Source organism: Hordeum vulgare, chromosome 5H (assembly GCF_904849725.1).
Source record: "Hordeum vulgare subsp. vulgare chromosome 5H, MorexV3_pseudomolecules_assembly, whole genome shotgun sequence".
In the NCBI taxonomy this organism is placed as follows: Eukaryota; Viridiplantae; Streptophyta; class Magnoliopsida; order Poales; family Poaceae; genus Hordeum; species Hordeum vulgare.
Genome location: NC_058522.1, coordinates 22581505 through 22653593, shown reverse-complemented (window position 1 = coordinate 22653593; position 72089 = coordinate 22581505). Strand labels below are relative to the sequence as shown.

Genomic DNA, 72089 nt, shown 5'->3' with positions numbered 1-72089 from the left:
TGACGTTTCGGTATAGTTGAGTTATAGGTGTTGGTAACCGAAAGTTGTTCGGAGTCCCGGAAGAGATCAAGGACGTCACGAGGAGCTCCGGAATGGTCCGGAGGTAAAGATTGATATATAGGAAGTCCTGTTTTGGTCACCGGAAAAGTTTCGGGCTCATCGGTAGTGTGCCGGGAGGGGTGCTGGGGACCATCGGGAGGGGTGTCACGCCCCAAGGGGTCTCATGGGCTATGGGAAGAGATAAACCAGCCCCTAGTGGGCTGGAATAAGTTCCCACTAAGTCCCATAAGGTTTGAGAAGGAAAAAACACAAGGTGGAAAGAGTTTCCAAGTGGGAAGGTGGAATCCTACTCCAAGTAGGATTGGAGTAGGACTCCTCCACCTCCAATTTCAGCCAAACCTTGAGGGTTTGAGGCTGCCTCCTCCCCTCCCTCCCTCCTATATATACTAGAGATATTGAGGGTTTTTGAGACACAACTATGCCACGTGCTGCTCGACCCTATACCACACAGTTTTTCCTCTAGATCGTATTTTTGAGGAGCTTAGGCGAAGCCCTGTCGGAGTAGATCATCACCATCACCGACGCGCCGTCACGCTGCCGGAGAACTCTTCTACCTCTCCACCCCCTCTTGCTGGATCAAGAAGGTAGAGATCGTATCGAGCTGTACGTGTGCTGAACGCGGAGGTGTCGTCCGTTCGGCACTAGATCGGAGCGGATCGTGGGACGGATCGCGGGACGGTTCGTGGGACGGTTCGCGGGGCGGATCGAGGGACGTGAGGACGTTCCACTACATCAACCGCGTTTCTTAATGCTTCCTGTTGTGCGATCTACAAGGGTACGTAGATCGGAAATACCCTCTCGTAGATGGACATCACCATGATAGGTATTGCGTGTGCGTAGGAAATTTTTTGTTTCCCATGCGACGTTCCCCAACAGTGGCATCCTGAGCTAGGTTCATGCGTAGATGCCATCTCGAGTAGAACACAAAAGTTTTTGTGCGTGGTGATGTGCGATTTGCTGCCCTCCTTAGTCTTTTCTTGATTCCGTGGCATTGTTGGATCGAAGCGGCTCGGACCGACATTACTCGTACGCTTACGAGAGACTCGTTTCATAGCTCAAAGATGACTGGCGAGTGTCAGTTTCTCCAACGTTAGTTGAATCGGATTTGACCGAGGAGGTCCTTGGAGAGAGGTTAAATAGCAATTCATACATCTCCGTTGTGGTGTTTGCGTAAGTAAGATGCGATCCTACTAGATACCCATAGCAACCACGTAAAACATGCAACAACAATTAGAGGACGTCTAACTTGTTTTTGCGGGGTATGCTTGTGATGTGATATGGCCAACGACGTGATGTGATATATTGGATGTATGAGATGATCATGTTGTAATAGTTAATATCGACTTGCACGTCAATGGTACGGCAACCGGCAGGAGCCACAGGGTTGTCTTTAAACTAACGTTTGTGTTTGCAGATGCGTTTACTATATTGCTAGGAAGTAGCTTTAGTAGTAATAGCATAAGTAGCACGACAACCCCGATGGCAACACGTTGATGGAGATCATGATGATGAAGATCATGGTGTGGTGCCGGTGACAAGAAGATCGTGCCGGTGCTTTGGTGATGGAGATCAAGAAGCACATGATGATGGCCATATCATGTCACTTATGAATTGCATGTGATGTTAATCCTTTTATGCACCTTATTTTGCTTAGAACGACGGTAGCATTATGAGGTCATCTCTCACTAAAATTTCAAGACGAAATTGTGTTCTCCCCGACTATGCACTGTTGCGAAAGTTCGTCATTTCGAGACACCACGTGATGATCGGGCGTGATAGACTCAATGTTCACATACAACGGGTGCAAAACAGTTGCACACGCGAAACACTCGGGTTAAGCTTGACGAGCCTAGCATGTGCAGACATGGCCTCGGAACACATGAGACCGAAAGGTCGAGCATGAATCGTATAGTTGATATGATTAGCATAGAGATGCTTACCACTGAAACTATTCTCGACTCACGTGATGATCGGACTTGAGATAGTGGATTTGGATCATGTACCACTCAAATGACTAGAGAGATGTACTTTTTGAGTGGGAGTTCTTGAGTAATATGATTAATTGAACTAATTGTCATGAACATAGTCTAATGGTCTTTGCGAATTACGATGTGGCTTGCGCTATAGCTCTACAGTTTTTATATGTTCCTAGAGAAAATTTAGTTGAAAGTTGATAGTAGCAACTTTGCGGACTGAGTCTGTAAAACTGAGGATTGTCCTCGTTTCTGCGCAGAAGGCTTATGTCCTTAATGCACCACTCGGTGTGCTGCACCTCGAACGTCGTCTGTGGATGTTGTGAATATCGGACATACACGTTTTTGATGACTACGTGATAGTTCAGTGCAAAATACTTAATTGCTTAGGAGCAAGGCGTCGAAGACGTTTTGAAACGTCACGGAACATAAGAGATGTTCTAAAGAGATGAAATTGTGATTTCATGCTTGTGCCCTTGTTAAGAGGTATGAGACCTCCGACAAGATTCTTTGCCCACGAAGTAAAGGAGAAAAGCTCAATTGTTGAGCGTGTGCTCAGATTGTCTGAGTACGACAATCGCTTGAATCAAGTGGGAGTTGATCTTCGAGATGAGATGGTGATGGTTCTCCAAAGTCACTGCCGCCAAGTTGTAAAGAGCTTTGTGATGAACTATAACATATCAAGGATAGATACAATGATCCTTGAGCGATTCACGATGTTTGACACTGCAAAAGTAGAAATCAACAAGGAGCATCAATAGTTGATGGTGAGTAAAACCACTAAGTTTCAAGAAAGGCAAGGGCTAAAAGGAATACTTCATGAAACGGCAAAACAGTTGTTGCACTAATGAAGAGACCCAAACCCAAACCCGAGACTAAGTGCTTCTGTTATGAGGGGAACGGTCACTGAGGCGGAGCTACCCTAGATGCTTGGTAGATAAGAAGGCTGGCAAAGTCGACAAAAGTATATTTTATATACATGATGTTGATGTGTACTTTACTAGTACTCCTAGTAGCGCGCGGGTATTGGATACCAGTTCGGTTGCTAAGTGATTAGTAACACGAAATAAAAGCTACGGAATAAACGGAGACTAGCTAAAGGCGAGCTGATGATACGTGTTGGAAGTGTTTCCAAGGTTGATATGATCAAACATCGCATGCTACCTCTACCATCGGGATTGGTGTTAAACCTAAATAATTGTTATTTGGTGCTTGCGTTAAGCATGAACATGATTGGATCGTGTTTATTGCAATACGATTATTCATTTAAAGAGAATAATGGTTACTCTATTTGCTTGAATAATCACCTTCAATGGTTTATTGAATCTCGATCGTAGTGTTACACATGTTCATGATATTGGTGCCAAAAGATACAAGGTAATTATGATAGTACCACTTACTTGTGGCACTGTCTCTGGAGTCATGTTGGTATAAATTGCATGAAGAGGCTCCATGCTGATGGATCTTTATACTCAGTTGATTTTGAATCACTTGTGACATGCAAATCATACCACATGAGCAAGGCCTTGTTTTCATTGCGATGAAACAAGATAGTAACTTGTTGGAAGTAATACATTTTGATGTATGTAGTCCAATGGGTGCTGAGGCACCCAATGGATATCATTGTGTTCTTACTTCAATGACGATTTGAGTAGATACAGGAGTATTTACTTAATGAATCACAAGTCTGAAATATTAAAAAGGTTCAATTCTGTTTCAGAGTGAAGTTCGTCGTAACAAGAGGATAAATTGTCTACGATATGATCATAGAGATGAATATCTGAGTTGCGAGTTTTGGTACACAGTTAAGACAATGTGGAAGTTGTTTCGCAATTCATGCCACCAAGAACACCATGGTGTGATGGTGTCATAGCCGCGACCTATTTGATATGGTGCATACTATGATGTCTCTTATCAAATTACCACTATCATTTATGGGTTATGCATTAGAGACAATCGCATTCACTTTAAATAGGGCACCGCGTAATTCCGTTGAGATGACACAGTATAGACTGAGGTTTAGAGAAATCTAAGATGTCGTTTCTTGAAAGTTTGGGGTTGCGACACTTATGTGAAAAAGTTTCAGTCTGATAAGCTCGAACCCAAAGCGGATAACTGCATCTTCATAGGATATCCAAAACAGTTGGGAGCATCTCCTATCTCAGATCCGGAAGCAAAGTGTTTGTTTCTATAAACGGGTCCTTTCTCGAGGAAAAGTTTCTCTCGAAAGAATTGAGTGGGAGGGTGATAGAACTTGATGAGGTTATTGAACCATCACTTCAACTAGTGATCCTTCTATGGACTGGTGCAAGCATCTCGGAGTTGGAATATATGCTTTGATGAGTTGATCAAAGCTTTTGGGTTTATACAAAGGTTTATGAGAAACTTGTATTTCCAAATAAGTGAGTGGGAGCACTATAGAATTTCTGATAAGTATATGTGGTTGACATATTGTTGATCAGAAGTAATGTAGAATTTCTGTGAAGCATAAAAGGTTGTTTGGAAGGAGTTTTTCAAAGGAAGACCTGGATAGAGCTATTTGAACATTGAGCATCAAGATCTATAGAGATGGATCAATACTCTTAATAGAACTTTCAAATGAAATGCATGCCTTGACAAGTTTTTGAAGGAGTTCAGAATAGATCAGCAAAGAAGGAGTTCTTGGTTGTATTGTAAGGTGTGAATATGAGTAAGACTCAAAAGCCCGACCACGGCAGAAGAAAGAGAAAGGACGAAGGTCGTCCCCTATGCCTTAGCCGTAGACTCTACAGTATGCCATGCTATGTACGGCACCTGATATGTGCCTTGCCACAAGTCTGTTAAGAGGTACACAGAGTGATCCAGGATTGAATCACTGAACAACCGTCAAAGTTATCCTTAGTGACTAATGGACCAAGGAATTTTTCTCGATTATGGAGGTGGTTAAAGAGTTCGTCATAAAGGGTTACGTCGATGCAAGCTTTGACACTAATCCAAATAACTATGAGTAGTGAAACGTATTCGTATAGTAGAGTAGATATTTGGAGTATTTCCGAATAGCACGTAGTAGCAGCATTGTCACGCCCAAGATGCGACCCTATCCTCAATTTGGCTCGAGGGCCTCGTCAGGGATAGAAGCGCATCTCGTCGTGTCGTAAGAATGGATATCGTTACAAGTACATGTACTGAAAAGAAGAGATATATAAAGAGTTGGCTTACACTCGCCACAAGCTACATCAAAGTCACATCAGTACGTTACATAATCATCAAGAGTAAGAGTAGGGTCCGACTACGGACGAAAACAAACGACAAAAGAAGAACGACGTCCATCCTTGCTATCCCAGGTTGCCGGCCTGGAACCCATCCTAGATCGATGAAGAAGAAGAAGAAGAAGCAACTCCAAATGAACAATCAACGCGCTCGCGTCAAGTAACCTTTACCTGTACCTGCAACTGGTGTTGTAGTAATCGGTGAGCCACAGGGGACTCGGCAATCTCATTTCCAAAGGTGTCAAGACTAGCAAAGCTTAATGGGTGAGGCATGGTTAAGTGGTGAGGTTGCAGCAGCGGCTAAGCATATATTTGGTGGCTAACTTACGAGTACAAGAAATAAGAGGGGGAAGATCTACGCATAACGGACGTGTCTACTGATGATCAAATGAATGATCCTGAACACCTACCTACGTCAGACATAACCCCACCGTGTCCTCGATCGGAGAAGGAACTCACGAAAGAGACAGTCACGGTTACGCACACAGTTGGCAAGTTTTAATTAAGTTAACTTCAAGTTATCTAGAACCAGTGTTAAACAAACTTTCCACGTTGCCACATAACCGCGGGCACGGCTTTCCGAAAGATTTAACCCTGCAGGGGTGCTCCAACTAGTCCATCACAAATTACCACAAGCCGCACAGAAATCCTCAATCACGAAGCTCGCGATCTCGTCGGATTCCCTAGTGGAAAACCTCAACTCTGAGATTACCCAAAGCATCACCGGAATCCCGATGCACAGGATATTCCGTCAAAGGTAAAACTAATCCAGCAAGGCCACCCGGTGTGTCAACGAACCCGATAGGAGCCGCGTATCTCGTTCTCAAGACACACCGTCTATGCAAAGTGGACGGGAACCAAACCTCGAGTTGCCCCGTGGTGGCACCGCCGACTGCTAGGTGGGTGGACCAACACTCATGAGAAGCACTGGCCCGGGGGGGTTGATTAAATTAGTCCGCGGGTGCCGGCGGGTCCCTATGCATTATTATTAGGTTATTAGGCAAATGTAGTACCAAAGTTGGGCCTTGCCAGACGAGCTTTAATCTATAACGAATTATCAAGGGGGTCCCCATAACAACCCCGATCGTGTTAGGAGCACTCAATTATGGAACATAACACCGCTAGCCGAAAACTAAGGGGCAAAGGTGGAACAAAACACCAGGCTAGAAAGGCCGAGCCTTCCACCTTTTACCAAGTATATAGGTGCATTAAATTAAATAGCATTTAATATGGTGATATAACAAGGAACCCATGTTCCACATGGAAGCAACTGCACCTGCAACTAGCAACGCTATCAACAGGGTTAAGCAAGCAGTAACATAGCCAATCAGTGGTTTGCTAGGTTGAACAGGTTGAAGGTTTCATGGCATTGGTGAGAGGCTGATATTTAACATGTGGTAGGCAACGAGACATAAACGATAGCAACGGTAAAACTAGCATGGCAATGATAGTAATGGTATCTGGGGAAATGATCATCTTGCCTGAGATCCCGTTTGGAAGACGAATGCCTCCGTGAAGCAGACGAACCGACGTAGTCGAACGGGTCCTCACATCCGACACGCTTGCGGAACTCCATCGAGACGAAGAAAACCGGAAACACACATCAACACACGAAATTCACCACACGATGCAACAACACAAATGATGCATGGGCAGCTGACTACATGCAAGTCACGACATGACAATTCACGCATACAGACACTACACATTAAGTGAAGTTCAATATGCCACGGGATGCATATTGACGAAACTCCACATTTAAATATTTAGTTCTATCCCGATTAGATACACGGCAATATTAAATGTGGTTAAACATGGCAAGAGGTGAAGCGTAATTAAACTACCTATCTATGCATTTTAAATGAGGTCGGAAATGACATATAGCATCTCCGAAACGACCTCACATGTTAATTTACAATTCTGTCCAGATCTAAACTAACACATTTAATTGGTTGCTAAACAGCAAAACAAATAGGTTCACGTGATTCTACGCATCATTTCAAGCAATCTACACATAAAGAACATCTCCAACGGAGCTACGGTTCAAAAGATACAAGCACCGCAAGGTATGATGGCATGAATGCAATATGTGTGCAACGGCGGTCACGAGCACTTCAAAACATACAAACAGCAAGATAAAATGAAACTACACGAGATTCTAAGCAAGTTTCATGTTGGACACGATCAAATCGGAGCTACGGTTCAAAAACTACGAGCTAAACAAGATATCACTACAATCTGCCAAAATCAGCCACATAGCATTTTCTACGCCCCACAACTACGAGCTACACAACTCCGATAAACTCATGCAAGGCATGGAACGGAAGAGGGCAAGAAGCACTACTACGAACAGCTAACAACAACTAGCATGGCAGCAAGGAGCACTAGGAAAAGAAGACACAAAATGGCATCCCACTCACTATTTCAGACTTAGTGAAAATTACACCTCATGAAAGTGCAGTTTCCGATCTGAAGCAATATTGACGGTAGCAAAACCTTTAGCTACAGGACTCCAAATGGCATGAAACTTTACAGCATGCTAGAGAAACACAAGGGGTACAACTAACTCCATTGGACCAACCTCAAAAGAGCTACATATCACAAGATGCAAGCAAGACAAGACAGCAACAAAATATAACAGATTCCAAACTTAGAATTATTTCAGCTCCTCCAAATCAGCACTATTTCTAGCAACTCGAGTGCAAGCAAAACACACCTAAACATGCATTTCTATTGCAACCAAAAATACCAGGGGCTAAACAAAACATCCAAGATCAACTCTCTAGTTGACAACTCCGTCAAACGACGCACGGAATAAATCCTACGAATTAAACAAAAGGGCATCACGGCAAAATATCGCGCGAACTAACTTGCTCTAATGCTACAATTAATTGCACAGAAAAATCCATGGGATTTTTCTACCCCGGAAACATATAAAATATGTGGGGTTTGCAACACAAAATAATGCCACACATTAATGCGAGATAATCACCTACATACGGGAAAATAAACTACCGGCAATTCCTACACTTAAAAATACCAATGACCGCTCTAAAATACATGGAATAATGGTCCCTGAAACATGGGCATTTCTAAAACGGCATCCGGGCAATACGGTCTAGCGTGAAAAATCAAAACGGCGTCTATCCTATATAGACAGCACGGTAAACAGTGCATTTGGCACGGCAAACCCCGTGAAACAAATATGCAAGATGGACTAACGTATTCTACACGCAAAACTACGCGAAATCCATATCTAATTCGTCGCGATCCGAATTACGGTTAAAAAGTTACGGCCGTTTGAAATATAGCCTAAATCTGAAATTAAACAAATCCGAATAAACCTAAAATAATTCTACCGGGCCTAATCTAATAACGGACCGAACTAGCAGCGGCGAGATATTGCTAAAATGCACCACGGCACGGAATAGAGGGCACGGGCTCACCTCGCTCCTGGGCCGGATCTGGTGGAGGGGAGGCTGGGCCGAAGCGGTGGGATGAGCTGGTGGGCCGCGGCGCTGGCGAGCGGGGCGACTGGGCCGACTGCTGGGCGCACACGCGAGGCGCTGAGGCGGGCGAGCGAGCAGCTCCTCCCGATCCGGATCGAGATCGAGGAGGGAGCTCGGCGGCAGCGCTCCTGCGGCCGGATCGAGGCGAGGCAGCAACGGAACTGGCCGGTGCTCGGCCTCCGGCGAGGTCCGGTCGCCGGAGGGGCGAGGCCAAGGCGGCGGTGAGCTCGAAGGTGAGGCGCGACGCGCGAGGACCCCGGGAGCAGCGCAGGGAGGCGAGGCCGGGAGTTGGTCGGCGGTCTCCGGCGAGGCCAGGGACGGCGACGGGGCGCCTAGGCCAGGGACGGCCAACTCCGGCGAGGCCCTCCGGTGGCACTCCGACGAGGAGGCGCGACGAGGAGCAGCAGGAGGAGCTCGGCCAGAGAACGCTCGGGCGCGGCGGCGGCACGGATGGGCCTGCCCGGGCCCGATCTGGGCTCGGTGGCCCCGCGCCGGCTGGTGGGTGGGAGGAGAGAGAGAGTGCGGCTAGGGTTTGAGGGGCGCGGATCCCGAGGGAGAGAGAGAGGGTTTGACTGAATAATGCATGGGGGTCTATAAAAAGACAAACGGAGGGGCTCGGTTAACCGGAATTTCGTTCCGGGTCCAACCGCGGGGTTGGATTCGGACGATTCCAAACGCGGGAACGGGTACATGGCCGTGTAGAGGGGATATCCGGAGACGAGAGGGAGAACGGGCGGCGCGGCGTGAATTTTAAAACACCGACAGACGTCCGACGATAGACCGAATACGGTGCCGCTACGGGCGACCGTTCGGGTACCAGACGGTCTCTGATCGCGACGAAATTCGACAGGTGGCCTATCTATATATAAATAAAACCGCACGTCAACTTCCAGCTCAATCGGAGAAAGTTTTATACACGCTTTAAAAACAGAGTTACGACAGTGCCGCGGGCGCGTGCGTGTGCGGTCAGGCTCGGAACGAACAACGACGAGAACCGGCAACTAGCAACGGATGCAAGTTTTGAAAACGGGCGGCAACGGAGATGCCGATGCAATGAAGATGATGCGGATGATGCGATGATGATGCGACAGAAGAAAATAGACACACGACGAAAATGGAAAGAAAAGGGGAAGCTTCTGGAACATCGGCATCGGGCTGTCACAACTCTCCTACACTACAAGAAGATCTCGCCCCGAGATCCAAGAATGAAAGGGGGAGAGGATGAGAAAGAACAAGAGGTAACAACTTTGTCGCTTCTTTGACAAACGAGTGAAACCAACGATCCTTGAAGGTTGCAAAGAGATGAGGAATGATATGAGAAAGAAGCAAGAATTCACGGAAAATTTCGGCAGCACTTCGGTAGGAAAATGGGACAAAAAATTCGATAGGATGGAAGAAATAGACAATATTCATGACAAACAACTAAATAGAGCAAGGGAACACCATGATCTTGATAGAACAACAAGATAGACCCAAAAGAGAAATATCACAATGCCTCCATAACAATAGAATATGAACTAGCTCATACGGAAGAAGAGAAGAAAGAAAGAAATGACAACTATCATGACGATAGAATTGAAGAGCCTCCGGATAGAGAATTGACGGAGTAGTTGGAAAATCAACAACGAAAGAACAAGATAGTAGTGGGCTTACGAAAATCATCTCAACAAATATGAGGTGACAACCAACCACTAAAAGAAACAAGGATAGATTGGGAGCAACAAGATAAGAACAATCTTACACCAAGAGGATACATTGAGAACTTGGATTAATGACAAGCACCATGATAGCAACAATCCATAGGAAAAGCTTTAGGTGAAATCCAAACCAAGATAGCTCAATGAAGAAATCATGGGTTGAAATATCTCATGACCACAGAATTAGTGGGTTTAATTATCTCATACTTGAGAGGAAAACTCTTCGAGGCTCCTACACTAACAAGAAGGCTATAATACCACCTCAAAGGATAAAGGAAGAACAAATGCACTTGGGAATGAAAGAGAATGGATACTTGAGGTTCTGCAACAAGAATCTTGAAGAACACTTTGAGAATGAATTGATATGAAGATAACCACCAAGAAGGACCACCGTATACAAATGAATGATGCAACGATATGAAGGTAGAAAATAATAAGATTATGACCTTGCCAAGATTTAGATGAAGCCTCACAAAGAGATACTTAAAAGAACTTGGTACTCCGGAAAAAGAAAGATAAGCGCTTGAGAAAAGAATTGATATCATGAGCCACTCCGGAAGAAGAATTCAAAATACTACGAACAAGAATAAGAATTATGTTATGCTTGTCCTTCATCAAGTTTAATTGATGACAAGCAACGGATTTAGCGTAACACTTATTCCTCTAGAAATGAATCTTGAAGAGGCATAGAGATAAGCACCACTTGAGGCCAAAATTGAAGGAAGCACCGGTAAGAATTCACAACTGAATAGGAATTCCAAGAATGCATGGAAACACCTGAGAATGAAGAGATCATGAGCCACCTGAGAGAAAACTTGAACAAGGCACCGGATAATCGAGAGACGAACGAAGAGACAACAATTGAGAAGAATTGAGGATGAAGGCTGAAAGCTGAGAATGAAGAATCTTATGAAATGATGGCCTTCGGAGGATCGAGAATGAAAACAACTCAGAAGTGCACCGGATAAGCAGAAAGGGATTACTCATGATTGACAACAAATAAGATGATAGCACAAAGCTGAAATGATTAATCTCCAAGAAAATGAACCAAGATTGAGAGAAACACTCCTTCGAATTTGCAAGCTGAGAATGATGACGAGAACAACACCAAGAATTAATGAGACACTCCAGAATAAGAAAGAATGAAAGGTTGAGCCATATGAGAATTAATTCAAATAGATCTTGAAGAAGGGATATGACTGATGAAATTCATACTTACGTCATAGCAGAAAAGAATTAATGATCTCCGGAAAAATTACAGAGCTATATAAGATCCTGGGAAAAACCTGTGGGTTATGGGCCCACTCAAAGAACCACCGTTAGAAAAGATTGCTTAGAAGAGAGATATTGCACCGGTACAAATGAAGACTAGATGAGGTTAGCGCCTCGAAATAATGAAAGATCTGAAAACAAGAAACTACTGGGATATCTTCAACGCTCCGGAAAGAATAGAGATAAATGACAACAGAATACTAGATAAGAATTTCCAACACAGGAAAGAATTACAAGGACGAAAGGAATATGATGAACACGGACAACTGAATAGAATTCATCAGAAAAGATGACCAAATTGAATAAAGATGAACACGAAGCTCCTCAGAATCTTCACAATGAATCACCGGCTACGAAAGGAAGAAGAGATAGCGGAAGCACAATGAAATGAATGCGCTTGGATGAAATCCAATCACCGAAGAAAAAGGGCGGGAGGGCGGGGAAAAACAAAGACGTCTTGGGAGAGATGAGATGAACTCCGGATGAAATGAGAGAACGATCTTGCAAAATTAGAGAGGATAGACTACACTTGAAGAGGAGCACACCGGTTGAAAAAGAATTAGCACGACGACTCCGGTTGACAAGAAATGATAAGACAATCTGATTGAATAAAAGAATTAGCGCTCACATAAAAATATGAGAACACAAATTAGGAAAGATCTGAAAATACCACTTGACATCGAAGCAACTTGAATTACCATATACAACAAAACAAAGGGTGAGGCTTACAATTAGCCAGAACAAAGTCATGAGAAAGATTTCCGTTCGATATTTTCGTGGACAAGATCACACGGGCTCGATTTACAGTAGCCATCAAGTGCAAGGCAGTGCACCTGACATACAAAGCGTCCCCGAGTCGTAGCAAGCTACAAGGACTCTTTAAGACACAACGTGTACCGCTGTAAGTCGACCGTGAACAAACAAATCCACTAGATGTCGATCCCCAACCTAACATCATGCATTTGTTGGAAGATTGTCCTATAAGCAACTACTAGAATTCCCACCTATGAATTCCCGAAATATCTGGTCATGCAATCTGGTACACAGATACAAGGAGTAATATCACACAACTCCTATACTAACCCGTCACCTGTATCACATCTGTCAACACACAACCAGAATCTCGGACCTTCATCTACAACAGACCCTCGTGATCACAACGATACAAAGTATGGCAGTACTCCCGAACAATCTGCACCAGTACTGGGGACATCGGGGTTATCTCGCCACTACTAGTATTGAAGAAATTATGAACATCCTTCGTCCTGAGATACTAAGAAATCTGAATGATAACGATGTGCTCAAGAATCCCTTGGAGCTCAACTCCCCGGAAGGAAATCAAGTCAGACAGGAGGCACCAAGACAGAACTCCGTCACATCGGCATCATATAGATTCCAAAAAATATCTGCGTGATCCTAATTTTTTTTTTGAGTGAGAAGAGGAGTAGAATAAATTATTACGTCAAGATTCCTCACCAGAGCATAGAAGAGGAGAAAAAAGAATCCTACTCTCCGATATATAACTAGACTCAAAGTAGTTTTTACTAGACTCGACTCGGCCAAGTTCGATCAATCAAGGGGGCTCCTAGGTCGGTACGGCTCTGATACCAACTTGTCACGCCCAAGATGCGACCCTATCCTCAATTTGGCTTGAGGGTCTCGTCAGGGATAGAAGCGCATCTCGTCGTGTCGCAAGAATGGATATCGTTACAAGTACATGTACTGAAAAGAAGAGATATATAAAGAGTTGGCTTACACTTGCCACAAGCTACATCAGAGTCACATCAGTACGTTACATAATCATCAAGAGTAAGAGCAGGGTCCGACTACGGACGAAAACAAACGACAAAAGAAGAACGACGTCCATCCTTGCTATCCCAGGCTGCCGGCCTGGAACCCATCCTAGATCGATGAAGAAGAAGAAGAAGAAGCAACTCCAAATGAACAATCAACACGCTCGTTGACCTGTACCTGCAACTGGTGTTGTAGTAATCTGTGAGCCACAGGGGACTCGGCAATCTCATTTCCAAAGGTATCAAGACTAGCAAAGCTTAATGGGTGAGGCATGGTTAAGTGGTGAGGTTGCAGCAGCGGCTAAGCATATATTTGGTGGCTAACTTACGAGTACAAGAAATAAGAGGGGGAAGATCTACGCATAATGGACGTGTCTACTGATGATCAAATGAATGATCCTGAACACCTACCTACGTCAGACATAACCCCACCGTGTCCTCGATCGGAGAAGGAACTCACGAAAGAGACAGTCACGGTTACGCACATAGTTGGCAAGTTTTAATTAAGTTAACTTCAAGTTATCTAGAACCAGTGTTAAAGAAAGTTTTCACGTTGCCACATAACCGCGGGCACGGCTTTCCGAAAGATTTAACCCTGTACGGGTGCTCCAACTAGTCCATCACAAATTACCACAAGCCGCACAGAAATCCTCAATCACGAAGCTTGCGATCTCGTCGGATTCCCTAGTGGAAAACCTCAACCCTGAGATTACCCAAAGCATCACCGGAATCCCGATGCATAAGATATTCCGTCAAAGGTAAAACTAATCCAGCAAGGCCACCCGGTGTATCGACGAACCCGATAGGAGCCGCGTATCTCGTTCTCAGGAGACACCGTCTATGCAAAGTGGACAGGAACCAAACCTCGAGTTGCCCCGTGGTGGCACCGCCGACTGCTAGGTGGGTGGACCAACACTCATGAGGAGCACTGGCCCGGGGGTTTGATTAAATTAGTACGCGGGTGCCGGCGGGTCCCTATGCATTATTATTAGGTTATTAGGCAAATGTAGTACCAAAGTTGGGCCTTGCCAGACAAGCTTTAATCTATAACGAATTATCAAGGGGGTCCCCATAACAACCCCGATCGTGTTAGGAGCGCTCAATTATGGAACATAACACCGGTAGCCGAAAACTAAGGGGCAAAGGTGGAACAAAACACCAGGCTAGAAAGGCCGAGCCTTCCACCTTTTACCAAGTATATAGGTGCACTAAATTAAATAGCATTTAATATGGTGATATAACAAGGAACCCATGTTCCACATGGAAGCAACTGCACCTGCAACTAGCAACGCTATCAACAGGGTTAAGCAAGCAGTAACATAGCCAATCAGTGGTTTGCTAGGTTGAACAGGTTGAAGGTTTCATGGCATTGGTGAGAGGCCGATATTTAACATGTGGTAGGCAACGAGACATAAACGATAGCAACGGTAAAACTAGCATGGCAATGATAGTAATGGTATCTGGGGAAATGATCATCTTGCCTGAGATCCCGCTTGGAAGACGAATGCCTCCGTGAAGCAGATGAACCGACGTAGTCGAACGGGTCCTCACATCCGACACGCTTGTGGAACTCTATCGAGACGAAGCAAACAGGAAACACACATCAACACACGAAATTTACCACACGATGCAACAACACAAATGATGCATGGCAACTGACTACATGCTAGTCACGACATGACAATTCACGCATACAGACACTACATATTAAGTGAAGTTCAATATGCCACGGGATGCATATTGACGAAACTCCACATTTAAATATTTAGTTCTATCCCGATTAGATACACGGCAATACTAAATGTGGTTAAACATGGTAAGAGGTGAAGCGTAATTAAACTACCTATCTATGCATTTTAAATGAGGTCGGAAATGACATATAGCATCTCCGAAACGACCTCACATGTTAATTTACAATTCTGTCCAGATCTAAACTAACACGTTTAATTGGTTGCTAAACAGCAAAACAAATAGGTTCACGTGATTCTACGTGTCATTTCAAGCAATCTACACATAAAGAACATCTCCAACGGAGCTACGGTTCAAAAGATACAAGCACCGCAAGGTATGATGGCATGAATGCAATATGTGTGCAACGGCGGTCACGAGCACTTCAAAACATACAAACAGCAATAGAAAATGAAACTACACGAGATTCTAAGCAAGTTTCATGTTGGACATGATCAAATCGGAGCTACGGTTCAAAAACTACGAGCTAAACAAGAAATCACTACAATCTGCCAAAATCAGCCACATAGCATTGTCTACGCCCCACAACTACGAGCTACACAACTCCAATAAACTCATGCAAGGCATGGAACGGAAGAGGGAAAGAAGCACTACTACGAACAGCTAACAACAACTAGCATGGCAGCAAGGAGCACTAGGAAAAGAAGACACAAAATGGCATCCCACTCACTATTTCAGACTTAGTGAAAATTACACCTCATGAAAGTGCAGTTTCCGATCTGAAGCAATATTGACAGTAGCAAAACCTTTAGCTACAGGACTCCAAATGGCATGAAACTTTACAGCATGCTAGAGAAACACAAGGGGTACAACTAACTCCACTGGACCAACCTCAAAAGAGCTACAGATCACAAGATGCAAGCAAGACAAGACAGCAACAAAATATAACAGATTCCAGACTTAGAATTATTTCAGCTCCTCCAAATCAGCACTATTTCTAGCAACTCGAGTGCAAACAAAACACACCTAGACATGCATTTCTATTGCAACCAAAAATACCAGGGGCTAAACAAAACATCCAAGATCAACTCTCTAGTTGACAACTCCGTCAAACGACGCACGGAATAAATCCTACGAATTAAACAAAAGGGCATCACGGCAAAATATCGCGCGAACTAACTTGCTCTAATGCTACAACTAATTGCACAGAAAAATCCATGGGATTTTTCTACCCCGGAAACATATAAAATATGTGGGGTTTGCAACACAAAATAATGCCACACATTAATGCGAGATAATCACCTACATACGGGAAAATAAACTACCGGCAATTCCTACACTTAAAAATACCAATGACCGCTCTAAAATACATGGAATAATGGTCCCTAAAACACGGGCATTTCTAAAACGGCATCCGGGCAATACAGTCTAGCGCGAAAAATCAATACGGCGTCTATCCTATATAGACAGCACGCTAAACAGTGCATTTGGCACGGCAAACCCCGTCAAACAAATATGCAAGATGGACCAACATATTCTACGTGCAAAACTACGCGAAATCCTTATCTAATTCGTCGCGATCCGAATTACGGTTAAAAAGTTACGGCCGTTTGAAATATAGCCTAAATCTGAAATTAAACAAATCCGAATAAACCTAAAATAATTCTACCGGGCCTAATCTAATAACGGACCGAACTAGCAGCGGCGAGATATTGCTAAAATGCACCACGCCGCGGAATAGAGGGCACGGGCTCACCTCGCTCCTGGGCCGGATCTGCTGGAGGGGAGGCTGGGCCGAAGCGGTGGGATGAGCTGGTGGGCCGCGGCGCTAGCGAGCGGGGCGACTGGGCCGGCTGTTGGGCGCACAGGCGAGGCGCTGAGGCGGGCGAGCGAGCAGCTCCTCCCGATCCAGATCGGATCGAGGAGGAAGCTCGGCGGCAGCGCTCCTGCGGCCAGATCGAGGCGAGGCAGCAACGGAACTGGCCGGTGCTCGGCCTCCGGCGAGGTCCGGTCGCCGGAGGGGCGAGGCCAAGGCGGCGGTGAGCTCGAAGGTGAGGCGCGACGCGTGAGGACCCCGAGAGCAACGCAGGGAGGCGAGCCCGGGAGTTGGCCGGCGGTCTTCGGCGAGGCCAGGGACGGCCAACTCCGGCGAGGCCCTTCGGTGGCGCTCCGACGAGGAGGCTCGAGGAGGAGGAGCAGGAGGAGCTCGGCCAGAGAACGCTCGGGCACGACGGCGGCGCGGATGGGCCTGCCCGGGCCCGATCTGGGCTCGGCGGGCCCGCGGCGGCTCGTGGGTGGGAGGAGAGAGAGAGTGCGGCTAGGGTTTGAGGGGCGCGGATCCCGAGGGAGAGAGAGAGGGTTTGACTGAATAATGCATGGGGGTCTATAAATAGACAAACGGGGGGGGGGCTCGGTTAACCGGAATTCCGTTCCGGATCCAACCGCGGGGTCGGATTCGAACGATTCCGAACGCGGGAACGGGTACGTGGCCGTGTAGAGAGGATATCCGGAGACGAGAGGGAGAACGGGCGGCGCGGCACGAATTTTAAAACACCGACAGACGTCCGACGATAGACCGAATACGGTGCCGCTACGGGCGACCGTTCGGGTACCAGACGGTCTCGGATCGCGACGAAATTCGACAGGCGGCCTATCTATATATAAATAAAACCGCACGACAACTTCCAGCTCAATCGGAGAAAGTTTTATACACGTTTTAAAAACAGAGTTACGACGGTGCCGCGGGCGCGTGCGTGTGCGGTCAGGCTCGGAACGAACAACGACGAGAACCGGCAACTAACAACAGATGCAAGTTTTGAAAACGGGCGGCAACGGAGATGCCGATGCAATGCAGATCGCCGGTGGGCCCCCGGAACCCTTCTGGTGGTCCCGGTGGGCCACCGGAACCCTTCTGGTGGTCCAGGCACATCGCCGGTGGTGCCCGAAACATTTCCGGCGTCCAAACCCAGCCATCCTATATATCAATCTTTACCTCCAGACCAATCCGGAGCTCCCCGTGGCGTCCGGGACTCCAAACAACCTTCGGTAACCTCATACAACAATTCCCTATAACCACGGAAGAGAGGAAACGCGTGCATCGGCCGCGGCTAACCACGAGAACAGAGATGGATGGGTGGATCACTAGTAGAAAACAGGGCTATCGTTCGGCCCTGGCCAGCCCATTAGTCCCGGTTCTTGGGGGGTATTAGACCCGGTTCGTGAGCCCAGGGGGCCGGCCGGGGCCTCGTGGGCGTTGGTCCCGGTTCGTGTGGAACCATTTGTCCCGGTTCGAGCCACGAACCGGGACCAATGATCCTCGCTGCTGGCCCACAACCTTTAGTCCCGGTTCATGCCACGAACCGGGACAAATAACTTGTCTACATATATACCCACCGCCGCGGCAGAGCACTCCACAGTGCTCTGTTTTTGTCGAGCCGGCGAGGGGAGGGCATTTGGGTGCTCTAGTTCACCTCCTATGCACATGAGGTGTTCGATGAAATGCCCGAGCCACACTAGTTAAGCTTTCTCCTCTCGAAACTCGACCTCCGAGCTCCATTTTCAACGATACTTGTCTAGATTTAGCGGTCTATCACGCCCCGTCCCCACCCCGTCTTCACCGCCGTCGATCGCCCGCGCCGATCTCGTCGCCGGCACCACCGTGGTGAGCCTCTTATTCTTATCTTCTTTCTGAAAGAAAAAATTCTGACTTCAGATAGATACTTGTCTAATTTTCTTACTTTTATTATTCCTTGTTATTATTTAATGCGATGGTTTTGGTATCCACCCCCGTCGGGCCTCGTCATGTCTATGATTCAGATTTGGTATATATTATCTTTTCATAACTATTTGGTTCATTTATTGTTTATGACAATTATGATGACCAACGTGACATATATTTTTAATCTAGGAGGTATGTGAACCGGAAATTCAAACCCACCTAGAAATGCTTCTCGAGAAGTTAACTTTGGCAGAAAAAGAAAACAAATACTTGAAGGAAAAATTGAAAATAATTGAGGATAAGAATATGGAAATGGAGTTGCATGTTGCCGAGCTCATTGACGATCGCAAGATGAAGATCGATGCGATGCGGTTGAAGATGGATGCAATGCGCTTGAAGATGGATGAAATGCGCTTGAAGATTAGGAATATTAGAAAATATGTCATTGATAAAGAGGCTTGGTATCATTATGTTGTTGGGTCAATTGTTACCTTACTTGCGATTTTGATCGCGTTTGTTGTTGCATTTAAATGTTTTACATAGTTGTATGTTGTCTTATGAGAGAACTTTATGTATTTATTTTTCAATAATAACATTTTCTCACTATTGTGCTTTGGTTTTAATGTGATGATGAACTTGTATTAATTTGGTCATTTCTCTATTCATTTTGTTCTGCAGCGGTTTTTTGATATATACTTAATTTCATAATGCCCGAGTCAAAAAGGATTGTAAATTGATGATGTGGCTTTGAATGGTGCATTTTAAACACAGAAAAACTATGGAGTTCAAATAAGTTCAAAAAAATGAAATCCCTTTGTAACAAACGAGTTTCCGTATGAAACCCTCATACTTCGAAAGAGATTGTCCGTTTTGTACACGAAGTGCATCCAGTTTTGGTCGTAACCCTCTCAACTTTCTCGCACATGCTATATGGGTGAAATGATGATACCATGCCAACTTGGAACCTTTTCAGAATTCATTTCAAATGCTTTTCAAATTCATGGTCTTATAGCTCAAAATAATCAGTAAATGCATGAAAAATAACAAATGAAGTCAGAAAGGGTTGTAAATTGATGATGTGGCTTTGAATGGTGCATTTTGAACACAGAAAAACTATGGAGTTCAAATAAGTTCAAAAAAATGAAATCCCTTTGTGACAGACGAGTTTCCGTATGAAACCCTGATACTTCCAAAGAGACTGCCCGTTTTGTACACGAAGTGCATCCAGTTTTTGCCGTAACCCTCTCAACTTTATCGCACATGCTATGTGGGTGAAATGATGATACCATGCCAACTTGGAACCTTTTCAGAGTTCATTTCAAAGGCTTTTCAATTTCATGGTCTTATAGCTCAAATTAATCAGTAAATGCATGAAAAATAACAAATGAAGTCAGAAAGGGTTGTAAATTGATGATGTGGCTTTGAATGGTGCATTTTGAAGACAGAAAAACTATGGAGTTCAAATAAGTTCAAGAAAATGAAATCCCTTTGTAACAGACGAGTTTCCGTATGAAACCGTGATACTTCCAAAGAGATTGTCCGTTTTGTACATGAAGTGCATCCAGTTTTTGCCGTAACTCTCTCAACTTTCTCGCACATGCTATGTGGGTGAAATGATGATACCATGCCAACTTGGAACCTTTTCAGAATTCATTTCAAATGCTTTTCAATTTCATGGCCTTATAGCTCATAATAATCAGTAAATGCATGAAAAATAACAAATGAAGTCAGAAACGGTTGTAAATTGATGATGTGGCTTTGAATGGTGCATTTTGAACACAGAAAAACTATGGAGTTCAAATAAGTTCAAAAAAATGAAATCCCTTTGTAAGAGACGAGTTTTCGTATGAAACCTTGATACTTCCAAAGAGATTGTCCGTTTTGTACACGAAGTGCATCCAGTTTTTGCCGTAACCCTCTCAACTTTATCGCACATGCTATGTGGGTGAAATAATGATACCATGCCAACTTGGAACCTTTTCAGAATTCATTTCAAATGCTTTTCAATTTCATGGTCTTAATGGCAAAAAGAATCATCATAAAATAAAATAAAAATAAGTAATTAGAAACAAAAAAATAAAAAAATAAGTATTTTGTTGTATGGAGAAACAATACAAAATAAGCTAACTAAAAAAATAAACAAAACAAAAATAAAGCAAAAAACAAAACAAAAATAATGGAAAAAAAATTAAAAAATAGATGTTCCTCTCCACGTTGCAGCCGCGGTGGAGCTTATAAACAGGCTCGGAAGCCCTTCGCTTGGCGAGGTGGGACTAAACATTCCACCGCACCACGGCTGTGGCAAGCAACCGGTACCAATGCAAAAAAGAAATAAAACAAATAAAGCAAAAAAGAAAACAAAAAAAATGGAAAAAAATAAAAAAAATTGCCACCAACTAGGCCACCACGGCCTGAATACGACTAGAAACCCATCCATGGGCCAGGATTCAGGCCTGCAGTAGGCCGAGAAGGCCCATCAGGTAAAGCATTAGCAAGTAGGCCCGTAAGCCTGCAGTGGAGAGGAGCTCGAGAGGGGTGCAGCAGTGGGGCTTATAAACCACTGCGCGCCCCTCTCAACTAGCGAGGTGGGACTAAACTTTGGCCGCGACGCGGGCAGCACAGGAGCCTTTGGTACCGGTTCGTGGCGCCAACCAGTACCAATGTCCACCCTTTAGTCCCGGTTGGTGCCACCAACCGGGACCAAAGGTCGCCGCGCTTCCCGCCCTTTGGGCTGCTGAAAAGTGACCTTTAGTCTTGGTTGGTGGCACTAACCGGAACTAAAGGGGGCATTGGTACCGGTTGGTGCCAGGAACCGGTACCAATGGCTTTGCTATATAAGCCAGCAGTTGTGAAAATTTCGTCAGTTTCTTCGATTCCTCCGACGACGACGCCAGGCTGCCCGAGCTCGCCGTCGTCGCCCCTGCCCCCGACCACGCCGCCGTTGCCCGGCCCGACCACGTTGTCGTCGCCCCTGCCCCCCGACCACGCCGCGCGCCCTTGCCGTGCCTCTATCGCGCCCCTACCCGCCCAGTCGACGTCGTCGCCGCCCTTTGCCCCGTCGATCGCCGTCGCCCCTGCCCAAACCACGCCGCCGTTGCCCCTACCCCGACCACGCCGCCGTCGCCGCCCTCTACACCGACGCCGGCGTCGTGCCTCTCCTTGGTCAGGCCGGCGCCGCCCACCCTGTCCTCTCCTTTGTTCATATAAATGATGATTTGTTTTTTGCATTTTTATAAAAATGTATATATGTATGTATGTTCTCTGTGCATATAAAAGTTAGATTTTTAGTACATTTGGGTACATTTTAGGTTAGTTTTATCTATATATGTTCTCTGATTTATTACATTTTAGGTTAGTTTCATTTTTAGAAAAGTTTTATATATTTAGGAAAAGAAGGAAGAGAAGGAAGAAGGAAGAAGGAAGAAGAAGAAAAGGTTTTATATATGCAAAAGTTACATTTTTAGAAAAGTATTATATATAGCTAGGAAGATAACGAAGAAGAAGAAAAAGAATGAGAGGAGAAAAAGGAAAATAAGAAGAGGAAGAAAGGAGAAGAAGAGGAGAGGAAGAAGAGGAGAAATAAATAAGAAGAGGAAAAAAGAAGAAAAAGAGGAGGAGAAGAAGAAAGGAATAGAGGAGAAAGAAGAAAAAAACTATTTTTTTTCTTCTTTCTCCTCTATTCCTTTCTTCTTCTCCTTTTTTCTTCTTTTTTTTCTTCGATTGTGTGACAGCCCGATGCCGACGTTCCAGAAGATTCCCCTTCTATTCCGTTTTCGTAGTGTCTATTTTCTTAGTTGTGACAGCCCGATGCCGACGTTGAAAAACTGGCGGCAACGGAGATGGCGATGCAATGCAGATGATGTGAATGATGCAACAAAAGAAAATAGACACACGACGAAAATGGAATAGAAGGGGAATCTTCTGGAACGTCGGCATCGGGCTGTCACAGATTGCTTCTCTTCTATTCCTTTCTTCTTCTCCTCTTTTTATTTCTTCTTTTGTCTTCTTATTTTTTATCGGGTATGTCGTTGTCGATATACCCCCTCCCGATCGAACTTCAACATGAGGGGGGGGTACCGATATACCCCCTCCCCGATAACATTATTTTCCCATGTATATGTATCTCGCGTCGTTGTCGATATAACCCCCTCCCAGATAACTTCGACATGAGGGACAGTCGATATATATACCCACTCTCGACCGTGATAACTTATACCATGGGAGCACCCCCCCCCTCGGCCCTCTCGCTCGACCAAAACTCTCGAGGACACCCAAACCCTAGAGAAAAATGATGTTGGTCTCCTACCCCCTCCCGCCGCGCCCCTACGCGACAAACTCTCTCGAGGCCACCCAAATTTACCAAGTTAAAAGAGCGTTGTTGTCGAGGCCACCCCAAACCCTTGAAGCGTTGTGTCGAGGCCACCCCAAACCCTTGATGCGTTGTCTAGGCCATCCCAAACCCTAGAAAAGCAGCATCGAGGCCACTAACATGATTCCTTATTGTGATTAGCTAGCTTGTTCTACGTTTGCCACTAATATATATCCATCTGTACCTTGTTTGAATAATAATTGACATGTTGTAAATATTTGCAGAAACTATGGATCACTCCCGAGACGAAGCAACATAAGCAATGTTGGGGGAGATAATCGCACAAGGAAGTGATGTCGTTGCGTCGTTTATCAGAGACACCAATGGCCTGGAAGGATCGGGTGAAGAAGAGGGCTATGTTCATGATGATCTGGAAGGACCGGGTGAAGAAGAGGGTGTTCATGATGATCTGGAAGGACCGGGTGAAGAAGAGGGCGTTCATGACGGCTCCGTTGACCGAACCGAGTCTGTCCAGGTATATATATATATTAGTTAAGCCCGTGCTGACTAGTTAATTGATGCATTCATTGTTTTCATATGTACACATATTAATTAACTCTCGTATTTCTTGTTTTTTCTCTAGCCCTCCGGATCGACCTCAACTTCGGTAAACAAACGAGGCCCGAAGAAAAAGTTGCGCTCGGATGAAAGGTTTGAGATCACAGCAATCGCGGGCGATGGCAAGCCGATTGAACCCATCCGGACAAGGGATGCATTTCGTGCTCAGTGCGAGGTTCTTGTTAGGGACAAGATCCCGATCAGTATCCAGAAATGGTTAAAGCCAAAGAAGGAAGACCATGAGGTGGCGACGTCTTATGTCTCCGATATGCAGAAAGAAGATCTTTGGACAACGCTTAAGGAAAATTTGACCCTACCGCCAGAGGAGGATCCGAAGAAGCCAGTTATAGAGGAATTGATCAAGTCTTATGCTCTTAAGAAGATGGCAGAACTATTCAGGAGGTGGAAGAATGAGCTGAAAACGTTTGTCGACAAAGAAGAGACACCAGAATTCACCAGCCGGTTTGAGAAGATTAGAGATCAATGGCCCGCATTTGTGGCCCACAAGACATCGAAAAAGAGTAAGAAGATGTCACCGACAAACAAGAAAAATGATGCGAACAAGAAGCATCACCATCGCACGGGGTCAGGTGGTTATCTCAAAGCCCGGCCTTTGTGGGACAAGGCTGAGAATGACCTGATTGCTAAAGGGGTCGAACCAGAGACATTGAGATGGCCAGACCGTAGCCGGACTTGGTTCTTCAGGGTTGGCGGAACCTTGGACCCTGTATCAGGGGAGTGCGTTTGGACGAAAGAGCAACTGCGAATACCCGTCAGGAAGCTTCAGCACTATATCGCCGCAGCACAGCAAGGTGCGTTCATTCCAGACAGAGAGAATGACGAGCTCACAATGGCCCTCGAGAATCCTGAGCACCCTGGATGGACACGAGGCATGCCAGGCTCCCTTCCGTGGAAGGCTGGGTTTCCGGACGCAGGGGGTTACAAAACCCAGGAGAGGAGGAAGAAAGCGGAGCATAGCCAACTGCAGGTGCTGCACGAAAGGGTACAAGGGCTAGAGGAACGAGAAGTAGATCGCAGCAAACGACCTGCCAAAGCTTCCCCTAAAGCTACCCCGCCATCTCAGCGGAGAAGCAGCGTGGCTTCCACCGAGCAGACTCAGCAGTTGGAGTCTGTCTTCACGTGCTACCCCGTGGATGTTATCACAGAGTCTCAACATTGCCACCTTATGACGTGATGGATGACATTTAAAGTCAAGGCGACTGTTGGCTCTGTTTTACCTAATGAACCTCGCTCAACCTACCACGGCCAGCCGATTCCAGAAGGATATGCTAGGGTGATGGTGGATCAAATAACGGAAGGATTTGAGGAGCTTGAGCTTGACCACCCTACGGGTGAAGGGGAGATTCGGCTGGATTCTTCTCTGAAGACTCCATGCCTATGGCGGAAGGAGCTCATCCACCTTCCGAACTGGACGCCTCCTCCTCCTCCTCCTCCTCCGGCGAGTCAGGGCCCGCCTCCTCCTCTGCCTCCTCCGGCGAGTGATCAGGGCACTCAGCCTCCTTCTTCGGCGCATGACGGCACTCCGCCTCCTTCTCCGCCTGCGCTGGCGCGCCCGAGTAGCCAGCTGCCTCCTCCTTCTCCGCCTCGTCAACAAGGGCTGAAGAGACCCGCCGCCGCTCCGGCTCCTCCGGTGCGTCGTCCTTCTCCTCCGCCTGGTAAGAAAGCAAAGACAGTCGCAGCCGCTCCGTCTGCTCCGACGTGTAGCAGTACAGCCAGAGGCAGGCAATACAAATACGGTCCTTCTCTGAAGCCTCTAGAGAAGTTACCATACGAGAGGAGCCCGGAGGAAAACGAGAAGATCGTGGAAGCCGAAGTGAAGAACTTCTTTGAAGGGGTGAAAGAAAAAAACATCCACCTCCGGAGGAGAAGATATATCCGATAAAAGCGAAGCGTACTCTGGCTACCCTGAAGAAACCACCAAAGTCTCCGACGAAAGGCAACTATGAGCGCATTATTACAAGTCATTTATCGAAGCGCAGCGGTCGGGAAGTACTGTCAGTGATCAAAGGTTAGCAGAACGACGAGCTGGGAAAAAAGTTGCCCAGCTCGGCGAACAAGCGAACCAATCGTTCCCCCCGCTCAAGGTGTCTAGCGATATCGTCGCTAATCATCCCGGGATCTTGTTGCCCGGTACCAATCCTGCAGATTACCTGCCCAATGATGCACATTTTGATTTATTGGAGGTGAATGAACACAAATACGTGTACGGGAAGCCTCTCGTCAAAGATGAAAGATCTCTAACAATGATGATGCGAAGATTCCATGATTGGTACATGAAAACTTGCAAAGAGTCTGGAGGGAGTAATATTTTGACGTTGGGAGTTAGAAAGGAGCATGACCTCGTTGGACTTGAACTGTTGATGGTTCCATTTGAGGAGTTCTTCCCGTTTTTCAATCTAAAGGCCCTCGATAAATTAATTATCACTTCCTACTGCCTGTAAGTAGTACTACTTCTGTCATTAAGTCTCTATATATAGGTCAGCTCTTCCATTGCATGTATTTTTAATTATCCTCACTATATTATATGCAGATTGAAGATCGTCGAATTGAAGAAAAGACAAATCGGTAATATTGGGTTCATTAACACAAATCTCGTAGATGCATTTATGATTAAATCTCAGGCCAAAGATACCGAGGCCAACCTACTACAATCGTTTGTATTGAATCAAAACAAAGCTATAATACTCTTCCCTTACGAATTCCAGTGAGTGTTACTGTCTTGTGCATATTCGGTTTCCCTTATTAGTCAAGGTTATAGTAATGTAATTGATGAGTTATGCATGCGTGCGTAGCTTTCACTATATTCTCCTAGAGATTAAGCTTGAGCAGGGACTAGTAACCGTCTTAGACTCGAGACGAAAAGATCCCAACGAGTATGCGGACATGACTGAAATTTTAGAGAAGTAAGTTAAATCGATCATTATCGCACCATATCAGCAACTTTGTTCATTTCCTGATATCAAGTAATTGTTTTATTTGTCTGACGGGGTTTGGAAAAAATTCACCGCAAAAACTCCGGGACTGCCGAAGAAGCTGCAATTTAAACACCCGAAAGTAAGTACTATAGTAGCATGTTCCACGCATCTCCTAGTGATTCAAGCACTAGTTTCATCAATACCATTTAGCATGCTTGCTATGTATAATAGTTTGATTGACCTCTATTTCTTGTAAAGTGGTTGTGGCAGGAACCAGGGAATGATTACTGTGGATACTACATTTGCGAGTCCATCCGCCACGTGACCTGTGAGCGGGGCTACTCTGACAAACAATATGACGTGCGTAAATAATAATATTCACAATTTTATTTTATTACCATCATTTGTGGTCAGTTTCATTTATTCATATATATTTATTGACCCCCTTCTTCAAATTAGATATATCGGATGCGGAATGAACTCCTACCAGCAGATCGTATGCGAGGAATTCAAGAGGAATTGGCGGCATTCTTTCTTGACCACGTGATCCCTGAAGACGGAGAATACCATGTGAACCCTAATCAGTTGAATTTTAATTAGGAGATTATATTTTAAGAGATAATTATATTGTATATATGTAGCCAGTAGCGTCGGATAGATATACGAGAACTTGTTGTTCGACCAATATCTCAGAGAAGGAGAGGTGGTCGATATCACTTCTCTTTGTATGCATATGTTCATGACGATCTTCTGTTTCCTTCATTTGCTTACTAGCTAGCGTGTTTAGTCCTCACTATACGTATAGTATGTAGCATCGACCAAGCATGGAGATAAGAGAGCACACTTCTCTCTATTCATTAGCTAGCTAACACAATATATGAAACACCTAAATTAACCCCCCAACCCCCCCCCCCTTTCAAAAAAAAAACCAGCACCCGAAATGCTGACGCGTGGATGCCTTTTGGTCCCGGTTGGTGTCACCAACCGGGACTAAAGGCCCCCCTGCCCGGTCTCGCCGCACCGGCCACGTGGAGGCCCATCTATCCCGGTTCGTATAAGAACCGGGACTAAAGGCCAAGGGCATTAGTAACGACATTTTAGTCCCGGTTCCAAAACCGGGATAGAAGGCCCTTATGAACCGGGACAAAAGGCCATTTTTCTACTAGTGGATGCGGTGTACATGCGTACCTGGGTGGCCGGAGTAGCGCAGCAGATAGTGACCTAGCCCTAGCAGGTGGACGGATCGGAGACAAAGACGAAAAGGGGTGGACGTAGCTTGCTATGCTGGCCCTTGGCCATGGATGAATCCCGAAGCTACGCGAGGGAGCAATAGAGAGGGCTGGCAGCGAGGAAGCCAGCCAGCGAGGGAGGGCTGCGTGAGGAGTGGGTGCGGTGGGTGTTTTATACACCGGGGAGGAGACGTGAGGGTGCGGTGCAAGTGCAACCCACGGCTCTCTCTCTCTTCCTCTTGACACCAGCAGAAGAGCGGTTAAGATTCTTCTTGTGATCCTTCAGGACCGTCACAATGGATTCCTTCCCTGTGCTCCCCAAAGCAAACGAGGAGGGGGTAAAACTAGCAAGCAAGTGCGGAGCGCCTTGTGGCGTGGTGAGGAGGGGACGCCATGGGATTTGGTGGGGCCAGGCGGCCGCCGCCTGCCACACTTCAAAAGAAAAAAAATATCCTCTTCTCAAAGGAAACAAGAAACAAGTCTCAGCTTCTGTGTTTTTCCTCCGGATATGTATTTCTTCATCATTTTCTAGTAATCCCAAGGAATTTCGTTCCAACTCAAATACGAAAGAGAATGAATTAGTGGCCCCAAGCCCAGGTAAAACATTCTCTTCACGTCCCATGCATGCTTCAACAACGTCATCGGGTTCAATGAGTACGTTTGTGTGGAACTGCCCGAGAACTTTGCGGAAACACGAGGAAATTTGCCCCCTACCGTGCTTTGTATAATTGAAACTCAAATTAGTGGTGAACGTGTAGAAGCATTGGCTAGCTCACTTGAGTATGATGAAGCTTATGCCATTGAAGGTAGAAGCGGCAGAATAGGGATCTATTGGAACAATACAACGGATATTGAGATCTCGGGCGAATATGTTTATCACATTGATGCTACCGTGAAGGATAGTTGTCAAGAACCATGGAAACTGGCATGTATATACGGTGAGGCTTAAGCTCACCTAAGACACCCGACTTCAGATGTGATGAAGGGGATATCATCTTCGGGAGAACTTCATTCGCTTTGCCTGGGTGATTTTAATGAAGTTCTATGTCCAAAGGGACCTGAGGGAATAGGTAATCATAGCAATGCCAAAATCCAAGGTCTTCGCGACGTCATTGATGTTTGCATGTTGCTCGATATTGGCTATAAAGGAAGATTTGGGACGTTTGAGAAAAAAAGTTGCGGGAGGAACCTATACTAGGGTAGGCCTAGATCGTGCTCTAGCATAAGAGGATTGGATGAAACGTTTCCCAAATGCATGGCAAGCCCATCTGACGGCTTCCACGTCAGATCATGGACCGATCTTGCTGGACTTCGGGCTTAGCCAGCAGCCTCCGAGGAAGAAGACTTTCGATATGAGATCATGCGGGAGAAGCATGAGTCCTGGCAGGAGAAAATTCCGGCTAGCTGGACGGCTGTACCGGCAGGGGAAAGGTTAAACGACATTCGCCAGAAACTTAGCTTGATGTCAGGAGATCTAGCAAGCTGGAATGTGGACACCTTTGGGAGCGTCCTGAAAGAGATACGCGACTCAAAGGCAAACTCGAGGTTCTTCAGAACGATCCTAACAGAATGGCCCTGTCACACGTTGGACTGAAGGTCAACGAAAATATGGTTGAGATGTACCACAGGGAAGAAATAATGTGGAGGCACAGATCAAAAATTGAAGGAAAACGATTAAATTAATTCATCCGACTGATCTCTCGCCTCGCGTAAGCTGCATGGTACACGTCACACGATTAAACGATTAAATTATATATGTAGCCAGAAGCGTCGGATAGATATACGAGAACTTGTTGTTCGACCAATCTCTCAGAGAAGGAGAGGTGGTCGATATCACTTCTCTTTGTATGCATATGTTCATGACGATCTTCTGTTTCCTTCATTTGCTTACTAGCTAACGTGTTTAGTCCTCACTATACGTATAGTATGTAGCATCGACCAAGCATGGAGATAAGAGAGCACACTTCTCTCTATTCATTAGCTAGCTAACACAATATATGAAACACCTAAATTAACCCCCCAAACCCTCCCCCCCTTCAAAAAAAACAACACCTAAAATGCTGACGCGTGGATGCCTTTTGGTCCAGGGGGGTGTCACCAACCGGGACTAAAGACCCCCCTGCCCGGTCTCGCCGCACCGGCCACGTGGAGGTCCATCTGTCCCGGTTCGTATAAGAACCGGGACTAAAGGCCAAGGGCATTAGTAACGACATTTTAGTCCCGGTTCCAAAACCGGGATAGAAGGCCCTTACGAACCGGGACAAAAGGCCATTTTTCTACTAGTGGATGCTGTGTACATGCGTACCTGGGTGGCCAGAGTAGCGCAACAGATAGTGACCTAGCCCTAGCAGGTGGACGGATCGGAGACAAAGACGAAAAGGGGTGGACGTAGCTTGCTATGCTGGCCCTTGGCCATGGATGAATCCCGAAGCTACGCGAGGGAGCAATAGAGAGGGCTGGCAGCGAGGAAGCCAGCCAGCGAGGGAGGGTTGCGTGAGGAGTGGGTGCGGTGGGTGTTTTATACATCGGGGAGGAGACGTGAGGGTGCGGTGCAAGTGCAACCCACGGCTCTCTCTCTTCCTCTTGACACCAGCAGGCGAGCGGTTAAGATTCTTCTTGTGATCCTTCAGGACCGTCACAATGGATTCCTTCCCTGTGCTCCCCAAAGCAAACGAGGAGGGGGTAAAACTAGCAAGCAAGTGCGGAGCGCCTTGTGGCGTGGTGAGGAGGGGACGCCATGGGATTTGGTGGGGCCAGGCGGTCGCCGCGTGCCTCACTTCAAAAGAAAAAAAAATATCCTCTTCTCAAAGGAAACAAGAAACAAGTCTCAGCTTCTGTGTTTTTCCTCCGGATATGTGCTTCTTCATCATTTTCTAGTAATCCCAAGGAATTTCTTTCCAACTCAAATACGAAAGAGAATGAATTAGTGGCCCCAAGCCTAGGTAAAACATTCTTTTCACGTCCCATGCATGCTTCAACAACGTCATCGGGTTCAATGAGTACGTTTGTGTGGAACTGCCCGAGAACTTTGCGGAAACACGAGGAAATTTGCCCCCTACCGTGCTTTGTATAATTGAAACTCAAATTAGTGGTGAACGTGTAGAAGCATTGGCTAGCTCACTCGAGTATGATGAAGCTTATGCCATTGAAGGTAGAAGCGGAGGAATAGGGATCTATTGGAACAATACAACGGATATTGAGATCTCGGGCGAATATGTTTATCACATTGATGCTACCGTGAAGGATAGCTGTCAAGAACCATGGAAACTGGCATGTATATACGGTGAGGCTTAAGCTCACCTAAGACACCCGACTTCAGATGTGATGAAGGGGATAGCATCTTTGGGTGAACTTCATTCGCTTTGCCTGGGTGATTTTAATGAAGTTCTACGTCCAAAGGGACCTGAGGGAATAGGTAATCATAGCAATGCCAAAATCCAAGGTCTTCGCGACGTTATTGATGTTTGCATGTTGCTCGATATTGGCTATAAAGGAAGATTTGGGACGTTTGAGAAAAAAAGTTGCGGGAGGAACCTATACTAGGGTAGGCCTAGATCGTGCTCTAGCATCAGCGGATTGGATGAAACGTTTCCCAAATGCATGGCAAGCCCATCTGACGGCTTCCACGTCAGATCATGGACCGATCTTGCTGGACTTCGGGCTTAGCCAGCAGCCTCCGAGGAAGAAGACTTTCGATATGAGATCATGCGGGAGAAGCATGAGTCCTGGCAGGAGAAAATTCTGGCTAGCTGGACGACTGTACCGGCAGGGGAAAGGTTAAACGACATTCGCCAGAAACTTAGCTTGATGTCAGGAGATCTAGCAAGCTGGAATGTGGACACCTTTGGGAGCGTCCTGAAAGAGATACGCGACTCAAAGGCAAACTCGAGGTTCTTCAGAACAATCCTAACAGAATGGCCCTGTCACACGTTGGACTGAAGGTCAACGAAAATATTATTGAGATGTACCACAGGGAAGAAATAATGTGGAGGCACAGATCAAAAATTGAAGGAAAACGATTAAATTAATTCATCCGACTGATCTCTCGCCTCGCGTAAGCTGCATGGTACACGTCACACGATTAAACGATTAAATTATATATGTAGCCAGAAGCGTCGGATAGATATACGAGAACTTGTTGTTCGACCAATCTCTCAGAGAAGGAGAGGTGGTCGATATCACTTCTCTTTGTATGCATATGTTCATGACGATCTTCTGTTTCCTTCATTTGCTTACTAGCTAACGTGTTTAGTCCTCACTATACGTATAGCATGTAGCATCGACCAAGCATGGAGATAAGAGAGCACACTTCTCTCTATTCATTAGCTAGCTAACACAATATATGAAACACCTAAATTAACCCCCCAAACCCTCCCCCCCTTCAAAAAAAAACAACACCTAAAATGCTGACGCGTGGATGCCTTTTGGTCCAGGGGGGTGTCACCAACCGGGACTAAAGGCCCCCCTGCCCGGTCTCGCCGCACCGGCCACGTGGAGGTCCATCTGTCCCGGTTCGTATAAGAACCGGGACTAAAGGCCAAGGGCATTAGTAACGACATTTTAGTCCCGGTTCCAAAACCGGGATAGAAGGCCCTTACGAACCGGGACAAAAGGCCATTTTTCTACTAGTGGATGCGGTGTACATGCGTACCTGGGTGGCCGGAGTAGCGCAGCAGATAGTGACCTAGCCCTAGCAGGTGGACGTATCGGAGACAAAGACGAAAAGGGGTGGACGTAGCTTGCTATGCTGGCCCTTGGCCATGGATGAATCCCGAAGCTACGCGAGGGAGCAATAGAGAGGGCTGGCAGCGAGGAAGCCAGCCAGCGAGGGAGGGTTGCGTGAGGAGTGGGTGCGGTGGGTGTTTTATACATCGGGGAGGAGACGTGAGGGTGCGGTGCAAGTGCAACCCACGGCTCTCTCTCTTCCTCTTGACACCAGCAGGCGAGCGGTTAAGATTCTTCTTGTGATCCTTCAGGACCGTCACAATGGATTCCTTCCCTGTGCTCCCCAAAGCAAACGAGGAGGGGGTAAAACTAGCAAGCAAGTGCGGAGCGCCTTGTGGCGTGGTGAGGAGGGGACGCCATGGGATTTGGTGGGGCCAGGCGGTCGCCGCGTGCCTCACTTCAAAAGAAAAAAAAATATCCTCTTCTCAAAGGAAACAAGAAACAAGTCTCAGCTTCTGTGTTTTTCCTCCGGATATGTGCTTCTTCATCATTTTCTAGTAATCCCAAGGAATTTCGTTCCAACTCAAATACGAAAGAGAATGAATTAGTGGCCCCAAGCCTAGGTAAAACATTCTTTTCACGTCCCATGCATGCTTCAACAACGTCATCGGGTTCAATGAGTACGTTTGTGTGGAACTGCCCGAGAACTTTGCGGAAACACGAGGAAATTTGCCCCCTACCGTGCTTTGTATAATTGAAACTCAAATTAGTGGTGAACGTGTAGAAGCATTGGCTAGCTCACTCGAGTATGATGAAGCTTATGCCATTGAAGGTAGAAGCGGAGGAATAGGGATCTATTGGAACAATACAACGGATATTGAGATCTCGGGCGAATATGTTTATCACATTGATGCTACCGTGAAGGATAGCTGTCAAGAACCATGGAAACTGGCATGTATATACGGTGAGGCTTAAGCTCACCTAAGACACCCGACTTCAGATGTGATGAAGGGGATAGCATCTTTGGGTGAACTTCATTCGCTTTGCCTGGGTGATTTTAATGAAGTTCTACGTCCAAAGGGACCTGAGGGAATAGGTAATCATAGCAATGCCAAAATCCAAGGTCTTCGCGACGTTATTGATGTTTGCATGTTGCTCGATATTGGCTATAAAGGAAGATTTGGGACGTTTGAGAAAAAAAGTTGCGGGAGGAACCTATACTAGGGTAGGCCTAGATCGTGCTCTAGCATCAGCGGATTGGATGAAACGTTTCCCAAATGCATGGCAAGCCCATCTGACGGCTTCCACGTCAGATCATGGACCGATCTTGCTGGACTTCGGGCTTAGCCAGCAGCCTCCGAGGAAGAAGACTTTCGATATGAGATCATGCGGGAGAAGCATGAGTCCTGGCAGGAGAAAATTCTGGCTAGCTGGACGGCTGTACCGGCAGGGGAAAGGTTAAACGACATTCGCGAGAAACTTAGCTTGATGTCAGGAGATCTAGCAAGCTGGAATGTGGACACCTTTGGGAGCGTCCTGAAAGAGATACGCGACTCAAAGGCAAACTCGAGGTTCTTCAGAACGATCCTAACAGAATGGCCCTGTCACACGTTGGACTGAAGGTCAACGAAAATATGGTTGAGATGTACCACAGGGAAGAAATAATGTGGAGGCACAGATCAAAAATTGAAGGAAAACGATTAAATTAATTCATCCGACTGATCTCTCGCCTCGCGTAAGCTGCATGGTACACGTCACACGATTAAATGATTAAATTATATATGTAGCCAGTAGCGTCGGATAGATATACGAGAACTTTTTGTTCGACCAATCTCTCAGAGAAGGAGAGGTGGTCGATATCACTTCTCTTTGTATGCATATGTTCATGACGATCTTTTGTTTCCTTCATTTGCTTACTAGCTAACGTGTTTAGTCCTCACTATACGTATAGCATGTAGCATCGACCAAGCATGGAGATAAGAGAGCACACTTCTCTCTATTCATTAGCTAGCTAACACAATATATGAAACACCTAAATTAACCCCCCAAACCCTCCCCCCCTTCAAAAAAAAACAACACCTAAAATGCTGACGCGTGGATGCCTTTTGGTCCAGGGGGGTGTCACCAACCGGGACTAAAGGCCCCCCTGCCCGGTCTCGCCGCACCGGCCACGTGGAGGTCCATCTGTCCCGGTTCGTATAAGAACCGGGACTAAAGGCCAAGGGCATTAGTAACGACATTTTAGTCCCGGTTCCAAAACCGGGATAGAAGGCCCTTACGAACCGGGACAAAAGGCCATTTTTCTACTAGTGGATGCGGTGTACATGCGTACCTGGGTGGCCGGAGTAGCGCAGCAGATAGTGACCTAGCCCTAGCAGGTGGACGTATCGGAGACAAAGACGAAAAGGGGTGGACGTAGCTTGCTATGCTGGCCCTTGGCCATGGATGAATCCCGAAGCTACGCGAGGGAGCAATAGAGAGGGCTGGCAGCGAGGAAGCCAGCCAGCGAGGGAGGGTTGCGTGAGGAGTGGGTGCGGTGGGTGTTTTATACATCGGGGAGGAGACGTGAGGGTGCGGTGCAAGTGCAACCCACGGCTCTCTCTCTTCCTCTTGACACCAGCAGGCGAGCGGTTAAGATTCTTCTTGTGATCCTTCAGGACCGTCACAATGGATTCCTTCCCTGTGCTCCCCAAAGCAAACGAGGAGGGGGTAAAACTAGCAAGCAAGTGCGGAGCACCTTGTGGCGTGGTGAGGAGGGGACGCCATGGGATTTGGTGGGGCCAGGCGGCCGCCGCGTGCCTCACTTCAAAAGAAAAAAAAATATCCTCTTCTCAAAGGAAACAAGAAACAAGTCTCAGCTTCTGTGTTTTTCCTCCGGATATGTGCTTCTTCATCATTTTCTAGTAATCCCAAGGAATTTCGTTCCAACTCAAATACGAAAGAGAATGAATTAGTGGCCCCAAGCCCAGGTAAAACATTCTTTTCACGTCCCATGCATGCTTCAACAACGTCATCGGGTTCAATGAGTACGTTTGTGTGGAACTGCCCGAGAACTTTGCGGAAACACGAGGAAATTTGCCCCCTACCGTGCTTTGTATAATTGAAACTCAAATTAGTGGTGAACGTGTAGAAGCATTGGCTAGCTCACTCGAGTATGATGAAGCTTATGCCATTGAAGGTAGAAGCGGAGGAATAGGGATCTATTGGAACAATACAACGGATATTGAGATCTCGGGCGAATATGTTTATCACATTGATGCTACCGTGAAGGATAGCTGTCAAGAACCATGGAAACTGGCATGTATATACGGTGAGGCTTAAGCTCACCTAAGACACCCGACTTCAGATGTGATGAAGGGGATAGCATCTTTGGGTGAACTTCATTCGCTTTGCCTGGGTGATTTTAATGAAGTTCTACGTCCAAAGGGACCTGAGGGAATAGGTAATCATAGCAATGCCAAAATCCAAGGTCTTCGCGACGTCATTGATGTTTGCATGTTGCTCGATATTGGCTATAAAGGAAGATTTGGGACGTTTGAGAAAAAAAGTTGCGGGAGGAACCTATACTAGGGTAGGCCTAGATCGTGCTCTAGCATCAGCGGATTGGATGAAACGTTTCCCAAATGCATGGCAAGCCCATCTGACGGCTTCCACGTCAGATCATGGACCGATCTTGTTGGACTTCGGGCTTAGCCAGCAGCCTCCGAGGAAGAAGACTTTCGATATGAGATCATGCGGGAGAAGCATGAGTCCTGGCAGGAGAAAATTCCGGCTAGCTAGACGGCTGTACCGGCAGGGCAAAGGTTAAACGACATTCGCCAGAAACTTAGCTTGATGTTAGGAGATCTAGCAAGCTGGAATGTGGACACCTTTGGGAGCGTCCTGAAAAAGATACGCGACTCAAAGGCAAACTCGAGGTTCTTCAGAACGATCCTAACAGAATGGCCCCGTCACACGTTGGACTGAAGGTCAACGAAAATATGGTTGAGATGTACCACAGGGAAGAAATAATGTGGAGGCACAGATCAAAAATTAAAGGAAAACGATTAAATTAATTCATCCGACTGATCTCTCGCCTCGCGTAAGCTGCATGGTACGTGTACTGTGGACCCGGACGTGTATCACTGCTCTGCTTCTCATCCTTATCCTTCTCTTCAATGGTACCTTAGGCCGCGCTTGGATGGTCGTATTTCGACACAGGGGTATTTAACTTACACTTGTATTTTACTGGTGGTTGAACAATTTTTGACTGAAAACAAAACGACGGTTCAAGGTCTGTATAATTTACAGATGTATTTGATGCCGAAACGATGAGCCAAGCAGAGCCTTATCCTCTCCACCTCTCCTCCCTTCTACAATTATTTTTCTCCAGCCCGGCAGACCCTTTCCTCTCTGTCACACACTCACACCCTTCGCCCGGCGAGCTTGGTTACTCCTCCTCTTGCTACAACTCCCACGAGAGCATCTTCCTCCTCTTCCCGTTCGTCCGCGGCATCCACCGCTCTCCCTTGTTAGAGACGCTAGGTGTTCTCCGTGCTCCGCACCAGCCGCAAGATGCTACGAGCTCTCCCAGGTGCAGCTGCCGTGAGCTCTCCCGGACGCAGCTGCTGCAAGGACGTTGGTGACGCCTGCTACGAGAAGGGATGCAAGGTCACGTGATGCGCTGTGGCTCACTCCGTCCGCGGTGTTGCGAGGTCGTCATCGGTCACTCCCGGCGATGCGAAGGGTGGGTCGTGGAGTGGTGCCTCTACCGCGAACCCCCGACAGCGTGCCTTTGCTCATCAGCCGTTGGTCTGGCTGGTGCTGCGATGGAGCACTCACGATGCAGAGAGGGACATCGTCGCTGCCACACATCAGTGCTGCAACAGATCACTATCGCCTCATCAGTGTTGTGATGGAGCATTCTCGGATCTCGAGCCGCTGGAGCATCACCTGTGCTGCCATGGAGCATCGTCGGTCGTCGGAACCTCGCGGGTGCTGCAATGGAGCATCCTCTGGCGATTTGACTGCCAGGACGCGCCGGAAGGCATTGCCACTTCTGGCTCCTACAAGGCGTTGCTGCACGGAGTTGCCGGTTCTCCGACGGCGGGCTGCATTGAAGCATCGACGGGGTCGTCGGTGCTGCATGGAGTCGTCGGTGCTCATACAACAGGCTGCAATGAAGCATCGTCATCAGGCCGTTGGTGCTGCACGGAGTCACCAGTGCTCCGACGGTGGGCTGCAATGAAGCATCTTCAAGACCATCGGTGATGCAAGGAGTCGTTGGTGCTCAGATGACGGGCTGCACTGGAGCATTGCCGGCCGTCGAAACCATCGGTGCCACGAGGAGTCGTCGGTGGTCAAACAACTGAAGAAAAATAATATAGTACGAGTATGTTTGTCTACCCTCTAATTCCTCCGCCTATTCCGTGGTGCGGCTCACAATGCGTCATATTTATACTCAGTTTCCTGACCATTCAAATCTGTATCCAGATAGAATTCAGTTAGACTCCTAATCGAATTAACCAACCACGATCATAACCGACTAGTTTCCGAGTCAATATTCCTTCTTATCCCTTTGCACGTATGTGTGAGTCATACGTCATGTTTAAACCGTATTAATACATGCTTAAACATGTAGGCTTTGCAATACATAGAGCTGATCCTACGCATAGCCCAGCTTCCTAGTTTATACTGTACCCGGGTGTATTTCCAACATGTACAACAACATGATGTGTTCCAGTATAACCGTGTCCAGCATCTTGAGTGTAATTCCTCAAGTACAAAGAATATATGCAAACCACATAATTTCCACTATGAGAAATTAATAAAGTTGTAGTGTAATGTTTCAAAGACACATAAATTCCTACAACAACAGGCTGCAATGAAGCATCATCTTTGGGGCGTCAGCTGCAAGGAGTCGTTGGTGCTCCAATGACGTGATGTAGTGAAGGATCGTCGGGGCCGTCCATGCTGCAATGACACTTTCTTGGTTGCCGGTGTTGTAAACTTGTAATGGCTGCTGGAGTACAACCGACGCCGATGAAACTGGGGTGCGTTGTGCTGTTGGTCGGGCCAGTTGGTACTTCCAGCTGCGTAGAATACATTACTTCAGGGTCAGGTTTGCGCTGGCATTGCGGGGTGTGCGTTGTGTGAAAAAGCCAAAGCAATGGTTGTGGTCCTTTTTCATCGGCCGGTGTGCAAGGTAATTGATTTCTCTAGAAAATCAGTCGACTGATTCGTAGCAGCATCCAAAATTGAATCCAAAATTGAATGGCTCTCTGAAAGGGATAGAAATACCAAAAAAAATCACATGAGGCCCGGTTGGAGACATAATTAAAAAGAACATGATCCAGGCTCTATCTAATTCACTAGGGGTCGTTACGGACGATCCAACTGAGCTCAAAACTCTTGTGCAAAAAATTTATAGACAGCTATATGCAGCAGAAGGTGTTCAGAATATGGAGGAGGTGGTGGCACATGTACCGAGGAATGTGACAATCAAAACATGTGCCATTGTAGAAGACCATTTGAACACACACATGAGCATCAAAACATGTGGCATTGTAGGATACCATTTGAACATTCACATGCAAGTCTCGCGATAAAATCCAACCAAGCAAGGAGGCCTCAGGCCTCCCTTTCTGAAGTTTTTTATTAAGTGGTTTTGTATCCATCAACTGCTATGTGAACCACTTCCCGGTGAAGAAGACCATTGTTTGCAAGTATATGCCTCACAACATTGTCAAGATAAATAAACAATGTCAAGTATAAGTATGTCTTTTTCGATAAGATCTGAAACATAAAACCGATAATCTCTGAAGCGACTGTAGTTGTGCAAATAGTTTGGGTACCAAATATATCCTTATTAATATTTGCATTGAAAGTTCATCAACAACAACACACATAATATATTTACGCTCACGGCAGCAAGCTTCGGTTTAGCTATTATAAACTCCACACTAATAGTTATTTGAACTAATCACATTATTTGAACAACCGTGCAACCAAATTAGCAAAACAAGTGCCTCAAAAGTCCGAACCCATTCCTGCCACCAAACGGTGCCATATTGACATTCACTAGTGGTAGGGACGCGCCCTTGGCGCGTCTCTTAGGCGGTCCCATGCGCACCTATCTTATTTATAATCCTTAATGATACTTATTTCTGGTTAATTGAATTTAGACGAATATGCTATATTTATTATAGATACAAACACTTGTTCTGAACTAATGCAACTATACGAGTAACCCGCAAAACATAATATGCCCTCAAATATTTCATGCCAACTTTCTTATATAGCATAGAAACTTCATAGGAAAACATTTTAACTAAATATAAATATTTTTAGGATCCGCAGGCATACATACATTAATAAACATAATAAAGGAAACATTTATGTAGGTGAGGTCATCTTGACCTTTCATGTAATTCCATTGCGCACCTCCTCAGGCGTTTATCTGCGGTGCAAGGTTTGCTACCGTCTATTCAGCTAGCTCGTTTGGTCCGCATTATGACATTCACTCATTTGCTCATGGATGTGATATTAATGTTATTCATATGTATCAACAAGCCAGATGGATAAGTCCAGAAATACTAAGATTATACGAGTCGATGTATATAAAAGTGACTGCATTGATGTATTTGTTTGGAAAACGAGCATCTATATAAACACAAAGGCAGTAGAGAAATTATGAGGTCAAATCCATTACACTGGTTGTAGATGTAAGGAGGGCCACCCATTACAATTTGTTCAAAAATAGTGTAGCGTGTATGTTTGTATTTATAGTACAGGAAAGAAGAAATACTGACAACTCTTATTGCTGTCACAACATTGAATAGATCAGTCGTTGCTCAAGAGCTTTGCATGTAAGATGTGTCATAGCGACGAGATGGTCTGAGCCCTCGGTTCATACCGAAGCGTCAACGACTCGGCTTCATCGGTATTGCATGTCTGCTTCCTCTAAGACAGTTCAGAAAATTTATGAAAAACAACTCAATGTCTTTGTATTGGTGTAATAGATTTACTTAGATCTAATTTATTTCATATGTCCTATCATTTGAAGGTAAGACCACTAAATTTTTCTAGGTAGAAATCTCAGTCCCCTTTGACGTGCGTGGTCTGATGGAGAAGATAGCGAGAGGATGACGTTAACGTGTGTGGACAGTTTCCTTCATAGCAAAGGAAAAGGTTGCGTGGAAATATCGCTTCAGTTTTTCTCTCGCTATCCAGATCGATGCACTGTTCCTAGGCTGCTGACCCAACCGATGCTTTGTCCTTCACTATTTTTTGTGACAAAGCAGAGCAGCTAACTATGATAAATATGCCTCACAGTCTTATGAGGCATATGCAGACTATCACATTGTTCGTTAATAATTAAGCGGTGTGAGGCGGGCAGCCGAGGTGGTCCGTTAAAAATGTTTGCTCCCGCTAGCCGCATCTCGCCCGCTTACAACCTGAGTCAGCCTGAATGCACTGGACATCAGTAATTATTTTGTGTGAGACATCCGGACTAAATTCTACGCATACTTGAATCAAAATGATAGTAAGAAAAGAACTAAACAGAGATGCTCACCTAAATGTATAGATCATTGCAGTGCACCATCGCTCATAACAGATGGCATCGAATTATTATTTAGGATAAGGCTTTCACTGAGAAAATAGGAAAGTTAGTAGGTGGAAAGAGGGGGTAAAGAAAGTGCAAAAAACAACAGTTTTTGCTCTTAAATTACACACTAAAGAGTAAAAACACGTTGATTATCCCTTTCTGTTAACTAAAAACAGATAAACATATCAAATATAATATACACTACTTTTGCATAAAGTAAAAATAAATAATAGATTGAATGATAAGCTACCTTCCTGGGTAAAGGAAACAATCCAATTGCTGGCTTCTTATTTTGCTTCTTTATGTACGTACGGTAAAATTGATACAGTAAAAGCCTATGTGGCATAGCCCAGCGATGGCCCTGCCTTCCCCTCTTGAAGAGTATAATTTCGCCTCCTCGTCATCCATCCGACAAGTGGTGACAACGATGTATGAAACGGGAGATAGATAACCAAAAAGGAGAGGTGGTTTGTGAAAAATCCACGTACACTCGATAGGGTTTGTCCGGACTCTTCTAGACATCTCTAAATTTAAAACCGGACAGAAAGGTTTTGGATGTCTGAGCCACTTGAGCCCAATACGGCCGTCGTCTACGTTTGAGGGTTAAGATGTCTTAACCGACACTAAAAATGCATTTTACTCAGATGACACAAACAATAATTTTAGAAAGAATATGTTTGTACCCACACGAATATCTATGTAAGATCAACGACATAAAACTTGATGTGCAATACTTATGTCACTAGGGAAACCGTTTTGAAAAGGGCACTCATCACATTATTTGAATGTCCGAGCAACTCGAGCTCAATACGGCCGTCGTCTATGTTTGAGGGTTAAGATGTCTTAACCGATACTAAAAATGCATTTTACTCACATGATACAAAAAATAATTTTAAAAAGGATATGTCTAGGACATATCTAGATGTGACCTAGCTATTGCACGTCTAAATAACTAAATTAAATATATATATATATATATATATATATATATATATATATATATAAAGAAATAAAAAATAATCACACAAATCTTTATGTAAGATCAACGATATAAAACTTGATGTGCAATACTTATGCCACTAGCGAAACCGTTTTAAAAAGGGCACTGATCTGCGTCGACGCGTCGGCCGAAACTTTTGGTCGGTCGCGCGCGAGCCATCATATCGAACCCCGTTGACCGTCAGATCGAGCCATGCAGCAAAAATCGTTGATGGTAGCAAAAATGAGTAGCGATGTAGCAAACTTCGACCACGGATGCAGCAAAAACCTGGTTGCAGCAAAATCATCGTCGTCGTTATCGCGAGGTCGCAACACCGTCTTGATGGAAGTAGCAAAAAAGTTTGCCGATAATAGCAAAATGCAACTACGGTTGCAGCAAAAATTCGTCGCAGACGTCGCTAGGTTGCAGGTCCACCTTGATGGATGTAGCAAAAAAGTTAGCCGGTAGTAGCAAAATGCAACTATGGTTACAACTTTCCTTGCTGGACAGAGACGATTGAAGCTTTATGTGTCTATGGTTGAAGCTTTTTTTGGCAACATTTAAAGCTTTTTTAGTTGACGGTTCCAACACTTATATCCGCGTAAGCCCGGTCATGATAGCACGCGACGAGGACGACAGGCAGATCAGACAACCGACGGGGGCGCGCACCGGGGATGGGGACGAGGAGCAGGCACCGGTGAGGCCTTGTTCGGTTGTTTGAGAATTGAAGGGGATTGGGAGGGATTAACTCCCCTATCAGTCAAATTCCACTTCAATCCCTCCAATCCTCTCCAATCCCCTCTTTGTTGGGATTAACCAAACAAGCCCTGATGGGGTGGCAGCAGCGCATGGGTACAGGGGCCGTGAGATTTAGAGCAAGTCTAGTAGAACCCTCAAACCCTTAAAAATAACCTTTTTTTACAGTTTTCGTCGACAACACGACGTAGACTAGAACCCTTAAACCCTTAAACCCGTAAAAAATCTTAAAGGTCCAACCCGCAAACGCCATCGCAGCCTGTAGAAGTGAGGGTTGGGGGGAGAAACTCCCCCCAACCTCCACTCCACTTCCTCTCCAGCGCGGGAGGGAAGTTTCAGCTCCCTCCCCTCGATCCGCCGCCGCCGCCGCTCCGCTCCGGCCGCCCCCGCCGCCCATCCGCCGCCCCGCCCCGGCCGCCCTCCGCCGCCGCTGCCCCGCCCCGCTGCCGCCCCTCCGCAGCGCCGCCCCGTCCCCGTCGGCCCTCCGCAGCGCCGCCCCGTCCCCGCAGCCCCTCCGCAGCGCCGCCCCGTCCCCGGCCTCCCCTCGGCCGCCGCCGGCCGGCTCTCCGCAGCCCCGGCCGGCCCTCAGCAGCGTCGCCCCGTCCCAGCAGCCCCTCCCAGCGCCGCCGCCCCGGCCGGCCCTCCGAAGCACCGAAGATTTAGGTATACATTTTTGCATTTTTGCTTTTTTGCTTCATTTTTACATTTTTGCTTCATTGGCACTCACAATTGTTGCCACTCACATTGTAGATGGACTCGTTGTCCGATGCGTCGGATTGGTCGTCATCCGACGATTCGGACATTGACGAGTTGATGCAAGATGACGACGTTGAGATGATGAGCCTCCTCGTCGACGTGCAAGCGTTTGAAGACCGCTTGAAGCTTATGGATCAGAGGAGAGGGTCGACGATGGGGCGACTCACCATCTACCGGAACCGTGCTCTCGGACACGAGCATTTGATGCAAGACTACTTCGCGGAGGTACCTACATACCCTCCTCGTCTCTTTCGCAGAAGGTACCGAATGCGTCGTAGTTTGTTTGTGAAGATTGTCAATGATTGTGAGGCTGCCTCCTATTACTTTAAACGTCGTAGATCCGCCGCCGGTATCATGGGGTTTAGTGCATATCAAAAGATATCGGTGGCAATGCGGGTACTCGCTTATGGCATACCCGCGGATTATACCGACGAGTATCTTCGCATTGGGGAAGATACAACCACGGAGTCCGTCCGTAGGTTTGCCAAGTTGGTCATCCGGTTGTATGGTGAGAAGTATCTTCGGGCACCAAACGAGGAAGATACAAAGAGATTAATGGAAATGAATGAAAAAAGGGGATGGCCGGGAATGCTTGGTAGTCTTGATTGCATGCATTGGAGGTGAAAAAATTGCCCAAAGGCATGGCACGGAATGTATTGCGGTAAAAGCCGTGATGCTACCATTGTGCTTGAGGCCGTAGCATTGGAGGACACATGGATTTGGCATGCATTCTTTGGGTTGCCGGGAACACTCAATGATATCAATGTCCTCAATAGATCTCCATTGTTCAAAATATTAATTTCTGGGGATGCTCCAGCTTGCAACTACAAAATCATGAACAATGAGTATTCAATGGGATACTATCTCACCGATGGCATCTATCCCGAATGGGCAACTCCTGTGAAGTCCATCAAGGAGAAAAATGGGGTGCCCTTAACAAGAAAAGAGGCTCATTTCACCAAGGCACAAGAGGCAGCGCGCAAAGATATTGAGAGAGCTTTTGGTGTTTTACAAGCAAGGTTTGCCATAGTTCGGGGTCCAGCTCGGTTTTGGGACAAAAAAACCTTGGTAAACATCATGAAATGTTGTGTGATTCTACACAACATGATCCTAGAGGATGAGAGAGGGTTAAACCTATCTTGTTTCTATGATAATGTTGGTACCCGTGTGCAACCGGAAAGAAACCCTTCTCGCATACATGCCTTTCTTCAAGCACATCGTGAGATTGAGGATGCAACCACTCATGGTCGTCTCCGGGATGATCTAGTAGAGCACCACTGGCAGTTGGATGGGCGGCGTATTGGCCCATGATGTATCTTTGTTTTACTTTTCTATGTCCTATTTGATTCGAACAATTGTCGTAATTTGGTGAAACATTGTTTTATGTTGTAATTTGCTCAAACATTTTTGTAATAAGTTGAATGATTATTGTTTTATTTGGTGCTGTAATCATAACTAGAATGATTATTGTTTTATGTCAAATGTGATTGAATTTGTGATATGTCATATGATGAAATGTGATGAAATGTGTGATATATGAAATGACAGTTTTAAGGTTTGGGGTTGGGGCAAAGACTAGAACCCTCAAACCCAACCCTTATAACTGGGTTTGAGGGTTCTAGTCTTTGCCCCTGTTTTTCAACTCTTAAAAGTGTCAAAAATGTGCAATTCTCAACCCTTAAAATTGGTTTTGTTTTAAGGGTTTGAGGGTTCTACTAGAGGAATTTTTGTCCAAAAGGACCCCCTCTCGAACGCAAATGCCAGAAAAGACCACCTGTGAATGCAAAAAAGGAAATGGACCCCCTCCCCTGGTGGCGGCAGGCGCGCCAGCCGGCACGTGGCACCTGCCGCCACCGCCCGAGGCGGCTGTGGGACCTGCCGCCACCGCCCGAGGCGGCTGGGGCCTGCCGCCACCAGCTGAGGCGGCCGGCTGCCCACCCCGTTCCCGCCACGCCGGTCCGTAACGGACAGAGCCTGGGTGGGCCCTGCCGCCACCACCCCAGGCGGACGGCCGAATCTCCGCGCTGGTGTGACATCGACGCTGATTTCGCTGACTACGAGGCTGCTGTCTGCAAACGGCGCTAAATTTTCCCGCTCTAACTTGCATGCGGTATTGGATGTAGTCCCTCCGTTCCAATCTCTAAAGTATGTCTATGTACATCCGTATGTAGTTTATTGTACAATCTCTAAAATGCCTTATATTTAGGAACGGAGGGAGTTTTTTTTTACAGAGGGAGATTTCCTAAATATAAGTCTTTTAAGAGTTTGTACTAGAAGACTACATATGGATGTATATGGACTCATTTTAGAATGTAGATTCTGTCATTTTGCTTTGTATGTAGTCATCTAGTAATATACCTAAAAAGACTTATATTTAGGAACGGAGGGAGTACACTTGTAAAAATAATACACACCTTTGTAAAGTATTGCACTTGTAAAAATAGAACGGCATTCCAAGCAGGGCCTAAAAGGCTGATTGCACTAACTGAGGCTGTCTGCTGTATTTGTTCCTTCCACATGCACGCGATAACGACGGACGAGCTGTGCAATTTTTTCCCGCCTAAGTTTCCCGCGTTATTTTCCCGACTAAGTTTCCCGCCTTAGTTTCCCGCTGAAGTTTCTCGTTTTCGCGCCGTTTTTTCCCGCGTAGACATCCGACAGAGCCTATAAAAGAAGGCAGGGAGTGAAACTCTCTTCACCATCAGCCAGACTTCAAAGCACTTGCACCTCCATAGTCAGTATGAGTTTGCCTTGTTCGGATCAGAGCATTAGGCCTAGGAAAATGCAGAGTGCAAGCTTGCCTCGGGGGGTGGAAGCAGTTCGATGTTGGTGCGGAGATGTCTGCAAGGTGAAGGAGGTGACGGATTTTTCAGATTGGTTGGGCATGGAGTTTTTCATGTGCGCCAATTATGAATCTGATCCACCCGAATCTATTTCTGCGTACGTCAGGCCTCCGGTATGCTCAAGTCATCCAGATTATTGTTATTTGATATTATTGATTACTTGAATCTGATCCATCCTTTAGTCTCCTCCTCCTCTCTGCATGTACTATCGTTGGATTGACACGGAAATGCCGGACTTGGCGGTGACCGAGATTCGTGAAAGAGGTCGTCGTGCATGGGCTAGCTTGGACTTGGAAGAGCGTCGTGAGAAGGCTGAAGCAGAGGAGAAAGCAGAGCAGAAGAAAGAGTGGGAAGATTACTGTGTGGAGCAGAGGGCTTTTCTTGATGAGATGAAAAGGAAAAATCAAGAAGAGAAACTTCGGCTGGAGGAGGTTTACAGACAGCGGGAACATGCCCGTGAAGCTGAGAGGGAGAGAAAGAGAGAAAGGGCTCGTGCCGCCAAGGCAGCAGAAGAAGCTGGTGATGGAAAAGGAAAATATCCACGTTGGACTCAGTAGATTTATTTTATTGTATGTTAAGTTGTCTTAGTTGTATCTTAATTTCTGCAAGATGTATCTTAATTTCGGCAAATTGTATCTTATTTTCAGTAATGTGTATCTTAGTTTCCACAATGGGTATCTTAATTTCAGCTACGTGTATGTTCATTTTATCCCACCATTTATTTCCCGCCTCGCTTTCCCGCCATTTTATCCCGCATATAGCTTTGCCGCTATTTTGTTCCCGCCTCGCTTTCCCGCCCTCGCTTTCCCGCCTCGCTTTCCCTCCTCGTTTTCCCGCCATTAGTTATTCGTCTCGCTCTGCTGCACCTACAAAACCCCCTCCAGACCAAGGTGGGTAAGGAGTGTGCTGAAAATGTCTCATTATCCTTTCGATCGTAGTTTTCATAGTGGTATGTCCGAGTGTCTTCTGCACTTAGCTAGCAATTTCAAGATAGATAATAGAATAGTTTCATGGGACGAACTCATCAGTAGTGACACGCTACTGAATGAGGTTGCCCACGCATTAGCTAGGAAGGGGTGGCCTGCAAGGACATATGAGGAGATTCGGAAAGAACTTCTGCGGTTGAATGAGAGATGGAAGAAGAAAGGCCAACACATACGCGGTGGAGGTGGAGTAAAACATCCCTTCTTATGTTTTGACGATAGTGAGGACGAAGACGATATCTTCATGCCGAGTACCAAGAGCGCATCATCGACGAAGGCCAAGAGCGCATCATTGACGAAGGCCAAGAGTAGCGCTTCGTCAAAGGGCGAGAGCCCTGCATCGTCGAAGGATGACGACGACTTTATGTAGTTTTTTTTATGAACTCTACATCTTAATGTATGTTATTTTATGTATGTTATTTTATGTATGTTATTTTATGAATCTTATTTTATGTATCTTATTTTATGGAAGCAACTTCAAATATATCGAGAACTTTTATTTCATGAAACTACATAGATGTCTTGTACGTACATCTGAAAGTTTGAAACTGACATAGAGAGATGCAATTGTTCGCACACATACATAGACGAATCACCCTATGCGACGACGACCAGGTGGCCTTGCCCGATGACCGGAGGGTGACAATCGATCAGGGGGTCTGTGTTCACGAAGACCACGACCGTACTGTCCCTCGTGTTCCTGTGTCTGCGACTCATGCATAGGTGGTGGAGTCTGAAATCCATATTGAGATGATGATTCTAAATTGTAGGTGAATGACTGTGACTCAGAATTGATATAAGATGGACCAATAACGTCCTGCCCGAAAAAATCATTTATCATTCCTGGGAGCATGCATTGAGTATCATGGGTTTCTGTGAGTATTTCTTTCTGTACGCCACGCTGGGTATGTTCATCTCCCCATGATGGATCATTAATTTTCTGCTCCACGACAAAATGTTTTTAAAATAAACTGTGTGTAGCAAAAAGATGTGTAAATAGAAGTTATGTAATTGCTTATTATAATTGTACATACCTGACCGCTGTTGTAGCTTTGTGCTCCCTCGCTTGTCTCAGCCCAACGATTCTCCTCGGGCATCCTAATCCCTCGCGTGGCCAGATATGGCTGAGATCCTTGAGTGTGTGCGCCATATGCTGTATATGCATCCTGCTCCACGAAATGAGTCTGTTCGGGCGTCGAACCTAAATCTGGAGCATTTACCTGTGATGCCTGCCCATGTATTGGTAGAGACGAGTCATGTCGTGGAAGTGTCGGCGTAGTATTAGGACCCTCTCCCCACCGCATGGACGACGACGGCGCCGCACTCGGTCTAGCTGACCTCGGTTCCGGAATGTTGTACGCTGCAGTGACAACGTCGTTCTCTGTACCGCATCTCGTAAACCTTGTGCTCACGAATTCGCTAATTTTTTTAAAGAAGGACCTGCCTTTAGGATCAATTCCCTGGGCTCGCATTCCTTCCCTCGCCATCGCTTGTACTTGGGTGCAAATATCAATCTGAAAAAAATCGTTGTTCGTTGGTTAAATTGTTCCTGAAATGATGGACCTGAATAGCAAGATGTTGATTATTACCGCGGAGTCACGATAGTAAGCTGATGATGTGTCCATCCGTCTCTGCAACTGTTCCATATGCGTTGGATGTGTTGGCATCGTAGGTGGTTCACTCGTCAGTCTAGTACGCGTGCTCATGCGATACCAATTATAGTACGCTTCTGTCGTAGTTGCATCGTACGTTCTGCATAAATAAATTAACATTACTAAATTGACATCACATTCTGTATTTTATAAGCACATAATTAAATTAACATTAGTAAAATTACCGTTGCTGAGGCACTATATTTTGTAGAGCTTCATTATTCCACTGATTTATCCATTCAATGTTTTCTGCATTCCAGTCCACACCAGATCTGCCCATATTGCTCATCCTGTAATTATAGATAACAAAAAAATTCAAGAATAGTTGATGGAATATCTATTTAGCTAGGTCACATCTTACTTACTTATGAGTTTCTTCGTCGATACATCTTGGAACCGGTGGTGGAATATCTTGATATAGACCGAACTGTCTCATGACACGGTCAGGATTATACGGTTCCACAAACCATAGATAGAGTAAATTGCAGCGAGTCATCCAAAAGGCACTATCTCTCACGCATTCCACTGGCATGTGTTGCGAACCAAATACCATATCAATGTGCGCCTCAGTCCACGGGTTCCATGTTATTAGTGAGTCGTTAAGAAGCTCAAACTGATCATGGTATATGGGGTAACAATTTTTTGCAATTTTAGTAGACCATTTTTTCGACCCAGCATCCACCGACTGGACATAGTTACAACACCCTCACCATAGTTGTACGGGGTTGCGGGTTCTACTATCTGCGGTCGTCCTACAGGTAAGTATTCCCAGGACCACAACTGTAGAAACTCGTAGGAGACACAAAGTAATGGAGCTTTAGATGTGAATGCAGTTTTTTGAGTGGCATCACACAACCCTCGGTATGTGTGAGAAAGCAAAGCAGAACCAAAGCTATATGGTGGATTTTGGGGTAAAGGTTCGTCTACTATCTTTGCGGCAAAATAGATGAGACCAGGAAAAACTACCTCCCCGTGAGAATTAGGAAACATCACATCAAGAGCCACAACAAATATGCAAACAAGTGTCTCTTCGTTGTCTCAGGATCAGCATGGGTAGATAAAATTTCGAAGTTAATACGAAGCCAGCTGAGTGGGACACCTCGAGGCGGACCAGAACAATCTGATATGGGCATTTCGAGCCTCAGACGGGCAGAGACATCTGCTGGCCAATTAGGAGAAACTCGTGGATGTACCACTGGCACATCTCTATTTTGTAAAGCTGTGATCATTGACACATCTTTTAGAGTAGGTGCAAGCTCTCCACATCGAAAGTGAAATGTGTGGGTCTCCGGTCTCCATCTATCAACGAGGGATGTCAAAAGGGATGGGTCGGCAGTAAAAATACCTCGACGAGCTGCGATGTTCGCAAAATGTAGGAGTCCATAAGCCTCAAGGTGTTCAAGGAACCGATTATGTATTGACCAGGGTGTCTTTACAGTTCGAAGCCGGAAGGTCTGAGGAGGATTTACATGATTTGGATTTATGAAAAGCTGGCAACGGTGGTGGTTGTCGTGATAACCATTCAAAAGCTGGGGCATTTCAGCCATAACCTGCAATCACGACGAAATTAAATTAAATATTCCGAATATTACATCACGATGAAATTAAAATACATATTCCGAATATTACATCACGATGAAATTAAAATACATATTCTGAATATTACATCACGATTAAATTAAAATACATATTCCGAATATTACATCACGATGAAATTAAAATACATATTCCGAATATTACATCACGATTAAATTAAAATACATATTCCGAATATTACATCACGATGAAATTAAACTACATAGCATGATTACATATCACGCAGTGTTGTTGTTACGATACGGACACTCCCTACGCGGGTGACGAGCACACCTACATACGCGGCATCGCCTTGGTTCTCCCAACTGGCTGTGGTCCATGTCATTGCGATGACGCCTAGAATGACGCCGTCCCTTGCTGGTTCGCATCAATGCGGGATCTGGAACCCATGTGGTGCCTTCTGGCCATAATTGCTTGTAGTTCGTATCAATGCCCCATGCCCAAAACTCACCGTTCCAAGTGTTGTACAAATTGTGCATGTTGAAGTATGGTGATACGTATGGCTTGACACTAATTTGTTGATCTGCAGCTGCCCGCAATACGTGACTGCAAGGATATCCCAGAAGCTTGGGCTGGTTGCAAGTGCACTCACACGAGGTTGCGCCAGGCGTCACAGCTTGTTTTTTTGCTCCCCTGTGGTGACCCTTCACAAACTTTGCTCGCACACTAACTTTCCATTTATTCCTAAGTGCATCTACCTGCCTGCACCCATGTCTTTGCGACTTCTTTGCTTTGTCATCAAGATGTCTTTGCATCTTCTCAGACCAGGTCTTGTTCAAATCAACTAGTGCCTTGGCAACGGTGACTCTATCTGCAAAGTATGACACAGTCCGGTTCCAAGTTTCATCAATTAGTGCTGTGATAGGTAGTGCCCTCACCCCTTTAAAAACACCATTGTACACCTCGGACATGTTGCTTGTCATTATACCGTATCTAGCGCCAGTGTCATGAGACTGCGCCCACTTGTACAAATTGGGACAATTCTCATTAATCCACTGGCTCAAATTTATTGCTGTTCGACGACCCCTCCGGTCTTCTCTCGCCGGGAGGGATGCGCGCTCGATCTGACCATTGATACCTGCCCAGATAGCATTCATTTTTGTTGTAGTTTTCTGCATGCACATCCTCTTGAATAGCTTGAACCAATCTTTGTTTTTGAATTTCGAATAAAAATTAGCTGCCAAATGCCCCATGCACCACCTTGTCTCCAGATCGGGCCACCCCCAATCTGGATTTTGTGAAGCCTTAATTATCTCAAGCGCGCTTAATAGTCCGGTGTTGTGATCATAGATGATGCAAACCCCTTCCCGATCTTTGATGACACCCATCTTCAGGCAACACAGGAACCATAGCCAACTATGTTTGTTTTCGCTCTCCACTAGTGCATAGGCAATAGGAAGAAGTTGATTGTTTGCATCAGCTGCCATCGCCACTAAGAGTGTGCCCTTGTACTTTCCAGTGAGAAATGTACCATCAATTGATACAACCGGACGACAATGCTTGAATGCTTGTATAGTCTGGGCGAATGCCCAGAATAAGCGGTCCAGGATTTGCTCGTCCGGGTTCAATGGATTTGGACGTTCTTTCCGGAAAAACTTGAGTCCCCCTGTTAGCAACTGAAATCTGATGCAACATTTTAGGGGAAAAAGAGTACGCCTCCTCATAGGTTCCATACAACCTCTGAAATATCTTTTCCTTTGCATGACGAGCCTTGCTATAGCTGACAGGGAAACCAATCAGATCAGATGCAGTTGCACGCAAAGCCCTAATACTAATATTAAGACTTTGCTGCACAATGGTTTGCATCACCTGTGACACATATTCTGCACTCACATTGTGGTGCTCTAAAAGAGTGCCGGTTTGCTCACAACCATGTTGCTCTATTTTTGTGACATGCCATGGCTGACATACCCCAGGCTTCTGGCGAGCAATAACTCTTCCGCGGCAACCAGCTTCGCGATGGATGCATATGAGCTTCAACTCCTTTTTATCAGACTGCTTCACTCTATGTTGCCTGTGTATAGCAATTGCATAGCTATGTATTGCTTGTTTAGCAGATTTCTTATCTGGGAAAATCTGTCCAACGGCCAGACTCCCCGCGTCTAGGCCAGCAACAGAGTGAATTCATTGGTGATGCTCATAACCTGTAAAAACTCTTGGTTGATTGCTGCAGCGACCGCCTTCTCAGGAGGAACAACTTCATCATCATCTGATTCCGAAGACGCAGAAGAATGACCATCATCGTCATCATCTAGCGCCTCCGGCAATCCCTCGACAGGTTCGCTCATGTCAACGACCGCAGACCAATATCCTGTGTCATACACTTGTTGGCCACCTGTTGGTTCCGTTGGGCCGGCGTCGGGGGCTACAGTTATGGCCACTTGTTGGCCACCCCTTGGTTCCGATGGGCCGGCGTCGGGGGTTACAGTTATGGCCAACTCGGCCTCACCGGCACCGCTACTGCACTCGGCGACATCACTGGCAGAAATGAACTCCACATAAATCATGGATTGTCCATACATGGAGTTATTGGGATTGCTTGCAAAACCCATGTACGACGCCCATGCTCTTTCACCAGTAACCCGTCGCAGAACCCAACGATTTCCTCCCTCAACCACGAAAGCCTCCAGGGTCATTTTTTTCCATTCATCGCTGAACCAAACACCGATCGGATGCATCTTCTAACTGCCGCATACTCTACATTAACCATGTCTTTCACTACAACCGTAGTCATCCCGCACCTAGACACATCCACACCAGAAGGACCCTCACGTACGATGTGCCCATAAAACACTAACAAATTTTCCATAGTACCTAACGAGCAGCCATATTTACATCGTTAGTCCATTAAAAATCATATTATTATACTTATTTTGTACTAACATCCATTACCTATCTATTTTTACATATAACAATTTAACAAATATTCAGAGACGGCTGTACATCTACGCATAATAATTTATATTGGAAACATCATATTATTTTATTTATATTGTAATAACATCCATTACTTATCTTTTTTACATATAACAATTCAACAAATACTCACACACGACTTTACATCTACACATAATAATTTATATTGTTCCATTTGTCGCGACACTACATCTACAAAATAAATACAAGATAAATTACAATATGTCATTCATACCTCTGGTTTAATAAGGACATCCTTCCGAATACAAAATAAGAATATCACCAGTATAATATCAGCGAATTTGACCTATTATCATATGAACAAAAATATTACACACATAATTTTTTCCAGGGTAGCAAAAGTTTTAAAATACATAGTGCATGCATATACATACCACGAATCATATATCTACGGGATGGTTGACAAATTATCACATAAAAAAATATTACACACGCATTATGCACGTAATAATACTAGTATAGTTAACATATTATTACATTTTTTCGGGTGCTTTCTAAATACCAGTTGCATGCAAACACGAACAAATCACCGGTAATATATGAACAGAGTCGACCTATTATCACATGAACACAAATATGAACAGAGTCTCATACCTTGATCTTCAACTTAGTAGTTCATATCGCATGACAAAATAGTTCCACAAAAGTGATAATACGCTCCCTAAGACAAAAGAAAACACATACTTAGAAACTAATCAAACAAAATAAAAACATCATGCATGCAAACACAACCAACACAAATGGAAAGCTCTTACCTTGATCTATCTTTTCTTCAACTACAACGTCTTCAAAATAGTTCCACAAAAGTGATAATACACTACCTAACACAAAAGAAAACACATACTTAGAAACTAATCAAATAAAATAAATACATCATGCATGCAAACACGACCAACAGAAATGGAAAGCTCTTACCTTGATCTATCTTTTCTTCAACTACAACGTCTTCAAAATCTAACTTTAAACCGTCCTAAATCGTCACTTAAACCTTCATACGGAGTAGCTCTTGAGAGAAAGAGAAGAGAGTGAGAAAGAGAAAGAGAAGAGAGTGAGAAAGAGAAAGAGAAGAGAGTGAGACGGAAAGAGAAGAGAAAGAGAAGAGAGTGACAGGCCCCAGCCGCCTCAGCCGGTGGCGGCAGGTGGCACGTGTCGCCTGGCGCACCTGCCGCCAAGGAGGGGTGGATCTTTTTCGTCGATTTCAGCCACAGGTGATCCTTTTAGACAAATACACTCGGCAAGTGGTCTTTTTGAACAAAAATTCCTACTAGAGATGCTCTTAGCAGGATCGCGCGGGTTGCACGTGACTGACCCGAGCGTTCGGCCGGCACATCGGTGTAAACATTTCCCTTTTGAAAAATATGAAACGGCTTTGGATTCAAATTTACACGCGGACGCCTGGTCAAAAAAGAAAAAGACCACCTGCAGCCTAGCGGCTAGAGTAGCCAATGCGCACGCAAGCTCTACAGTCTACAGACGACAAGCACTACCGTCCAACGAACCACACCAACCACCGCCATGTCACTCCGGCGCCTGCTAGGCTTCTCCGCCACCGTCTCCGGCCGCCTCCCCCTCCGCCGCTGCCTCTCCACCGCCGCCGCCGCCGCCGCCGCCTCGCACCCACCATGGACCCGCTCCCCCTCCACCGTCGCCTCCTCGAACCCGTCTCGCCGCCACCCCCTTCCCGCCGCCGCCGCCTCGCACCCACCATGGCGCCGCCCCCTCTCCACCGCCGCCCCCAAGCACCCGTCATGGGCCATGATTGACCACACCTCCCTCGTCGACGAATCGTCGGCGGCGCCGGGCGCGCTCTTCGGCCCCGTCGAGCCTCCGCTCGTCTCCCGCATCACCGCCCCTGCGCACCTCCTCAACCCCAGGGAGCGCCCCGCCGCCGACAGCAGCGTCGTCCAGCTCTTCAGCGGCCGCGTCAACGCCACCAGCGGCGACGGCCACCTCCTCCTCACCTACTACGACATCCTAGGGGAGCCCCCCCCCCCGCGAATCCTGGAGCGGCAACGCCGACGTCGAGGCCGAGCGCTGCATCTGCAACCCTATCAGCGGCGAGGTGCTCCGCCTCCCGTACCCCGGCGGTCCCTGCGGGTCGAGGAAGAGCCTGGGCCACCGCCACATGGGCCTCCTCACCCAAGCCGGCGGCGGTTGCGGGCGCGCCCCCCCTGACAGGTACGCCGTCGCCGACATCGTCAGCCAGCGCGACCGCATCGTCGATCGGTTCCTCCCGGAGGTAGGCAGGTGGGATCTGCTTCTCGGCGTACCTTGCCACTGCCAGCCACCGCTCGCGTGGGAGATGGAGATGGACCAAGAGACGGTGGCCTTCGACGGCCGCCTCTGGTGGGTCGACCTGACATGCGGCGCCGTCTCCATGGACCCCTTCAGCGACCAGCCGGAGCTCCGCTTCGTCCCGCTGCCGAGCGGCACCTCGCTCACGTTCATTCTCATGGAACACAAAAACGCGAGCGCGGAGCATCGTGCACAGTTCAGGCGGGAGGTGGCCAGGTACCGGCGCATCGGCGTCAGCGAGGGGAGGCTGCGCTACATTGACGCGTCTATTCACGACCCGTTCCTGCTCAGCTCGTATGTGCTCGACGAGGAGGGCAGGAGCTGGACGCTGGAGCACGAGGTGGAGCTCAGGAAGGTCTTGGAGGATGGAGGCCACCCGTGCCAACAGGGGAAGAGGCCGCCGCAGATCGCCGTCATCGACCCACTCAACGCCGGCATCATGTACATCACCGTAGGCGAGCAGAAGCACATCGTCGCCGTGGACATTTACCAGGAGAAGGTGATCGCGAGCTCTCCGCTTCAAAACGGATACCATACCCTCGTGCCATGCGTTCTTCCACCCTGGCTTGGATCCAGCCAGATCCCTACGGCAGGTAATGGATCACCTTCTTTGTTATATCTTGGAGACTTTCTTTGCATGTGTCGTATTTGTTGGTAGGACTCGTGTTATTGCTCTGTTTACACTGTCTTGATGTAGATTGACAGTTCTCTGTTTGGTAGTCCCGTTCACTGTCAACATCGATCATCGTTCCTTCTGTCATTTGTACTTGCTCCTGTTATTATTTTGATTCTAGGTTATCACAATGGCACATTCTCTTCTTTTAAAATAATGTCCATGCACACATGAACTAGTTTGTACTATGAATTATGTATCAGTTCTTTCAATTCTGATTGGTCACAAAATATGTGTACCGGTGCAGAGTTCTAGATATTCTGTTTTATGTATCAGTCCTGTTTGCTGTCACAATTGTTATCAGCAATCCATAATGTACATAAACTATGAAGATGTGATATTTGGCTGATTGGCTCTTCTCTAGTAAGGAAGGAGATCCGGACTTCAATATATAATGCCACTCCCATAAAAAATGTAAATCATGTTAATGTCACGGCTGACTTCAGTTTTAAGTCAACTGATCTGAAGTTAACGGTTGACACTGTTCATAGTATTTAAAGGCAGATATTGTGCAGAGAAATTGAGCTTGTCAAATATTTCGATGGCGCATTATGGGGTATGGTCTCTGGTCTGGACATATACTACCGATATTGTTTCTGCAGTTTGTGTTTGTAAAGAAATAATCAGTCTAAGGCAGCATCTATGCTACCGATATTGGTTCTGCAGTTTGTTTGTAAAGGAACAGTCAATCTAAGGCAGCACCCATGTTTCTTCTTGGTAAAGGAACAGTATGTTGACATATCTAATTGCCCAAACAGAACAGAGTTGCAACTTCGGCATTGGTAATTTGGTATGCATGTTAATAACCCCTTTGCCCACGTGAAGTCAGATTGATCTTTTCTCTCAATGTAGGAACTGCATCCATGCCTCCAGAATGGCCGCAGGGCTACCATCAGCGTTGTCGTTCTAACAACCGATTCTTCTGAGAAAGGACTTAAGGTATTTCTTCTCAGAGTGGATCTATATTTTATGAAGAAGCCCAATTCCTAATATTTCGTCATGACGAATACGTGTATAGTTACTTAGTTTGACATCCTTAAGTAATTAGAAGGGTGCGAGGTGGCATGGTAACCATAGTGCAGCTAAAGTAATTGTTAAGAATGATCTTTTTTCGTAAAAAATTACCCATAGTTTACGTTGGAATTTTGGCGAAAGACTAAGTAGATCATTTAGGGTTCCTCCAAAAATCCTAATACCTGGGTCAGAGTGTATATGATATCACTTTTAAGATTGTTTAATATAAAGTGACAAAACTTCTGCTATAACAAGTGGGTAACATTGAACCATTGTGTAGGTGGCAGACAGAAGGTTAGTCCTTGCTTGAAGGATGCGGAAGAATCACCTAAAGGTTTGCTCATTTTACCTGTTTTAGTTTTAGTTCAGGTGTGCTCATTGTTTAGTTGTGTTCCGCTGCAAAGGCAAGTGAGTCCGCAGACCATGTTCACACTAGAAGCTGAGAAACTCTGAGAAAGACAGAGCAGAGATGGATTCTTATTAACCCTTTTGGTGAACGCAAATTAAAATGTTTTTACTTTACACATGTTCTTTTGAGTTTGCTTTATGCATATTGAATACTCGTTACCATCTTTAAAATCATAATTCTTGTAGTTTATATTTTTTGAGTTGAAAGCTGGAAGGCACTCCCAGAAACCTTACCGCTACTTTTCTTTGGTTGAATATGTTTGGTTATTATCCGGAAAAAAAGAGAGAACATGTTTGGTTATTGTTGCTGATTATGCTTTTAGTTCATTGTGGACTGCAATCCTCATATATTTACAAAACTGTCGTTTTACAACTGATTGGTGTTACTCGCAAATGCTTTTGAAGTGGATACAATTTACTCTATTAGGCATAAACCCGTCGGTTAGGCAGCAGGTCTGGTTCGAACCATTGTTACACTCCGAATGCCACCTGTGTCTAGTTGGCTACTCAAATAGGGCTGTGTTTTGTCAACTTAACCTCAAAATAAATTGATTCAGGAACCTTTTGGAGTGGCCTAGTAGCATTGGAGATCTCATTCCTTTTGTACCCATTTCTAAGACCTCTCGATCCGTTGTTATCCACTTGAAAATTCTTGTTATCCACTTGAAAATTCAGGTAAAGGTTTGTCATTTCCTTACTTGAGTAAAGCAAGAGCTGAATCCTTTGAGTGCCCAAGGATTGAATTCTCTCATTCACATATTATACCACCCAGGAAAAAAAAGATCACTTAGAGCGACTCTAGCGGAGCCGCCATATTAGCAACCTCCACAATGCGTATGGAGCGCACTCCATATTACTCCCTCCGTTCCAAAATATAAGACCTTTTAGGGATTTCACTAGGAGACTACATACGGAGCAAAATGAGTGAATCTATACTCTAAAATATGTCTATGTACATCCGTATGTAGTTTATAGTATAATCTCTAAAATGTCTTATATTTAGGAACGGAGGGAGTATTATGGAGGCCGGCAAGGCAAAGCGCAAACTCGTAGTTGCCATATTGGCAACCTTCATATTTTTTCTTTTCTAATCTACTTTTTTTTGGGGTTGCATCAACTCAATAGTCACATAGTCAATTCAAAGGATTAAAAAACTAATCTGAGTAAACATGGCATTACAAAGTTCATGCATAGGGGAAAAGTCGATTAGCGGGTGAATGACCGACGGGATGGGGGGGGAGTGGAGGCAACTAATCTGAGTAAACATGGCATTACAAAGTTCATACATAGGGGAAAAGTTGATTAGCGGGTGAATGACCGACGGGATGGGGGGGAGTGGAGGCAACTAATCTGAGTAAAGATGACATTACAAAGTTCGTACATAGGGGAAAAGTCGATTAGCGGGTAAACATGGCATCCCGTCGATCATTACACCATTGTTTGGGAATCGACCACGACGTGCAGATCCCCACTTGTCAATGGCCGACGGGATGAGGGGGGAGTGAAGGCAACTTGACAATGATCGGCGGGGTGGGGGGGAGGGGAAGCTTTGGGTGGCGAGGAAGAAAGTGAAGGTTGCGGGCGGCGGGGATATGAGCTAGGCCGGACATACTGATTGATTTCTTTAGCCCGGGTAGCGAGTGAATTAGAAAAGCGGCTAACGTGGCAGGAACTGCCGTAGGCAGTTGGCACCGACCATTAGTTGACCCACTTCTTAGTGCCATGAGCGTCTGGCTATCTGCATCATTGGCAGGGAAAGGAGATGGACCACGCGGGAGGCTGAGGAGGGAGGTGTAACGTCCCTCCCGCTTGAGCGGTCGGTGGATAGAGTGCTCTCCAAATCATCGCCCCACCACAACATCCAAATATGGAACCGCAAGGCCTCGATTTCGAGAGACATACATAACCTATGGCGATCCCGGGGCATACAAGCAGTTATTATCCTCATTACGCCGATATGGCCACTCTGCTAGAGTTGTTCTGATATACTTGAAACTTCTTGAAAATTTTGCTTAAAACTATGGATTTGCTAAACGTCACTTGCCATGAAGTCATTGTCAATTAGGTCGGTGGCAGTGGAGAGTCGACGATAGAGGACATGCAAGACTATGACACCGGAATCGGCCAACGTAATAAAACTGGCAAGTGTGGTTAAGCGAGGTTTAGCCCGTCCTTTTGAGATGTATATTATTTTTTTAATGGTTTCAACATTGCTCACCACGCCTGCCGTGCCCCCCCCCCCCCACCCCCAAACGTGCATGCCCGGTGCCCGTTACTGGCGCCGCCCTGTCCCATCTTAATCGGGCCTGACATGGTAATGGCCTGCCGTGGAACGATTATTAGTTGGGCCGCCCAACTAATAATCGGCCAGTCCACGACACGTTTAGCCTGCTGGGTTGCATTTTTTTCCATTCTGATGGTATGTTTTTTTGCAACATGCTTGGACCAACCCGTTTAGCCCGTGCCGTGCTGGTGGGCTAGCATGGTTGGCCCGGCCCGTTTATCTACCTCCCCTCAATTATAAGTACGGAGACAGAGTACCTTTGAGGTACTGTTGAGGTTTTTTTTGGTTTTCTTGAAAGGAGCCCAGAACAGACCTGGCCAAACGGCTCATGCTTGGCACAGAAGCACGGCGGCTCGACATGTCACGGGCCAAGCATGACATGGGTTAATCGGGCCGTGCTAGACACGCAGCCCTCCTCGGTCCGTGCCTAGGCCTAAAGACTGGGCACGCGGGTCGACACGGTATGACCCGTTTATAATTTTTTTTTTTTTTTTCTCTCTCTCTCTCTATATATATATATGAAAAATACATCCTACCACCCAGGGATAGTTACCCCACATGTTCAATACACTACCATGCGGAAGTATATATATACTAATTTATCATTTTAATTATGTTCATATACTATATACAAGATTTTTGAAAGTGAGTTACATGAAAAAATTACAAGTTGACCCATAGTTTTTATTATATTTGTGAAATACATATATATTTGTATGTAAAAAAGAGCATACATAAAATATGATACATACTACCAAAACAACAGTATATATACTACCTAAACATAATTATATACTACATAGTACGCATACATACTCTCTAATTTAATACATACTCCATACAACATACAAAACGCAAGTGGTGGTAACTACCACCGATGATAGATAAATATATATATAATAGATCAATAGACCGAAATTGGCCAAAAAAAACAGCATAAAAGGCCAAATGCCTAGCAGGCCAGCGGCATGGTGTGCCGACAGACCGGCCTATATAGCTTACATGTCTGGGTCTGGAGGCTACGCACGTGGGCTGGCATGGCACGGCCGGCTAATATTTGTGCGGGGCCGTGCTCTGCCTGCCGGTTTGGCCAAGGACTGGTCCAGAGTCCAGACCCAACCCGGTGAAGATGGATTCCAGACTCAACCCGGTGAAGATGGATTCCAGACTCAACCCGGTGAAGATGGATTGCTCTATTGCTAGTCTGGTGTTTCGTAACCCTTTCCCCCTTTTCTTCTCTTTGAGAAAAAAATTGCAACCTAATTTTCAAAATAAAATAAAATTGCAACCTATCTGGAGTCCTAGCCAAACCGAGCCGCCGCCGCCGTTCTCATCATCCTGTGCCCGATCCTAAGACTCGAAGCAAGGCATCCGCCGGCGCCGCCATGTACGTGAGCCCATGTAGCCTCTCGGCTGAGCCGTCGGAGAACCCCGTCGCTCTGCCGGAGTCGATCCACCACGATGTGTGCGATTTGGAGGAAGGTATCCAGGGGAAGGAGAAGGGGAGGAGGGAAGAGGAAAAGGAGGAGGAGAATGTGATGGAGGAGATCGGGAAGGAGGGGAAGCGTAAGCGGAAGGAGGAGAAGGGGAAGAAGGAGAAGAAGAGGCACAAGGGCAAGGCAGGCGGGATTCTGACAAACAAGCTCTTCTCAGAGCTCGACATCTCTGAGCTCACTGCCAAGGCCGTCAGAGAGATGAACTACACCCACCTCACCCAGATTCAAGCCAGATCAATACCGCACCTGATGCTAGGGAGCGACGTGCTGGGTTCAGCCAGGACTGGCTCAGGGAAGACGCTCGCTTTCCTCATACCGGCCATCGAGCTGCTACACAAGGCGCGCTTCACGCCGACGAACGGTACCGGAGTCATCGTGGTTTGCCCGACAAGGGAGCTTGCTATGCAGACGCACAATGTCGCCAAGGAACTAATGAAGTATCACTTGCAAACTCTTGGATATGTGATTGGCGGCACCAACATAAGAAGCGAGGCCAACCAGCTCGTCGAAGGGGTCAATCTGTTGATCGCGACGCCGGGCAGGCTTCTGGACCATCTGCGAAGTACCACTGGTTTCAACTACAGAGGCCTACAATGCCTTGTAATCGATGAAGCTGACCGCATACTTGAGCAGAATTTTGAGGAGGACATGAAACAAATATTCAAACACCTCCCTCGGGACAGGCAAACTGTTCTCTTTTCTGCCACACAGACTAAAAGGGTTGAAGATTTTGCGAACCTTACATTTGGGAGAAATGAAGAAAGGCAACGAAAACTTGTGTATGTTGGAGTTGATGATTCTGAGTTAAAGCCTACTGTTGAGGGCCTGCAGCAAGGCTACTGTGTCATCCCAAGCGAGGAAAGGTTTCTGGTTTTGTATGCTTTCCTAAGAAGGATGCAGCTGAAGCAGAAGGTGAAGGTCATGGTGTTCTTTTCATCATGCAGCTCTGTCAAATTCCACGCAGAATTGCTTAACTTCCTTGGGATAGAGTGTTACGATATCCATGGCCAACTGAAGCAGCAGAAACGCACCACTACATTCTTCCGATTTTCCAAGGAGGAAAAGGGCATCTTGCTATGCACTAATGTGGCGGCACGTGGGCTTGATATTCCTGATGTGGACTACATTGTGCAGTTCGATCCTCCGGATGACCCAAAGGACTACATTCACAGAGTTGGTCGTACTGCCCGAGGTGATAAAGGCAAAGGACGTGCATTGTTGTTCTTACTACCAGAAGAAATGAAGTTGCTCATTTACCTACGGGTGTCCAATATTTCTCTGACTGAATATACGTTCAGTGGAAAGCATGTGCCAAAACTGCAACCTCAACTTGAGAAGATTGTTGCTGAGAATTACTTCCTAAAGCAGTCAGCGAAGGAAGCCTACAGGTCCTACCTTTTGGCATACAACTCGCACTCTATGAAAGACATTTTTGGTGTCCATCAACTTGACCTCAAGAACGTTGCAACATCTTTCTGTTTTAATAGCCCTCCTAAAGTGAATCTGAACCTGGAGAGTAGTGCATCGAAACACCGGAAGATGAGGAAAGTGGATGGTGGAAAGGGGCATGGAATTAGCCATTCAAGCCCCTATGGAAGGAGTGGCGGCATTGATCGCAGGCAGTTTGCAAGATTCTAGGAAGGGTATATCAGGGGATTTAAAATTGGATGCTGGAAACCACCATCTTTGATTCTTTTTTATTTTTGGTTGATCTTTAGATATTACGTTTGGATGTGATTAATGTTAAGTAGTTTCAGAAAAATCGGGACTGACTTATGTTATTTGGATTCTTAAAACAAGCGTGGTTATTACATGTTTTTTTGGGTGTACATTGATGTATGTCTTATGTCTTGTGTTGCAACAGGCTCTGCTCGGTAGATGAAATCGGACTCTATAATCTAGTCTGTGCAATGACAATGATTCCGATTCTTGATTTTAGGCACATATGCCAAAACAAAATACAGAATGTTCAAAGAGGTCGTATGGTTCTCGGGTAGCTGAACTGATTTGCCACTAGCTTTACATAACTGTCTCTTGATTGATTCAGCGTGTCCTGGCTTAATATTCTGTTACCGATGATGTTTTCTTGCTGATTCTTAAAGTATATCTACAGTTTTGTCAGGTTAGGGACTGAAGAGAAGAAGAAGAGGCAACATTCAGCTTTCAAACGGAGGAGCCCTGCGACGCTTTTCTACACCAGATTGTGCACAAGTCATCACTATCTTGCTAATGCAACTCGGCTATATGCTATTCTCATATACTATATTTACAACCTCGGCAACTAATGTGTAGAATTTGATAGGACATTGGAGCGATACAAATGACAAGGAGTACTTCTCTCTAGTTTAGGCACCCCATGCTGAGGGTTGCATGATTGCATTAGTCATCGCTCCCCGTTCCAGATTCAAAGGTCATTGTGATATGATATCAAGACCATCGATGTCTTCGACAAAGACATACTTCAACACCTCTTCCATCTCCTTTAGTTTCTTTTTTAAATTCCCACCTCCTTTAATTAGGTGTAGTCCAGTGGTAGCAATTTGTGATTCATTTCTTACTTAGCTGTACTCTAGTGGTAGTGGTAGTGGTGCTGTATCCTAAGATATTCCTAGACTGAATACTTAGCCTAAGTTCTTGGACACATGGTATGTTTGGTGTTGTAGCATCGCCCATGCTACAGTACGGCTCTTCGCCTGAGGTCTCGCTGGTAGAAGGACGACATCCCAATGTTGCCACCAAAACATATTTTGACTTTTGAGAGTAAGAAAGGTATTTCCTTCGTCCTGTAATATAAGATTGTTTTGCAAGCTGCTTTAGCTTGCAAAACGATCTTATATATTAGGACGGAAAGAGTAAAATATAGTGTTCTGTAACATGAGCCAGGTTGAGATTAAGAATTTGCAACATGAGTCATGTTTCCAAACCGATTGGGTCAGTCCGTACTATGAATCATGTTGTGCTCGACGCTCATGTTGCAAACCGGCTGGGCTAGTCCGCAACATGAGCCATGTTGCGCTCGAGAATTTACAACATGACTTATGTTGCAAGACCGTTGGTTAGTGCACGTGGGCGGTGGACGTCGTGGGAGAGTTGCCCATCATTGGATCAAGCTTGGATTAGATGGTCGCGGAGTATTAGTCGGGTGAAGGTGTTTCATGAAAAAAAAAGTTGTGTCCAAACTTGGCCGTGGGTTTTGCCCAAACCCCCTCCCGTTTCCAGCCGAAGTAGGCCGTCCAGTTGGCGACAACATCGGCTCTGGAACGGGACTAGGAGAGACACGACGCGACACCAGTCATTCGTTCTTCCATCACACGGTCCACAGGGCCCCCAATCGCTTGCGAAACGAACACTGAGAGGAAACGTGGCAGCGACAAATTCCTCAAATAGCCCCCGTGCCTTACTTATTTCCCTCTCCACCCTTCGCGGTTCGCACCCTACGCAATCCTACGTCCTCGCGACCACCTCCATCGACAGATCCTCTCCCGCGCTTCAGCTCCCGCCGCCCCTTCGTCTTTGGCGACCCCCCCCCCCCCACCCCGCAGCAACCATGTCAACGATCTTCGTGAGGCCCGAGAGCGCCCTGAAGAGAGCGGAGGAGCTGATCCACGTCGGGTAGAAGTAGGCGGCGCTGCAAGCACTGCATAACCTCTGGGAGTCATACACATGCTGGCAATATAGGAAAAACTATTGTGCAATTAACATGGCAAGTTTTAGAAATTCTATACAGGACATAGCAAATGCCATGATGTAGACCGAGGTGTTCTACATACTTTTTGAAGGAGAAGAACAAAAACTTATAAAAAAATGCCATTATGTAGAGCAAATAAAAAATGCCATGGCTCTACAAAATTTGCCATGTGAACATATTTTTTTTGCCATGTTATAAAATTTGCCATGAGTATAGTACAAACTATTTCTTTGCTCACAATAGCTCACGAGGCGTCTTCTTAAGTGAAAAAATCAACAAAAATCAACCCCACAACTATCTTAAGCGACCATGTGACAAAACATGAAAAGAACTACTAATTGTCATGGGTCAAAAATTAAGTTTCCATGGCAAAAAAAAATTAAAAGATGCCATTGCAAACACATCTTAATGCACCATGGATCAACATAATTTGCCACGGGAACACATCATAATTTGCCTTTCGTTATTTTATAGTAAAAAAATGTGAAAATTGTCATGGAAAAAATGCAAACTAATTGTCATGTATAGTTTACAGCTGGTGCATAATGTTGATTGAAAATTGATTGGTGTTAGTGCACAATGAACATGTAGAGCATGAGAGGCAAGCCATGGAAAAACTGCAGCAGGTAAATTGCAGTTCCTATGTTTCTCCACCCCTCCCGAAGATAGCTCCTTGTGCCGCATCTCCATTCGTGATGGACATCTGCTACTGCCCTCGATATGCGGGCCCTCGCGTCACAGCCGTCACTGATGCTCCTCGTCGCCACTGCCCCGTTGGGCACCGTCGGCATTGCATACCATGCACGTCGCATGCACCTCATCATAGCCGAGCATGCCCAAGCACCTAAGCCCTTGGTCACCCATGCAGAGCCACCCTACGATATGATGCATGTTGCCTGAATGTTTTTAACTAAAGACTTTGATGCTTACCTTGAAGACTTTAAAAATGAAGAAATTGGTGTGACTTTAAAGATATTGATGCGAGGACTATGAAACTAGAAGACTTTTGTTTTCACATTTTGTGTGACCTTGAAGATATTGATGCGAGGACTATGAAGCTTGAAGAAATTGATGTGACCTTGAAGATATTGATGCGACGGCCACCTCCTGCTCAGCTACCACGACCTCCGAGCGGAGGTCCCTTGCACCTCCTCGGACCTCACTGGGAACCCCGAGATCGAGTGCTTCATCCACAACCCCCTCACCGACCGTCTGTGTCGCTATCATTGTGGCTGCGGGAAGATGTTGAGTATTATAATTATTAGAAAATATATGATAGACTAGGATTTATTCTTATCTTGTCTTGTACTTTAAACTGGTCATGTATTTCTATATATACATTGAGAAGTATATGCCTGCCGATGCTCAAGCAATACATCAAGTATTCCATCAAATCCCGCCCTCCCTTCTAACAATAAATAGATAAATATACTGCTTAGAAAATGATTTTGTAAAGTACAAAATCAAAAGAAGGTTCATCATATCATATGCAACCTTCAAATAAACTTTTTTTAGGCATGCAGTTGTGAGGGAGGTACCTTCCCACTAACGTAGGGAGTCTGAATGCATGTGTGCGCCCGCACGCCAGGGAACGGTGATTGATCGCAGATGGCCTTGGCGTCGGGGCGCGGCCGTATCACGCCTCACCCGGGACAGAGCGGCCACTAGCCTCATGGAACCATTGTATTGGGTCAGCCTAGTTTACTTTGCTTCATTTGTTTTCTTGTTTGTTCGTTTTTGTACATTTTGTCTTTCTATTTTTCTATTTTTGCTTATACTTGAAAAAAATCAAATACATATACTCAGAAAAATAATTATTTTAATTTTTAAACTGTTTATCACGCATTTAAAAAATATAAATGTTGTGTAAAAATACATTCGTGCAACTTTCAAAAAATAGTGTTATTAAAGAAAATTCATGATATTTTGAAATTGTTCATGTGTTTCAAAAAACTGTTTACACAATGCAAAAAATATTCTTATACTCAAAATAATAATTCACACCATTAAAAAATTGTTCAGCCCACTTAAACAATGTCACACATTTCGAAGAAAATGTTTGTAACATCTTTAAAAAGGTGTTTACACTTAAAAAAAAGTTCGTAACACCTTTAATCCATGTTGTTAACTAGACTCATCCCTCACTAACGAAAACAACCCCGGTAAAAACCCTCGGTATTGATTGTACGCTGGGAACCGCTCCTTTCATGCATTCGCTCGGTGCCGTCGCCGCCGCTGCCTCCGCGTCGCTCGCTCGCGCTCGCTCCGCCTCCATGCCTCTCGTCCGCAGCGCAGCATCGCCGACAAGTACAAGGGAGTGGCCCAGCATCACCACTCGCCGTACCTCACCATCGTCTCCTGCTTCCTAGCCCTGCCCCTCTCGCCGCCTCACGTCTCATCCGGCGAGGACATGGGGTCGATTGGTTAGTATTTTTTTCATGTCGCATGTCCCACCAAATCCCACCCCCACGCAGCCACGCCCCATCCCAAAATCCTAACCATCTCCATGTGGATCCAGATTATGTTCCCAAAGAAATCGCAACAACCAGCCTTCTCCTTCCTCGATCGACTCGGCCAATCCGAGGACCGATGGCTCCTTCTGTCCTCTCACCCACAACCCTCTCACTTTCTCGTCGCCCACCTCTGCTCAGTCTGCGTCGACCACCCCTTGCCCCGGAGTATTTAACCAAAAACTACAATAATTCACGCCAACGTGCCCAGGAACTACCACATTTCGTTTTTGTGCAAAAAACTACCACTTTCAGCCTAATGAGTGCCAAAAAACTACCAAAATTTTTAACTGCCCGTTTTATCTGTTTTAACCGTTTTCTGACTTCCCGGGCCTGCATGTCAGGTGCCAGCATGGCCACCTTTGACGCCCCCATGCAGATGGACGTTAACGGCGTGTGTTCTTCGTCGAGAGGTTAACGCCCGCGAGCAGATCTGATCTAGTACCCTCTCGCTTCACTCTCACCCTCCTTTCCCTGTCTCTGACCTAGGTGGCGTCCGCCATGGCGTCGGTGATTCCGGATGTGGGCGGCGGCGATATTGCTGCGGCGACGACGACAACGACGGCGACGGCTGTGCCCCCAGTTGGACGGTGTAGGGTCTTTCCCTGAAGTCGATAACTGGTTGGGGAGCAACACTTACGCGACGCAGGAAGGCTGGCAGCAGCCGGAGGCACCGCTCGCCAATCATCGCCGGCGCCTGGATGCTCTATGGGTTGCAGGTATATCAAATTGGTTAGATGTGTTTGTATGAGCTATTTTTCTTCAATCTGAACATGTGTAGTTGTAGTTGTAGTTGAGCTATTTGAGTTCCACCTCTCTTAGGTATTGCACTTGTAGTTGCGTCTCATGATTTATTTATGCAGTTTGGCTGATAGGAAGTGGGACATAATGTTTCATTTCAATGGAAGAAAACCTGTGAAAAGGTGTATATATGAGACATATATTATTTTTCTTACTCTACGATCACTCATTGCTAGTGAAGGGTATGGGGAGAGTGATTACATGTACTATGTGAATGATGAGGATAATGGAACTGGAAGAGTAAAGTATTTAGGTAACGAAGCTAGTGTTCATGAAATGTTGGAGGTTTATCATCATGTGAAGGGTGTGAACATAAAGGTTGTGAGAGATGTTCAACCTGCTAGTACACAGGCTAATGAGAATTACATGAACACTCAAGAGAGTTGCAGTGTGAAAAAGATAGTGGATGAATCTGAGCTTTAGAAACAGATAAATGATAGAAATGCTCAACTTGAGAGGAGCAGGATTCAAAGAGAGGCGGATTTGAACCACTTTAAAGGAGACACTAAAGTGTCTGAATTTTGTTCCGATGATTCAGATGGGAGTGCTGATGAAGCTGTTCAAATGGAAATAGATTGTGCCTCTGAAGAGGATAGACCATTGGAATTAACTGCTTTAGTGAAATATGTGAAGAATCCCGGTCCAACTAGCAGATGTCACAATGAGGTAGAGCATAAACAAAGAGCAGATTGGTTTCCTGAACCATATGAGTTTTGTTTTGCTCGTGATTAGGCATAAATGATGAGGAAGAAGAAGATGAAGTTGAACTACCATACCTTCTGAAGAAGTCAAAGATTTAATAAAAAAGATGAAGGATAGGGTATGGTTTGACCCCTCAATTCCCAATTCACATTTACTATTGTGCAAGAGCTTGTGTTTTGAGAGTGTTTACCAGTTTAGAGAAGCATTAAGGGATTTTCATATAAGAACTTTGAGGTCTTCTCACTACCACAGGAACTCTCCAACAAGAATTATTGTTTGGTGTTCACAGAGATAGCATGTATGTGAATTTTACATGTGTGCCTCTAGGATAGGTCATGAAAGAACTTTTTTGCATTAAGAAGTGTAACATGGATCACACTTGTCCATAATCAGCAGAGAACACAAAGGTTAATACTAAGTGGCTTGCCAAAGCAGTTGAGCCTTCTTTTAGAGCAGATCCTAGAGCACCTTAGGATGCACTTATTAAAAACAGCAAAGTCAATTTTGCAGTTGATGTATCAAGGAGTGTGGCATATAGGGCAAGGAGGAAGGCTATTAAGGTTGTGCAACGTGATAAGAAGGAGAAATACTATAGACTGAGGGACTACCTACAAGCAGTTATTGATACAAACCCTGGTAGCAGGTGTATAGTTACAACATTTAAGGACCCAGGAAACCCTGCACCAACTCCTAGATTTAAGTACATATTCTAGTGCCTCCATGCATCAAAGCAAGGATTTTTTAATGGATGGAGGCCCTTTATAGGTAAATTTACAACTGTATTTTCTTCAAAATATCTTGTTAGAGAAAAAGTATGGTATCTAATTTGGTTATGGATGCAAGCGTTGATGGTTGCTTCATCAAGCTAACCACTGGACATCAAATTCTTGCAGCCACATGAAGAGATGGCAACAACAACATCTACCACATAGCCTTTGGTGTTGTTGACAAGGAAGATGGTGATAGTTGGACATGGTTCCTAACCCAACTAAGATGCTGCATTGGAAGTGGAAGCAAATTTGGAACCTACACCATTATTTCTGACAGGCAAAAGGTATGCACCTATCTCTTGTAGTAGTTCAGAAATATTGCTAGTAGTGGTTGACAAGGAAGATTCTGATACTTATTAATTTATAAATAGGGTCTTCTTAAGGCTATAAATGAAGTGTTCCCTGATTCCCCTCAGAGATACTGCCTTAGGCACATATATGCAAATTTCCAGTCTGCTGGCTTAAGAGCAGCAGAACTAAAGAAGATAGTAGATCAGGCTAGCTACTCATTCACCAAACATGCCCATGAATTAGGAATGACATTGCTGAAAGCATAGTGTGAGGGTGCCTGGAAGTGGCTTGAGAAAATTCCAAAGGAGACTTGGTGTAGGTATGCAATGGATTATAATTGCAAAACTGATCTTGTTGTGAACAACCTTAGTGAGGTTTTCAACAAAATGATCCTTGATGTTAGGGCCAAACCAATTAGGACAATGTTTGAAGGAATTAGGACTAAGCAGATGATCAAAAGGCAAAAGACTAGGGAAAAGACAAAGTACATCAGGCTGATGATCACACCCAACTATTCATAGAAACTAGAGGAGAATAAGAAGTATGCCAAATATTGTGAGGCACATAGGGCTGGTTCTGACATTTGGGAAGTGTAAAGTGGTGAGAAACAGTACTGTGTGAACATTGCTACTAAATCATGTGACTGTATAGGTGGGACATGACAGGTGTGACATGCAGTCATGCAATACCAGCTATGAGCAAGCTTCATATGCACCCAGAGGACTTTGTGCATGAATTTTAAAAAAAACACTATATATTGAAGCATACAAAGACATTGTGTACCCTGTCCCTGATTCTAAATTTTGGCCTGACACCCAAACCCAGGATATTGAATCCCGAGTGTTCAAAGAAAAAGCAGGCAAGAAACAGACAGCTAGGAGGAAGGGACAATTTGAGGTGCATGCACCAAAGGATACAAGTCGGATGGGAACAATTACATGCAACAATTATGGTCTACAAGGCCATAGATTTACAAACTATGGGAAAGCTCTAAAACCAAGTCTGCATATGAGAAAGAACTTACACCAGGTCATTTAAAATTTTGTATTATATGTTTCATTATTTTAGGTGTGGTCTAATCACTAAATGTTTTAATTTTGGCATGCAGGAGAATAGAGAATTTTTCAGGGGTTCTTCTAGTGCTACACAAGTACCTCCACAACCACCACGTCAACACCAAAGTTCACACAACAGCCTCATCCGCTCCACCACTTGGTACTAAAACAATGAGAAACAGAAAAACAACAACACCTAAGAGAGGTTCAGTATCAACAGTTTCAACAGGACCAGCCAAGTCTTCACAAGCACCTCCAAGAGGATCAACATCAACAAGAGCTCCAAATGCAGTAAGG

General features: G+C 45.6%; 2 protein-coding genes and 1 pseudogene across 2 annotated transcripts; 2 read left to right on the top strand and 1 right to left on the bottom strand.

Annotated features, from left to right (window-relative positions):
- Positions 1 to 38134: 38134 nt before the first annotated feature.
- Positions 38135 to 51791, bottom strand: LOC123396222. Its single transcript, XM_045091241.1, has 8 exons — positions 51567 to 51791; positions 50742 to 50822; positions 49638 to 49957; positions 49458 to 49562; positions 49210 to 49372; positions 48655 to 49134; positions 38727 to 38787; positions 38135 to 38178 (listed from the first exon to the last, which is right to left on the bottom strand). The coding sequence occupies exons 1-8, from the start codon at positions 51789 to 51791 to the stop codon at positions 38135 to 38137; spliced, it is 1479 nt and encodes a 492-aa protein (XP_044947176.1).
- Positions 51792 to 55224: 3433 nt separating this feature from the next.
- Positions 55225 to 58405, top strand: LOC123399133 (annotated as a pseudogene).
- Positions 58406 to 61639: 3234 nt separating this feature from the next.
- LOC123399132 (DEAD-box ATP-dependent RNA helicase 27-like) lies at positions 61640 to 63896 on the top strand. The gene has a single exon (XM_045093555.1). It carries the CDS (start codon positions 61865 to 61867, stop codon positions 63611 to 63613), a length of 1749 nt encoding a protein of 582 aa, XP_044949490.1. The 5' UTR covers positions 61640 to 61864; the 3' UTR covers positions 63614 to 63896.
- Positions 63897 to 72089: the final 8193 nt, after the last annotated feature.

What these genes read in the sequence shown, in the direction of transcription:
- LOC123396222 (XM_045091241.1), bottom strand. Translation starts at nt 51,791, where the DNA reads ATGACAAGCAACATGTCCGAGGTGTACAATGGTGTTTTTAAAGGGGTG. An exon ending in ATCGACGAAGAAACTCATAA is followed by an intron (nt 49,563 to 49,637) that starts GTAAGTAAGATG and finishes CTATAATTACAG; the next exon opens with GATGAGCAATATGGGCAGAT. An exon ending in CTTACTATCGTGACTCCGCG is followed by an intron (nt 49,135 to 49,209) that starts GTAATAATCAAC and finishes GATTTTTTTCAG; the next exon opens with ATTGATATTTGCACCCAAGT.
- LOC123399132 (XM_045093555.1), top strand. Translation starts at nt 61,865, where the DNA reads ATGTACGTGAGCCCATGTAGCCTCTCGGCTGAGCCGTCGGAGAACCCC.